The 60,948-nt window shown below is 33.7% G+C and overlaps 6 protein-coding genes across 9 annotated transcripts in view; 5 read left to right on the forward strand and 1 right to left on the reverse strand.

Annotated features, from left to right (window-relative positions):
• The window catches only part of LOC132315846 (OPA3-like protein), a 5,180-nt gene extending 4,549 nt beyond the window's left edge, over nt 1–631 (reverse strand). The window contains exon 1 of the mRNA XM_059814266.1: nt 282–631. Coding sequence (XP_059670249.1) covers nt 282–410 — 129 coding nt within the window. The 5' untranslated portion in view covers nt 411–631. The remainder of the gene's footprint in view (nt 1–281) is intronic.
• Nucleotides 632–18,134: 17,503 nt separating this feature from the next.
• LOC132315857 (histone H3.2) lies at nt 18,135–18,804 on the forward strand. Its single transcript, XM_059814275.1, has one exon. The coding sequence runs from the start codon at nt 18,223–18,225 to the stop codon at nt 18,631–18,633; it is 411 nt and encodes a 136-aa protein (XP_059670258.1). The 5' UTR covers nt 18,135–18,222; the 3' UTR covers nt 18,634–18,804.
• A 3,697-nt stretch (nt 18,805–22,501) lies between these two features.
• LOC132281358 (uncharacterized) lies at nt 22,502–23,477 on the forward strand. Its single transcript, XM_059783073.1, has 2 exons — nt 22,502–22,669; nt 22,800–23,477. The coding sequence occupies exons 1-2, from the start codon at nt 22,502–22,504 to the stop codon at nt 23,475–23,477; spliced, it is 846 nt and encodes a 281-aa protein (XP_059639056.1).
• A 709-nt stretch (nt 23,478–24,186) lies between these two features.
• Nucleotides 24,187–25,166, forward strand: LOC132281368 (uncharacterized; the record flags this gene model as incomplete). The annotated part of the gene is made up of 2 exons (XM_059783082.1): nt 24,187–24,426; nt 24,517–25,166. Coding segments are annotated over 2 exons (786 nt in total), but the record flags the coding sequence as incomplete, so codon positions are not given.
• Nucleotides 25,167–42,867: 17,701 nt separating this feature from the next.
• Nucleotides 42,868–50,881, forward strand: LOC132315868 (auxin response factor 3). 4 transcript variants are annotated; one of them, XM_059814297.1, is made up of 12 exons: nt 42,868–43,300; nt 43,391–43,696; nt 43,938–43,994; nt 44,436–44,618; nt 44,795–44,879; nt 45,030–45,120; nt 45,188–45,352; nt 46,646–46,765; nt 46,839–46,914; nt 48,614–48,776; nt 48,870–50,058; nt 50,588–50,881. In XM_059814297.1, the coding sequence occupies exons 2-11, from the start codon at nt 43,400–43,402 to the stop codon at nt 49,859–49,861; spliced, it is 2,229 nt and encodes a 742-aa protein (XP_059670280.1). In that variant the 5' UTR covers nt 42,868–43,300; nt 43,391–43,399; the 3' UTR covers nt 49,862–50,058; nt 50,588–50,881. The 4 variants fall into 4 exon arrangements, with proteins under 4 accessions (XP_059670280.1, XP_059670275.1, XP_059670266.1 ...); XM_059814292.1 differs by having other exon boundaries at nt 42,868–43,059; nt 43,258–43,696; XM_059814283.1 differs by having other exon boundaries at nt 42,868–43,059.
• A 4,593-nt stretch (nt 50,882–55,474) lies between these two features.
• On the forward strand, nt 55,475–60,140 carry LOC132315885 (MLO-like protein 12). The gene is made up of 14 exons (XM_059814320.1): nt 55,475–55,680; nt 55,850–55,907; nt 56,021–56,172; nt 56,626–56,742; nt 57,251–57,311; nt 57,934–58,022; nt 58,118–58,192; nt 58,282–58,370; nt 58,469–58,518; nt 58,622–58,662; nt 58,759–58,932; nt 59,165–59,200; nt 59,302–59,430; nt 59,571–60,140. The coding sequence occupies exons 1-14, from the start codon at nt 55,555–55,557 to the stop codon at nt 59,898–59,900; spliced, it is 1,527 nt and encodes a 508-aa protein (XP_059670303.1). The 5' UTR covers nt 55,475–55,554; the 3' UTR covers nt 59,901–60,140.
• Nucleotides 60,141–60,948: the final 808 nt, after the last annotated feature.

Genomic DNA, 60,948 nt, shown 5'->3' on the forward strand with positions numbered 1-60,948 from the left:
CTTTTTTCTTTTTCTTTATCTCAGAAGGGAAAACATTTTTCAGATACATGTAATCCAAAATTTCCACCCAATTTACAAATAAACCCCAAAACCCTCAATCGATATACTGGCATTAACAAAAACAAATAAATAATTAATTAATTGACATACTGATATCATGATTAGCGAATTACAGCATCATAGATGGAGCAATTAAGCTATTCTACCAAAAAATAAAATAAAATAAAAAAATAAAATAAACTACACATTCATACCTAATACAGATATGAGAGAGAGATGACCTGGGCGATGCTAATGATCAAACGACGGAACTTGGGGTGGAAGCCAGCCTGTTCTTTGAGGCGATTAGCGATGGGTTTGCTGACAGTTCTCACAGCGAGTATTCCGAGCTTTAAAACAGGGAGGACCATAATTACTCTTTGTCGTCGTCGTCTTCTTCTTTGATTTGAATCTGTGAGTTTCGAATTCTATGAACTGGAAGAGCAAGTGCTATGCAATTTTAAAAAATTATAATAATGGTCTATGGACTTGTTCGGATGCCATTGAGTTTCTTGACGAAGAAGAAAAATGCGAAACAACGAAGGTCATAGGAAGTATAAAGCACGCCAAAGTGTCTTTGTGTGTGTAATCTTATATATATATATATTGTGGCTGCCCGACGGCGTCGATCTAATTCAGTAGTTTTTTTTTTCATTAATTCAATAAGTTGGCTTTACCCCTTTTTGCTGAATGGAGGCTCAATCTCAAAGACTTGGGCCCAGTTTGGGTTGGAGGGAATTGGAAAGAAAAGAAAAGAAAGGTCAATGGAGGAAAACCAAATATTGGTTTGATATGAATTATTAAAGGAAAAGAAAAAAAATGAGGGATTGGGAAGAAAATAAATTATATAAGATGTGGTGATTTTGTTATCCTTCCAAAAATAGAAACAAAAAGAGAAAAAAAAGACTAGTTTTTCTAATTAAATTTTATTAATGCTAAATTTATCTTTGTTTTCATAAAAGGTTAAATCTATTTAAAAGGGTATGGTAATAATTCATTTTAATACTTTCTTTTTCCTACTATCATTTCCTTTTCTTTTTTTTTTTATTAATCAATTAAACACCATAAATAATTAACTATATTCTTTCATTTCCTTTCTTTACTTTTTTATATCCTAACTAATTTTATCCTTTCTTTTATTTTAATTGTATCAAACATACCCTTATGCATATATAGGCCCATATTTCAACCCAAATGTTGGCCTATAACAATGCAGTCATGGTACTGGTTATATTGTTTGGGGACATTATACGGACAGGGATAGCTAATCCACAAAATCGCACACAACATTAGAACAAGTTTACATATGTTGACATTATGGCTGGTTTGTTTGAATGTAAAAATATTTTATGTAACACTTTTTTTTGTAGAATTTTTCTTTATTTTGTATTTTTTGGTGTTTCAAAAATGTTTTGAAAATATTTTTCAAAAAATATTTTTGGTGTCGGGCTTCTAAAAGTATTTTTGAATTAAATTAAAATTCTTATTTGAGTCATTGATTATTCAATTTTTCTCTTGCTACCAATTGGTCCAATTATTTTTATACCAACAATAATTATTATTTGACAAAAATTATCAAAAAAATAATCAATTGATTTTTGAAAAAATGATAAGGAAACTGAAACAATAATCAATTGAGTTTTTTTTTTTTTACCTCCACTTTACGTATCACTTTAAGGTTTTCGAAAACAATATTACAGTTTAATCACTAAGCCAATAACGATGACAAAAAAATATAATAATAAAAGCAAATTGAATAAACTAAAAATAGAAAATTGTATGATTTTATGATTGTTGTTAGAGAAGAGATTGCGTTTATTGGCTTCTCTCTTAACAATTGTTTTGTTTCGAGTCACTATAACACATGTAAAAGGGGACATTTCTTTCTCTCTCTAAAAACTCTATTTATTCAAGGGCTCATTTCTTTCTCTCCATGTGCCCTCTCTCTATATGCCCTCTTTCTCTCTCTAAACTTTCTTTAGACTACTTTTTTGCAATATTTTCATGTACTTAATTAGATGTTATATGCTTTTGTTGAGGAGATCGGGAGTGAAATTGATAGGCTCTGTACACACAAATTTTGTTGTTGCGAATAAGAAACAAAATTGGGAACAAATAGAATATTTTATTAATTTATAAAGATGGAGTACAATCCTCTGTAATAATATTCCAAAGAATAAGGTTCTCTGATTCAATCTCCTTTTTGGTTGGTTGGATCCAAGGGCTGCATGAGTTTGACCTTGAATCACCGTAGAATTTGGATGAAGAACGGCACGATTTGATGTGCTTGGTGTTCTCCGCTTTTGGGTTTGGATGTTGGGGATGAGAGTTCCCTATGGAATTCTAGATTTCTGAATTCTGAATTTGTGTCTGAATTTCTTAACCTTGATTTCTGAATTTGTGTTTGAATTTCTTGACTTTCTAGATTTATGAATTTATATCTGAATTTTTGAGTCTATGGACTCCTGAATCCTGAATTTGTGTACCATCTCCTTCTTCCTCCAGACCTCTATTTATAGGCTTTTTGAATCCATAGGATGATGACACGTGTCATCATCTGATAAGGATAAAATCATAACTGGGCCGGACCGGGTATATTATGATAATTTTTCTTAAAGACAATTATTCTAAATATATTTTATTAGGAATAATTATTTTTTTATTTAACCATCTGGGCTGGGCTAATTAAATAATTTAAATGGACCAAGTTTGGGCCAATTTAATAACTTAATTAAACATTGACCCATATTTAATGGGTTAATTTGTCAAAACCAAAGCCCACTAAAATTTTAGTGTCTACAAATTGCCCCTATTTCGAGTCCCATGTTTGACAGGACTTGTCTCCTTTTTCAAGTGGGACTTGAAATATCCAACTTGGTCTTTGAATTGTAAAAAGTTTTTCCTATCCAACTTTGGATGATAAGATTTCATCTTTCCCTTTTCAATCCAACTTTGGATTATAATTTTCTCTTTCCCCTTTTTTTTCACATTTCCGCCCCCCCCCCCCCCCCCCCTTTTTTTTCTTTTTTTTTTTTTTTTTGTAGCGCTTCTTGTGATATGGCGTTGCTCACTTGAAACTTCCATTCAAGGCTCTTCGACATATTTCGTTATCAGAGATAAAGATTTTCATCGGATAAGAATGATGACATTTCTTATCCAGGATAATGAATGACGACGTGGTTCATCAGGGTGATGATAACCTTGGCACAATTTGAGAAAGTCAAAGGAGTAAATCATATCCCAGACAAATCTGGCAACAAACGATCTCCTCAGATCTCGCACAAGCGGATCTCCCGCGGGACCAATTTGATTCCAATTGACAGCCATAAATTAGGCACCAAGCCGTTAAAGAAGGTACGGGAAAAAAACCCCTAAACAGAATATTACATAATTAATATGTGATACGATTACAAGTACTAACTTGATTATCGGAGGGTCCTTGAATGGCACCCCATCGGTGCCATTTAAGGTGATGTCTCTTTGTTTTGCAGGTAAATGTTGTCGTTCCGAGTCGCGAGGATTTTGGCATCAACAGCTGGCGCTGTCTGTGGGAACGATTAGTTCTCTGAAGAAATAATAATCCTAACGCGATTTGACTCGGACGGCAAGACGAAAGTTTCCGATCATGGAAACCATCCCAAAGTCATCAGTTGACAACGGGTTTCCATGTTCTTATATAAGGACGGGACTCTACATCCTGACTACCCGTCCATTATACTGGGGGCAAAACGGAGGGTTGCGTGATGTCATCCAGTGTACGATGACAATAATCAAAATTTGACATGTCGACCCAGGCAGTCCAATGTGGTGTTTTCCATCTAGCGATGTTTGGTCCCCTCACTACTGAGGTTTGGTCGTCTAAGACCAGACTCTATCTCATATCGAGCAGCAACCAATTACTAAGGCCTGATCGTTGAAGACTAAGGCCTGGTCCTCCTGCACCTACATAAATGGGTAGGTCTCCACCCATTAAGAAGATCACTACTAACAAGGGGGTCTCTACGTACTAGTGAAGCCTCTACTACTGAGTGTCTCTAGCAACAGAGTCTCATTACTCTATCCGTTCGTGCAATATGGTGGCCTTCTACACCCAAGAATGTGTCAAGACTTTCAGGTCCAAGGAGGTCCAATGTCTCTCAAGATCCCATGTCCAATGAGGTCTGTATTCCTAAGGAGGTTCCTAAGTTAAGGACAATCATTGGACCCAACGAGGTACTGGCCATTAGATCGTCGTCTGTCAGCCGTTAGGTACCACGCCCCTATCCACCAAGTATCAAGTCAGTCGCTGGACACTAAGCCTCCACCTACCAGACGACAGTCGTCACCTCTCTTCCCTTGCAGGAATTGCCTATCGATTTCAGATTATGCAGAATTTTGGATTGATAATCCATGACAGGTTAATTTTCAGTAATCATTTTTAACACAATTTAATATTTTTAGACAACTGTAAATTGTTGCAGCACCAAGCACCCCGTCCGCTATATAAACGTTTATAGAATGGGTCATCACCCAAGATCCCATCATCGGGGGCAGAATAGTGGATCACACGAAATCAATCGTCGATCTACATATGATAACAAGGTTTAGAAGATTAACGTACCAACCTTAGTACATCGAGCTAGTCGGGTTTCTAGTCTATCTCCTTTAGTGACCCCTCGGGGGCACTAGTCGTCCAAGACCAGTGCCCGATCCTCCGAAACCATAACCTAGTAAGTCTCTACATACCGGGAAGGGTACAACCCTTGGTTATCATAAATCAAGGCTTGGTTATCCGAAACCAAGGCCTAGTCAACCAAGATTAAGAATTGATTGCCCAAAATCTACAAAGGCTCGGTCATCTAAAATCAGTACCTGGTCACCCCAAGTCTGGTCATCAGAAACCAAGACCAGGGCCTAACTGACAAAAGTATGGTCATCAAAGATCAGGACTTAACCTACAAAGGTCAGGTCAAAAAACGATCATCTCCCTCACTTATTATACCTATGTGGTAATTAATTCCCTTACTAAAGGGACGAGCTGAGTGAAGCTCATAAAACATAATTCCCTTACTAAAGGGATGAGCTGAGTGAAATTCGTAAAATTTATTCCCTTGTTAAAGGGATGGGCTGACTGAATCCCGTAATCAATATCCATGTATTATAAGGGATAATAAATAAATGTCTTGTACTAAAAGGACCCGGGCTGAATGAATCTCATAATCAATATCCCCATATTATAAGGGATAGTAAATAAATGTCATGTACTATAAGGACCCGGGCTGAATGAATCCCGTAATCAATATCCCCTCACTACAAGGGATAGTAAATAAAAATCCCTTACTAAAGGGACGAGCTGAGTAAAGCTCGTAAAATTTAATTCCTTTATTAAAGGACTGACGATCTGAGTAAAGCTCGTACAGTTTATTCCCTTACCAAGGGAAGATTAGCAAAGAGTACTCAAAATAGTACCCAAGGGAAGATTATCCAAGGGTACCAAAAATTGTACCCAGGGGCAGAGTGCCCAAGGGTACTAAAAATAGTACCCAGGGGCAGAGTACCTAAGGGTACCAAAAATAGTACCCAGGGGCAGAGTACCTAGAGGTACTAAAAATAGTACCCGATGGAAGATTACCCAAGGGTACCAAAAATAGTACACAGGGGAACAGTACCCAGGGCAAAATAAATAAATAAATAAAAATTACTGTTCCCTCGGGAACAGTACGGGGGTAAAAAAAAAAAAAAAAAAAATTTACTATTCGAGTGAATAGTACCTGCTGGTACTGTTCTTTCGGGAACAGTGCCGAGGGCAAAAAAAAAAAAAAAAATTTACATTCCCAAAGCTAGACGAGCAAGATTGGGAATGGGGGGCAACTGATAGGAAAAAATAACCTACCTTGACCAGCCGCCAGACCTCTTCGACATATTTCGTTATCAGAGATAAAGATTTCCATCGGATAAGAAAGATGACATTTCTTATTCAGGATAATGAATGATGACATGGTTCAACAGAGTGAGGATAACCTTAGTACAATTTGAGAAAGTTAAAGGAGTAAATCATATCCCCGACAAATCTGGCAACAAACAATCTCCTCTGATCTCGCACAAGCGTATCTCCTGCGGGACCAATTTAATTCCAATCAACAGCCATAAATAGGGCACCAAGCCGTTAAAGAAGGTACGAGGAAAAAACCCTTAAATAGAATATTACATAATTATTATGTGATACGATTACAAGTACTAACTTGATCATTGGAAGGTCCTTGAATGGCACCCCACCGCTGTCATTCAAGGTGACGTCCCTATATTTTACAGGTAAACGTCGTCGTTCAAAGTCGCGAGGATTTTCGTATCAACAGTAATAGTGAGCATAATTTTTTTTTTTTTTTCTTTCTGCAATACCACGACGAAAAGCCAAATTTCTCTTTCAGTAACACCTCGGTGGCAAATAGATTTTTGTTTTTTAGCGACACCTTGGCGGTGAACTGGATTCTTTAGCGATGCATTATGTAATACCCCTAATTTCAAAAGGATAGTCCTAGTATTGTTTTAATTAAATTATTAAATGGTGTTTGAATTTTAAATTGTTTAACTTGTTGATTGGTGTTTTATTTGCAATAATTGATGACTTGTTGTTTAATGGTGATTTTGTGAATTAAGTAATTATTACATTGTATTTTATTTTCTGTATTACGTTAGATTGGACTTTATCATTTTCTTTAATTGAATTGATTATTAAATTTTCTTTAATTGAATTGATTATTAAAGGTTTTAATTTAGGAAGTATTTTTAATTAACTATTTTTCATAATTTAGGATTTAGTTTCTTTAGCCGACACAGGTTTTAATTAAGTTCTATAGGCCAGTTAAGATTTAGTTAGGGCTTTAATTAATTTTGGGTTTTGGTATAACTCTATAAATATATGGGTATACGTCTGCTGAGGGTTTCTGAAAACCCTATTCACCATATTCAGGTATACAGTGATACAGAGAGTTGTGAGGGCAGAGTAACAGAGAGGGAGTTTACGTACGTTACAGAGAGGGCATAGGAAGACAGAGCAGGGGAAAACTGTAGAGACGGTGGATATCAGTTTCAAAATCTGAAACTGCAGGCAAGTCTCTATTCCACTCTATCCCTTTAATCTGTGTTCTGTGCGTGTTTAGGAAGACTCCAGGGATTAGAATAAGTTTAAAATACATCTTGTATGCATGTTAATCAATGTTTAAAATTATTGAATTAATCTGTTTTGCAGTTGTTTAAAATTTCCGTTTTGAATCCTACTGCCGTTGTTTAAAAAAAAAACTGATGTTTAATTAAATTCAAGTTTTGATTGTGTACTATTGTCTTGTGATTAATTTGGAACTGGGATGGATCTTAAAACATGTAATAAAAGTTACCACAGAGGACTGGTACTCACAGGAATCGGAGAAGACGAAGTTTAAACGGACAGAAGGCTACTAAGGGAGGAAGAACAGGCTTCCAAAGCCCTTAGAGCCGGCTCCCAAAGGGTTGGAGCTGGCTCTTGGTGTACTAGAGCAGGCTCTAGAGTGTCTAGAGCCGGCTCTAGATGGAAAAGAGCAGGCTCAAATTTTTCTAGAGCCTGCTCTCTTCTAAAACGTACAGATTTGTGCTTTTAAGGGCTGTTTGGGTTTTACTGAGTGTATGCACTTGGTTTAAATTGTTTCAAGTGATCTATATGATTGTATAAAATTGGTATTATGACGGAAAAATATAAATACATAATTGAGTTGAAGAATAAAGCAAGAAGAACCTAAAAGCAAACTAGTAGCTTACACACTGTCTTGTTGATTTTAATTACTAGAATTTGGTAAGGTGTTGTATATAATCTAATTGTATATAATCATATATTTTTCCAGTATTATAAGTATTGTGAATTGCTTATATTTAACTATATTAGTTTTGAATTTAAATTGGATACTCTAATTGTTATAATTGTATCGATTTATCGACTCTTTTGAACATTAAACTATGTACTGGAGTTTGGAATTTCTGTATTATATAATTTATGGTTTAATTATATCTAAACAGAAGTATAAGAATGGTAAGTGCTTGAAACCATCTATTCTTGATTTGGAATTAATTGATATATTTATTTTATAAATTCTATTCAATTTAAGGAGTTTATGGAGGATTGGATTACTATACCTTGTATTAGCATTTTAAATGATTAAAATGTGATGGTTGGATTCTGTAATAATTCCTATTGACTTGTTATAGGTTTTAAATGATAATTACGCATATAATGGATTATGGTTGATTAGTATCTAATGCTGTTTTCGTCAACTATGTTAACTGGAAGGGCTAATTGAACAGTCTTTTCATATATATAAAGAACTATAATGAGATATCTAAATGTGATATTGGATGCATAAATTGGTTGTATATATGCTAAACTATATTTATGCTTATTATGGGATGTGGTTGATAAGTAATTATACTGTGTTATTAACTACGGAAACTGGAGGATAGTATGCGCCGGTATGGGACGATGTCATACTAGGTACGGATTAGTTCAGACACTAAGCCCTACCTAAATTTGGATTAAGGTATGGATTAATCATAAAGATTAAGTCCATCACCAACATATGTCATATCAGTTGTGAATTGAATGATCCACTATGGTTTCAGGATGGATTTGTTATACATATATCAGACCACTACACAGATGGATGGCATTATGTATTAGGAGGAGCACGGACTTTATATATATATATTATATGGTGCCGTGGTATGAGCTTGAGTCTCATGACCATGGTTAGGGCGCGTATATCGCCTAGGATGGATAACTGGACATAGGTGTTGTTCCCTAGTAGGTCTAGGTACTCATGCCCACCCTAGGGTGCGTATTCGCATGTTGCCTTCTATTCAGGCTGAGACAAACCTACTGGACTAATGAGCGTCCTATAGTGTGTACCATATACATATATTGACTACTCTAGATATTGTTGAGTCTTCCTAGGATGTATCTGCGTATCGGATTACTGTTTGGATTGTAGTAGATCAGGACTTGCATGTGGGCCTGACCCACTTCTTTATTTTTCAGGTGCTCGTCAGTTCCAGGGTTAGAGTTTGGACGTGCAGAGCAGATACAGCTATTCACTCCTCCGATTATGTAGGAATTTTCTCTATGTTAGCTTTGGATTTTGTTTTTATTATTTCAGTATCGTTTGGAGAATTTAAATAAGGGGTCCAATGGATGGATTCCCGAGTTGTAAACTTATAGAGTTTTGGATTATCAGGTTTAATTATAAAGGATTGTATTTCTAGATTCTTTCAGCTTATTATTATTTTTATTTTGTATTTCATCTTGTATTTTGTGTTCGATTACATATTAATTGTTTGATATTTCCCTCGGGTTTGGGTTTGGGCCTGATCAACCCGTGTCTCGGATCCGAGGGGTATCACACATTAGCAGAAAGTCGAATTTATTTATTTCTTCCAGCGATACCTTGATAACTAACCGGATTCTTCGGTGACACCTTGGCAGCAAATCGAATTTATTTATTTCTTCCAGCGACACCTTGATGACGAACTAGATTCTTCGGCGACACCTTGGCGGCAAATCAAATTTATTTATTTCTTCCAGCCACACCTCGATGACGAACTGGATTATTCGGCGACAAGTCATTTTTTATAATGACAACTTGACGTTGAACGAAAATTATTTTCCTTTGCAACGACATTCTGGTGATGAAGCAAAATTATTCTTTGCAATTAGACTTTGCCGATGGATCAAATTTTCCTTTGCAACTACGATTCTGGCAAAGAACCAAAATTATTGTTTGCAGGTACACTTTGGTGGTGGGTTTAATTTCTTTCTTGTAGCTATAATTTGGTGACAAGCCAAAATTTCATTTACAACTACAATTCGGTGGCGTGCCAAGTTGACAGGATGCGACGAGCACTTTTGATGTCACATGATGAATGACAACATTTTGACAGCAAGCCAAGTTGACAAATTGCGACGAGCCCTTTTGATATCTTGTGACGAGCAATAGTAATATCTTGATAGCAAGCCAAGTTGATTAAAGCAGCAAACACCTTTGATATCATGTGATGAGCACCCTTTGCCATATTTGCAACTCTAAGGAGTTTTTTTTTTTTTTTTTCGATGGATGACTGAACTTGAAACAAACCTCCAAGCTACCTACGTACCCTTACAGGGATCAAGTCAATGACGTAGTTCGGTAGAAAATAACTTTTTATATTATTATTGGGGCCGTACACAGTTTTAGGTCATGCGGGCCAGGAGCATAGTGCAGTTTAAGCTCATACGATCAGGAGTATCAAATTTTTTTTTTTTTTTTGAGATAGTTTAAACTCTTATCAAGGAGTTCTTGATTCTTTTCCAAGTAGACAGTTTAAGCTCGTGTCAAAGAGTGTCTGTTTTTTTTAGACAATTTATACTCGTATCAAAGAGTTCTTGAATTTTTTTTTTTTTTCAGGTAGACAATTTAAACTCGTGTCAAGAAGTTCTTGATTTCTTTTGAAGTAGACAGCTTAAACTCATGTCAAGGAGTTCTTGATTTTTTTTCCGAGTAGACAGTTTAAACTCGTGTCAAGAAGTTCTTGATCTTTTTTCCAGGTAGACAGTTTAAACTCGTGTCAAGGAGTTCTTGATTTTTTTTCAGGTAGACAGTTTAAACTCGTGTAAAGAAGTTCTTGATTTTTTTTCAAGTAGACAGTTTATACTCGTGTCAAGGAGTTCTTGATTTTTTTTTCTTCAGGTAGACAGTTTAAACTCGTGTCAAGGAGTGTCATCAACAGTTTAGGCTCGTATCTAGGAGCACTTTAACTTTAATAATTTTCTTTAACTTTGCAAGAATCAGATGACAATCCAAGCTTATATCTCGTGGTCACTTTGAGGATTTTCTTCTTGGTTTCCTTAACTTAATGCTCCCTGTGATTTTACACTTTCGGTTGAAGTCATTATTGTAGCATGGTGTGTTTCTTGATACAAGTCTTTTGAGATGATGCTTATAATGAAAGATGAAGCTATTTCGTCATCCGAGTTAGGAAGTATATTGTCTTCTTCTTCGGACTCACTTCTCTCATCTTCTTGAAGGTTGTTGGGTATATCTAGAACATCTTTCCTAGCACCATGATTTTCTATACTAAGTTCCATGTCATGGGCTCGAGTAACAAGCTCTTCAAATGTGCGAGGCTTAATCCCTTGTAGGATGTAAAGAAGCTCCCAGTGCATACCTTGCATACATGCTTCAACTGCAGAAATTTCAGACAAACGATCCTTGCAGTCAAGACTTAGAGCTCGCCAACGGTTGATGTAGTTAACCACGGGTTCACCCTTCATCTGTTTTATGTTTGTAAGCTCCAGCATACTTACAGTACGACGAGTGCTGTAGAAACGGTTGAGAAATTCTCGTTCCATCTACTTTCAACTGTCAATACATCTAGCTTTGAGGTTTGTGTACCAATCAAATGCATTCCCTTTAAAGGAACGAACGAATTGCTTGACAATGAGATCTCCGTTTGTACTAGCATTGCCGCAAGTTTCTACAAAATGTGCGACATGTTGCTTGGGATTGCCTTTTCCGTCAAATTGTTGAAGCTTTGGAGGTTGATACCCAACCGGCATTTTTAAGATGTCAATTCTTTCCGTGTAAGGCTTTGAGTACATGCGAGCACTTTGAAAAACGCCACTGTATTGTTCTCTTATGCAATTCACTATCATGTCTTGAAGTTATTGGACAGAAAGTGAGGTGACGGAGGCAGCATCAATTGTTGGATTGGCGGATATGTCATTTTGATCATCAATTGGAGTATTCTTTGGCATGGAATTAGAATGAGGAATTCGGCCTTTGTTTGACTCAGTATTGTCGTCGCACAATTTTAAGTTTTCTGTCAGCAAAGCAATTTTCAGATCTTGCTCCTTGAGAGAGTGTTGTAGTCTTTCAATTGCACGGGCCATAGTCGTCAATTGTTCTTCGTACGAGGTAGTACTTGTCATCATGACTGGCACAGTGATGGAGTCAGAAAAAATCTTTGGCCTTGGGTGGACCAACTTTGGGTGGACCAGCCTTGAACTTGAACTTATGACTAGAGCAACCTTTGAGATTGTAGAAACCTTCCTCCTTGCCCCGAGTGAGGTGAAGGCGGTATGAGTTTGAATTGTTACTTTGACAGATTTGGCAGAATTAACTTTCATCGCATCGTGTTGTCTTTTGGCAGGAATGGATGCTTTGACCATGCTCCACATCATTGAACTTGCAGAGTTGTTTGTACCACTTGACGAAGTTACAACCTTCTTGCCACCTTTTGTGGTGGTGATGATGTTGTCCGTCATAACTGCGATGTCCTTGGTGGTATTCTTGCTCTTCGTCAGAATCTTATTGGAAGTCATAGAATCTGACAATGAATTTGTTGAGAATTTGATGTAGGAAAAAGAGATGAAAGGCAGAGGATGTCCCCCGGGCATGCCAAAAATTTGTACACACAAATTTTGTTGTTTGCGAATAAGAAACAAAATTGGGAGCAAATAGAATATTTTATTAATTTATAAAGATGGAGTACAATCCTCTGTAATAATATTCCAAAGAATAAGGTCCTCTGATTCGATCTCCTTTTTGGTTGATTGGATTCAAGGGCTGCACGAGCTTGATCTTGAATCACCGTGGAATTTAGATGAAGAACGGCACGTCTTTGGCTGTACTTGTTGTTGATCACCGTGGAATTTGATGAAGAACGGCACGATTTGATGTGCTTGGTGTTCTCCGCTTTTGGGTTTGGATGTTGGGGATGAAAGTTCTCTATGGAATTCTAGATTTCTAAATTCTGAATTTGTGTCTGAATTTCTTGACCTTCTGGATTTCTGAATTTGTGTTTGAATTTCTTAACCTTCTGAATTTATGTCTGAATTTCTGAGTCTCTGGATTTCTGGAATTCTGAATTCTAAATTTGTGTACCTTCTCCTTCTTCTTCCAGGCCTTTATTTATAAGCTTCTTGGATCCATAGAATGATGACACGTGTCATCGCCGGATAAGGATAAAATCATAACTGGGTCGAGCCGGGTATATTATAATAATTTTCCTTAAAGACAATTATTCCAAATATATTTTATTAGGAATAATTATCTTTTTATTTAACCATCTGGGTTGGGCTAATTAAATAATTTAAGTGGACCAAGCTTGGGTCAATTAAATAATTTAATTAAACATTGACCCATATTTAATGAGTTAATTTGTCAAAACCAAAACCCACTAAAATTTTAGTGTCTACAGGCTCTAAAAATGATTTTTAAATTATAAATTAATAAGTGATTTTGGTTAAGTTTTGAGAAATTATTTTCCTCCGTTTTACGCTCAAACAAACAGATATGGTGCACTCCAAATATCAGGACTAGGATACAAGACCATTGAAGTTAAGTTTTGGAATCATCAGCCTTTTTTTTTTTCCCCTGCCTATTATTAAATTAGGCTTAGTTTGGTTAGGTAGAATAAACTGAAAAAGATAGGAAATAATTTTTTTATTTATTTTTATTAAAATTAGAGGTTAGATAGATAGAAAAAAAAAAGTTCTAGAAAATAAGGATTCCCTTAACACTTTATTTTTAATGTTTTCGGCAAAAAAATTCGAGTAGATTTTATTTTCAAGTAAAAACACAACTACCCAACAACTTTATCGATATTTGGAGACTAAAATCATCACATTTTTTGTAAAGAGGTTTTAAAAAATTGCAGTCCAACAATAAATTTATCATTTATATTGTTTTAATTAACTTAATTCTATTTTTTATTGTTTTTCATTATATATGAATAAAATAAATAGTAATTTAAATTAATTATTTACTATTTTACTATTTTTATAAAATAAGAGAAATTTAGGTATCTAAACTATAATATAATATTTTTCTATAATTTTTTTAAATCAATTTTCATACTAATCAATTATATACTAGAACATTAAATTTTTTTTTTTTTTCATTCAATTCACTTTTATTTTATTTTATTTTTTCATCTAACAGAAGCCTATAAGAATTACCAAGTTCTTTTAGCAATTCTAATTCTAGATGTCCTATTGAGTTAGATACTTTACCAAAGTGGCCTCAAAGAGAATAGAATAAATAACCCTTGTTACTCTCCTGCAAAAAATTTCTTGACTTTGAATATTGAAAAAACAAGTTGAAATATTTCAAGAATATATCCTAAGACCTTAACTAATTTATGAATAATGTTTTTATTTCGAAATCATTTTCTTAACTTTGTTTTAACATTCTTATTCTTTAAAGATACTTATCTAATTTCATCAAAATAAGTAATGGAAGAGAGGTATTTGCAATTTTTTTTGGTAGTTAGGAGATTTTTCTACTCAATAGTTAGTTGATCATCCCTACTTATCGTTGATATAATTCAATTACAAATGCACAAATAGACTATAATTATAGAAGGACAATATTTGCCTACTCACGGTGAGTAGGTCAACTCCATTTACCGACTTGGTCCAATCACAGATAATTTGTAATTACAAAATCAAGAAAGTGATAAATAAATAAATAAATAAATATATATATATATATATATATATATATATATATATATATATATAAGTAAATCCAATCACCCTCTCTAATTTTCTCAATTTTGTAATGACTATATATTTGTAATTAGACCATTTCCAAGGGGTTGAATGCAGTGAGGTATGCTCCATTCTCATCCCAGTTCATATATATATATATATATATATATATATATATATATATATATATATATAAGTAAATCCAATCACCCTCTCTAATTTTCTCAATTTTGTAATGACTATATATTTTTAATTAGACCATTTCCAAGGGGTTGAATGCAGTGAGGTATGCTCCATTCTCATCCCAGTTCTACATGTCCTCACTGACTATGGCCAAATGAATTCTCTTTATTCACTATTTTCTATCAAGACTATCATAGGTCATATATTCTACTAAATTTAATTTAATTTTTTATCATGTCGTTCCATGTTTGTTTCTTATCTTATATGCAAAATTGCAAATTAATATTTCTCTCTTCGTTGGTGCATTTATAAGTAAACAACATTGAATATGTCCATGTCATTTAAATCCACTCTCTTATTTTCTTGTTAATAGACTACATGCCTAATTTATTCCCAATCTTTTAATCATTAATATTATCTTTCCTAATTTTTCCTAATATTAATCTTTTAACAACTGCAATTTTTTGCAACAGGAATGCATTGTACAATATTTCTTTTTTAATGCCCAACATCACGTCCCGTATAATATAGTCGATGTAATCATTATTCTATTATTCTATATGCCTGACATCCTCCCGCCCCCATAGAATGACACTGATAGAAAAAAAATTAGATATCCTATATAATGAACTCAATTCCTAATTTCCATTCTGTAATTGAGGGATTCCTTTTTTTAAATATTTTTTATAATAACCTTATAACATATATTAATTAAAATTCATTTGATAATCTTATTAGTCCATGAAATTATAACACTTTGATTTGTCAGAAAATGACATGATATTTACTTTTTTATATATACATGATTACGAGTCACGCAATGAATTTATTCGGTGCATTTCTCATTAAGTGATTTGTATGAATTATTAATTTATTTTTTTTCATAATTGATGAACTATTAATTTTTCTTTTGTGGAATTTCTCTATCATTCACATAGTTTGTTATTTCAAAAAGAATAAAAATTATTTATGCGCAATAACCGCTACGCTACTAAAAATGCAATTTAAAAAAGCTTCTATTTCAAGCTTCATAAAAAAAATATATATATTTTTTATTAAACTCCACGCCTTAAAACAGTATATATATATATATATATATATATATATATATATGTATATTGTTTCATCAGCAAACACCTCTAAATTCAATTTTTTTTTTAAATGAAAAAGCTTTTAAATACTACTATCAAACAAGCAACCGATTTTAACAAAAAAAAAAAAAAGGTTAAGTGCATTAAACCCCCCTCAACTTTCTTCCCTTTCCCAATAAAACCTCCTGAACTAAGTGAAGTACACTTAACTCCCTAAACTATTTCAATTGTTGCAAAGCGTTAGTGGGCCGTTTAAAAACTAACGTCCAAAGAAGACACATGACTCACGTAACTAGGTTAAAATCAATATCCGTCCTTTCTCTTCAAACAACATACAGCATCTATCCATGGCCATCACCTCCACCGTTCGCCCATGGCCACCACCGACACCGCCACGGTTCTCTCCCCCACTGAATATTTTTCCCTCACAACCACCTCACCGTCCACGGCCGCCACCATAATCGCTCTCTTCCCAATCCACCTCCCTCTCTTTGGCCTCCAACTCCGGCAACTACAAGAACTTCAATACCGGTGAGAAGTGGGTTTGTTCTGCAGCGGTAGTGACAGAGGTGCTCGGCGATGGCGAGCTTACCGGAGAACACAATGACTATTCGCGATGGTGGTGCTGAACCACATGGGCAGACGGTAGTGAGTTAAACTGAAATGGCGGCAGCAAGGGAGGATGAACCCACGGGACGACGACGATTGTTCTTAATGATGGTCGCGGATCAGAACGGTGGCGGTAACGACTGTAGGAGTCGCGAAGCTTCAATGACTTACGGCAATGGTGGCAATGAATTTGTAAGATGCCGGTGAGCTTACCGATGAGCAATGGAACTGAACTGGATATGGAGATTTGAGATCGAGTCACCTGAATATGGAGATTTGAGAGCAAATGAGAAGGATTTGCTGAAAATCAATGGCGAACGAGAGAGGATTTGCTGAGACTGAAAATTAGGGCTTCAAATTTGGGGGTTCTTGGGATATGATGAATATATATATATATATATATATATATATATATCCAAACTCAAGACCAAGTCCTCGTTTGCAATTTCTTGGGTTCGTTCTCAGCATATGATGCTCTCAATGGTGAAAATGATTTCTTTCTTCAGGCCAATTATGGATGTATGAGATTTTGATAGCAAAGACTACGAGAATGGTCTGGTTTTGAATGGTGCTTGGATTATAAATAATAATTTATCTTCCCTGCTTTAAGAGTTTTATATCTGGGAAATGATTGTTCTTAACATATTTCCAAGGTGCTATATAATAAACAATTTGCAGTGATTACTAATGCTCTTTGAACAGTGAATTCAGATTAATTCCGTCGGAAAAAGGTCAACCGTCTATGTTTGCCGATCTCCGACCATAACAAATAACATAATTAAATGGAGAGAGACATGTATCAAATCCGATCAATCCCAATATAAAACCTATTTAAATTGGAACCCATTTTGATATTTTGATGTTATTACTTCACAATTTCCTCTCATCTCCTTCAATTTCTTGTTGGCCCCAAGAAATATTATTGACGAGATGGACACAGAGAGGAGGGTGGTGGTGGCTGCCGATAGAAAAGAATTACAATTTATATATATATATATAATTCTCCACTAATTGAGTTGTCATTCTCTTATTGGTGGAGAATTATTTTTGTCCACTTCAATAAAATAATTCTGAGTTGGCCAATTTTCATTGGACATAGAGATTATAATTGTTACATCAGCCTATCCAAAAATAATAATAATAATAATTTTTTTTTTAAAAAAAAATAATTCAACGCAAAGGGTTAAATGGTAATTTTCATTTTCTATTAACGGCTCCTTGACGGTTCTTGACGGAGTGCAACAAAATGATAATTTAGGAAGTTTTACTTACTTCAGGGGATTTTTTACAACTGGATTATAGTTGAGAGGAGTTTAATGCACTTAACCCCAAAAAAAAAAAAAAAAAAATAAAACAAAACAAGCAACCGATTGACAAATACTGGAGCGTTAATTTTCTATACTCCCCACAAACGTAGAAACAGAGACACACACGTCATCGATCCGCAACCTCCCCAATCACGACCGTCCATAAAAAACTCAAGCAACGGCCACAAACATCTGTTAGCTCCATAAGAACTAAAAGAAAAACAACCACGTCATCTATCCGCGACCATCCTTTAAATTAAACAAGAACCGTCGATAACAAACCTACAACAAAAACCCAACCAACGGTTTCGATCACTTCTCATTTTTTCAAGTCGCGCCACAAATTTCAAAAACACTTTCTATAAATCACCCCCACCAATTCACATCTTTCATCATCCCCAACATCAAAACCCTAACTTTCGAGTAATTCAAAGAAAACCCTAACCCTCCAATTCTCTCTGCAATGGCTCGTACAAAGCAAACAGCACGCAAATCCACCGGTGGCAAGGCCCCTAGGAAGCAACTCGCCACCAAGGCCGCCCGCAAGTCTGCCCCCGCCACCGGTGGCGTCAAGAAGCCCCACCGCTTCAGGCCAGGCACAGTGGCGCTTCGTGAGATCAGGAAGTACCAGAAGTCCACTGAGCTCCTCATCAGGAAGCTCCCATTCCAGCGTCTTGTTCGTGAGATCGCTCAAGACTTCAAGACTGACCTCCGCTTCCAGAGCTCCGCCGTCGCTGCTCTTCAGGAGGCCGCTGAGGCCTATCTGGTTGGTCTCTTTGAAGACACAAATCTCTGTGCAATTCATGCCAAGCGTGTCACCATCATGCCCAAGGATATCCAGCTAGCTCGTCGTATCAGGGGCGAGCGTGCTTGAAGTTGTGTGGTCCGTGTGGTTGGTGGTTTTTGTATAAACTTGTTAGGAGATCGTCTCTTGTGCCTGGTTCTAGGGTTTTGTTTATGTAATTGGTTAGCAGCTACTTTTACTGTTGAAGTTGGCCCTTGTTTTTTTAATCTTCCTTAATGAAATTTCAGCATTTTGTTTCTATTGTGTTGGTATTTGGTTTCATAATTTCTCATCTCTCTTTGTTTTGTGTATGTTAGTGTTTGCGCCATTTTTTTTGTGTATGAATTTGTGCTTTGTTCTCTGATTATGTTTGTTTGAATTTTGGTAGTGTCAGATGAGAATTGAAATCAGTGACGTTTCCCAAATGAAATATAAGGCATTTCTTTTTTCAATTCTGTTAAAACCAGTGAATGATCTTGCAAGGACTTGAATTTGAGTGTAGATCTATTTCATTGATTCATTTGCTACAAGTTTTTGATCATTTTCATTCTCTCCAAGATCAAAAAGGTAAAAATAAAGTCACATTTGTGTGTATATGCAAATAGTATTGGTTGATCTTCATTTTGTATCTTGGTGTAGGTACATTTATTGATTTGTCAGCAATTGAAGTGCCGTTCGTTTTCTCACGGTGATCATGAGACGAACCACAAAGTTAAACAAACCGAGGAACTCTAGCTACTAAGTGGGGTGCAGAAGAAGGCAAATTTTTTTCACTTTTCAACCATAATCATCTCACAAATACAGGTCAGTAACAAACTCATTGTTCATTTTGTTAACTTTTTGATTATTTGTAACATTCGGTGAGAGCATTAAGTTTTGTTTTTGGGTGATAAGTTACATTACATTCCCTTGAGGTATATATATGAGTAATTCTTATTAATCAAATATATTTTCAACGATGTTTTTGTTAGCCCTTAGAGTTTAGACTATAAATTGCTGTGTAAATGGTTAACAATCCATATGTATCTTCTGAAAGGTATTTAATCTGTGCTTTCTGTTTATGAAATTTTGATTTCATAATGTTTTTAATTATTGACTAACTAAAACAAGTAGTTGTTAGAGAATGTGTAATTGCAAGGATTTTATGCCGTGTGGACATGCACAACTGGCATGTTAATTACCTCATTACACTTGGCTTTCTTATATTCAAGACTTTATTTGACTAATGTAGTTGAAAACAAGATTAAAAAAACACACCAAAGATGGGAAAAGAGAATCTTCTTAAATTAGTGGCAGAGGTTCATATGTAACCCTTGAAAGTAGGCTTGAATTGAGATGAACCTTAAAATCTCTCTCTAACAATAGAACTCTCTAGAAGTTATTGCCATATGTAACACCCATGAGTCAAATCTTAAACTGGCTTACAACCAAAAATAGAAAGTTGTTTTATGTAACCACATTTCATGCCAAATTTATATGTGACAATTTCCATGCCAAGTTGATGGTAACTTAAGTTGTTCTTGTCTAAACCAAAGATAATCTTGAGCTGCTTCGTAGGAAGAATCTTCAAAGCTCGCGATGGTGGGAACTGTGTTCCTGAGAACCGATAGGTTCGAAGTTAAACTTGAAGGCATGACCTTCAAGGTACAAGAGTTTGAATCTCTATGCAGCATGGACTTCCTTTTCCCTGAAGGGAGGGTTTGGATTCACCGCCCTATTGTTGGTGTAGATGTCATGCCCCATCCTCGGGACCCAAACACCGGGCTGTTGCTCTTGTGTCTTGGAATAGGTTGTGTCATCATTCGGTTCCACCTGAATGAAACGTTGCCTGATCCCATCATCAAATTTCTCACCGATGAGAGGATTTGTTTCGTGGGTTTTGGAGTTCATGAAAAAAATGATTTGTTTCCCTTTGAGAAATTGGGATTGACAAAGACCAAAACAGACGTAGGTTATTTGGCTGCCAAGCTTCTTAATGACCCGAAGCTTCGAAAGTGCGAATTAGCAGAATTGGCACGTAGAGTTCTTCGGATCAACAAAATGGTGGGACTTACCGAGGCTTGGTCATATGAGAGACACGAGCAGATCAAGATTGGAATTTGTGAACTTTTCATTTCTAGTATAATTGCGATGATGCTTTTGCATCCAAAGGATAAAAACAAATTAGTGGATTCGAAGAACAAAAGTTTGGCTGTGAATAAAATGGATTTGTTTAGATTTCCTAAATTTCAAGCTAAGAATAGCAATGATCATCATGATGATGATGATGTTCAGGTTGAATCCAAAGGTAAAGATGGTGCTGCAGGCAATGATGATCACGTGGTTTCTTCGACGAAAAAGCCTTTGAAAGGAATCCTTAAAGCTCCATCTTCAGGCACAGGTTGTTCTAAAACACCTTCTCCTCAGCCCGGTTCCTCTCCATCTACTTACAACAATTCTTCTCAAGGTTCAAAGAGTCTAAAAAGAGCCAACTCCAAGGGCCACAATGTGTCCTTTGCGGACAGAGTTGTATGAACCAACATTTTTCCTTCTGGACATTTTTGCCTATTTGAAATGTCCTGATTCAAGCAGCCTGGTTCTGTATTCTTTCAGGGCATTTTTCCATTTTTTGGTTGTAAGTTTTGTCGTCCGGGTTGGGGTTGTAAATAACAGAAACTAGAGTAAAAGACTTGAAGATATGTCCGCTGTCTAGGATCAATGGTGCTAGGAGTGTTTGTTTAGGGCACCAACCATTGCCTAACCCATCTTTCTATATGTATAATTTAAACATCATTGTCTTATCCTTCAATGATTCATGTTGTGTATATATTTATGCACGAATATAAATATACATTTGTGTATTTATATTGACATAGTTCATTGTGAGCATATTCCAGGCTCTCATGTCATTGCAATGTGATTGAAATGGACAACAGTTTTATAAAGGTTACTTTCTATTGATCTCTAGATGAAAATTATGTGGACATGTGGGTGTCTTTTACATGATCAACTCCTAGTCCTAACATGGATTTTGTTATAAATTTGTGAATCCTCTTATGATTATTTGAAAATTTTACTCGAAAAACAGTTAATAGGTGAATTTATCTTTTATGTATGAGTTGATTGGGTTGAAATTTGAGGGAATGTTGAAATTGAATGATTTTTCCCCAAACCAGAACCTCTTCACATTCCATAGGATTTACATAGAATAAATTTTTATTTGACCCTTAATGTTATAGAAACTAAAAGCTCCGTTTAAGTTATTGAAAAATCATATTCCTAAGAATTAATAAAAATACCACCCCAATTTTTTAAATTCTTCATTTGTATATTTGCTAATATATATGTGTATTTTACAGCTTCATGAATCGTTAGGCTCAAGTCCATTGATCGAACCATTCTTATAGGATCATCTGATAAGAATTAATAAAAATGATAAATTTTAGCATGCCACAAAGACTGCGCATTAGGGGTCTAAAAGTAACCTGTCTTATAAAGGTTAGACAAAAGGTAATCACTCCCTTTATTTCATTTATCTGAAACATAGTAATTAAGACAAATACATTGTGACCTCTTCATGCTGGAATAAGAGTTGCCTACATCTAGCCCTTCTCAAAATTATTAATTGTTAATCTGTATTTATATTGTCGCCAAGAAGGATCCATATGAAGTGGGGAATTAAAAGAAGAATGCAAGAAGTGTAATTTTTTTTTGTAGCCCATTTAATTAAGAAACAATAACATTTTAGTGTCCCAAAACAAACCCACCAAATTGGGAGCCGAACATTATGTGATGGTTGAAAGACTTGTAGTGGTAAAGAAAAAGTCAAATAAATCTGGTTTAATTAGGACATCACATAACAACCAAACTATCAAAACCAATCTCTCTGTTCTAACAGAGATCTAAGAAGCAAAAATTAGACCTTGCAGTACTCTGATAACTTAGAACACAAAGAATTGAATAGAATTAGATATCTAGAATGAATTTCCAAAAGCAATACCTTGATTTGGTGTTGGTCCCAAGTGGGTTGCTCATCATGTTTGGTTATCATTTCTTCCTCCTCTACAGATGCCTCCATCTACCTCACACCACTGTCATTGGCTTTGAAAACCATGACAAGAAAGCTTGGGTCGAGAGAACTATGCAGGCATGCAACACTATCTATCTCCCACTTATTTAATTTTCTTCCATCTTAATATATTTATTCTCGTCTGTCATCTTATATGTATAATTCATTAGATCATTATATATACTTACACTTTAGTGATTTTTTGCAGCTTCATCATAGGGATATTGGTACAGCTCTGACTGTGCTCTCAAACAATATACACGCGGCAACATTCTTAGCATCAGTCTCTCTAACTCTTAGCTCTCTGATCGGAGCATGGATCGCGAACAACCAGGACATCTTTCAGAGCAAATTGGTTTATGGCGACACGAGCCCATCCATCATGTCCATCAAGTACATAAGCCTCCTCAGTTGTTTCCTGACGGCATTTTCATGCTTTGTGCAATCAACAAGGTCCTTTATCCATGCAAACTATCTAATAAGTACACCAGACAGTGACATACCTGTCAAAAATGTTGAGTTGGCTGTTATTAGGGGAGGTGATTTTTGGTTTCTTGGGCTTAGATCACTTTATTTTGCTGTCAATATGCTACTGTGGTTTTTTGGTCCAATACCAATGTTTGTTAATTCAGTTATGATGGCGTTGATTCTTCACCACCATGACAAAAACAGCACCCCATTGCATCCACATCGATCTCCAGTGAAGCAGAAGGTCAAAATGGGGGAGAGCAATGACACAAGCCCGGACTCCCGACAGTCGTGGCTCTCGCAAGAGTGGGCCCCCCCACCACAAGAGGCATGGGTCCCACCACAACAAGAGGAGTGGGCCCACACGTCTTGCGAGAGACGCGACTCTCGAGAGTCAGGACTTGTATCATTGCTCTAAATGTATAGTCAGTCGAGTCGAGTGAGTATGTTGGTTGATAAAGTTTGTAAGGTTTGATTATGTTCCATTGTTCAAATGAAACATCTATGCCCATGGATTAATTAAAATCAAATTCATAAGAATTCCAATTTTTGGCTGATTGATACAATTCTGCACGTTTATCTTCCCGCAAAGACTTTAAAGCATTCCAGTTTTTGTAATCTTCATTTTTACAGCTTCGTGAAACGTAAGATTCAAGCTCCTTGAACCATTCTTGCAGGGTCAAATTGAAGCATCCTGGTACAGATTCGGACCAGTAAAAAATGATAAATTTCAGCATGTCATAGAGACTCCATATTCAGGGTCAAAAAATAACGTATAGGCTAAACAAAAGATATGTGGCTTAACACTCCCCCATTTGATTTGATCGAGGGAATTCAACCCGTGATGGTTTCCTCAATCAATCCCAATTTTTTTAGTTGATCAATCAATCGGATGGATTCCATTGAGCCACAGCACGACTATGGCTAGCAAACCTCACTGTATCTTTAAATGAATCAATTACGGACCTTCTCACTGCCTTAGATCAAAAGTTAGCTCCTTTTGTTGGTCGGTATTTTGAATGTCAAGAGGATATCCATATGGATTTGGAATGTTAATAAAGAAATGCAAGTTGTTTATTGCAGCACATTTAAGAAAAGTCAAATCTCTGCTTCAAGAAATCACTTAAAATCCAAACTCACAAAGCAATCCCTTCTCACTGAGATCTAAGAAGGAAAAAAACAAAGCTCTTGCACTCAGCATGAATTTCCAAAAGCAAGACCTTGATTTGGTTTTGGTCCCAATTGGGTTGCTCATAATGTTTGGTTACCATCTCTACCTCCTCTATAGATGCCTCAATCTTCCTCACACCACTGTCATTGGCTATGAAAACAATGACAAGAAAGCTTGGGTTGAGAGAATTATGCAGGCAAGGCCATTTATCTTCCTCTTTCCTTCCATCTTTACCCTCATCTTCATACTTGGCTAAATTCACTAGTGTGTGTGTGTGTTTTTGCAGGCGGATAAAAAGGATGTTGATGTAGCTCTTACAGTGCTATCATCCAATACATCCGCGGCATCTTTCTTAGCATCAGTGTCTCTAACTCTTAGCTCTCTCATCGGAGCATGGATTTCGAACAATCAAAACATCTTCCAGAGTGAATTCATTTACGGCGACACCAGACAATCCACCATGTCCATCAAGTACATAAGCCTCCTCATCTGCTTCCTCTTGGCCTTCTCATGCTTTACGCAATCAACAAGGTCCTTCATTCTTGCAAACTATCTAATAAGTATACCAGACAGTGACATACCTGTCAGAAATGTTGAATTGGCTGTTATTAGGGGTGGTGATTTTTGGTCACTTGGACTTAGATCACTCTATTTTGCTATTAATTTGCTACTATGGTTTTTTGGTCCAATACCCATGTTTGCTACCTCGGTTTCCATGGTGATTCTTCTCCATTATCTTGACACAAACACAGCCCCATTGCATCGACATCGATCTCAATTGAAGCACAAGGTCAACACTCAACATGGACAGCAGATGAACTTTGTTAGGTAAGTTTCCAAGGCTTTATCAATAACTCAATTGATTATGTTCAATTGTTCAAAATAAATATGATCTCTGTGACTATGTCCATGGATTAATCAAAACCGTGTTCTTGTGAATGCCATTTTTTAAGTGATTGATTCAATGTTGAAGATTAATCTTTCCAGAAATACTTGTTGACAAAATTAAGTTGGGGTCCAATGTGAAATAAGATTAATGATACAGAAATTTGGCAAGTTTGTCAATTTTTGTTGCTTAGAAGCAACTACTTTGCTGTGGCCTTTTACGGGAGCAACTACTTTGGCATAGTTCACCTGACTTGACCGACTCACAGATGGATCTAGCACATATATAGACATACATATAGGTACATAATCACAAGAATAAGAAAATTAGTGTGGTTTGATATGGAGATTATTATTTTATTTTTTTAATTACTATATACAAATTTATGCTAGAATTTTCAAAAAACTTATGTTCGAATAAGAAGTATAAAAGTTGAAAAGTTGGATGAAAAAGGAAGGTATGAGTGTCAAGAGAGGTCTTGAAGCAAAAAGAGTCTTTCCTCTTGTTTTTTGGTGGAGTTGAAAGGGAGTGAGAAAGAAAGGGGTATTAAGACGTTAATAGTAATTTTTTTTTTTAATCCTCTTGTTTTTTGGTGGAGTTGAAAGGGAGTTAGAAAGAACGGGGTATTAAGACGTTAATAGTATTTTTTTTTTATGTTATTAATCCTCTTGTTTTTTGGTGGAGTTGAAAGAAAGGGGTAATAAGACGTTAATAGTATTTATTTTTATTTTTTTTAAAAAAAAAGAAGGAAGAAGAAAAAGAAAAGAAAAGAGAGGAGGAAGATGCTTACCTACCTTTTTTTTCTTCTCAATTTTGTGTGGGGAAAAATATATATATATAGAAGAGGGAGAATTCCTCTTCCCTGCCCTTCTTCTCTCTCCCTGCCAAACAGGTAGAGTTCCACCCCCCTTTTACTTCTATTTTCCCCTTCCTTCCCTACATTCATCCCCAAACCAAACACAGTTATCACTTGTTTACATCACATCTAATACAAGATTTTTTAAACTTCCGCATGCCCTTTGATTTGTTGCCAAATTATGTCAGATTCGGCACATAATTAAGTAGGTGTAATGTATTCTATTCAAAAGGGCTCCTAATGAAATCAATCAATCCCTGTGAAGGTTTTTATTTTTATTTTTATTTTTATTTTTATTGTGTCCCAGAAGTAAATTAGAAAATCGCATCAGATTGTTCAATGGAAGACTCTTCAACCTTCAAAATTTTTTCCTTTTAGACATTGGAATATGATGGTTAGGGCTACAACTTGCAAATTAGGTTGGTTGGAGGTAGAACACAGATTCCCGATAGATGAAATGTTTAAACTAAACTTACCCAATCTTTAATCTAAGCCGAATCATTCTTTAAATTTATAAATTTAAGTTTTATTGGGGCCGGATTGAAATTTCAGTTTAAAAAGTAATGCCAATAGGCCCAGTACCACACTTCAACACAACAATTGACAAAAATATTGAGCTCAATCCTCAACAAATACATATATTCTTTTAGACTTCTCTACATAATTGCGAACCCTTTCGAAAATCTCTAAAGTAGTGTTGAGCTGTTTACAATTGTATAGAGTTCTATAGTGGATAGATCCTAGCCATTCAAATCTCTAAAGTAATTTTGAACTGTTTAGAATTGTATAGAGTTCTATAGTGGATAGATCCTAGCCATTCTAAGGCCAAATGGCTTTATAAGGAGGGGGAGTTCGTTTGCTTCTCTCCAAGCAACCAAATTATAATTACATCTAATTGGGTTCACAGATTAGGTTCCACGGGCTAGCATAATCAGAACAGGTTCAGGACTCACCGTGTCCCACCCATGGATTTGATCGGACCAAAATGAATTTGGGTTAAGTCTGTACCGAATTGTAAATAACACTGTCCAAACTGATTTTTTTTTGGATTGGGCTCCAATTAGCCCACAAGAGTTGTAGGTTGTACCAGTCCTAATCATCATGGGTTGGGGTCCATTTTTCAGCTCAGTCCAACTTACATGTCCATTAAGATTGTGCTAAATATGTGAGAGACTTGTTTAGTGAAAGATCTCTCTACTCTACTCTAAAAAGTTTTTGACGAATTGTTTATGAGAAATTATATAATAACTAAGTTTTTAACATTATTTCAAATACGAATTAAGTGCTAATTGAATTTATTCAAACATATACTAATACATATTGATAATCCATTGATCTTGAAGTCTACTATATTAAATCTATAAATATGAACTATTATTTGTCTAACCCTACTCTGAATTTTTACATTTTATACACAAGCACAATGAAAACCTTTGGAGCCTAGGGAGTGAAAATGCTGAACTATTATGGGCTTTTTATTCCCTAAAAGGGAAAACAAAAAAAAAATAATAATAAAAAATGATTACAATCTTAAATTAAATTTATTCTAATTTCAAAATTAAGGTGTTCATTTGATGTTCTCAAATGCAACATAAATGAAAAGTCTCATTAATAAATGCAGTTGAAGCTAAATACTCAAATTATATGTCCCATACCTTATTAAGATAAAAATTTAAATAGACCCGAAACGATTAGTTCCGACCAATCACCGACGGAACAAAAAATTGTAGGTAAAAAGTCGTGGAAGTAATGTTCATACTTAACACGCAAACACGCACACAAACAAACACACACGTATAGAGAGGAAATCAACACAGTACCGATATGAAGAAAAGTGAATAATAACAAGCCACGTGATGTACATTTAAAGTACAAGATAGCCTGAAGTTGATATGAAAAAACTTTAATTCATAATTTCATACCCCCTATAGTAAGATTGTATGCTTGAATGTTTCACCTGAAATTCATATATACCTAGTTTTTTTTATCTATTGTCTCAGTCAAATCATTTTTCATGCGAAAAGATACCTTACCTTATCCAACCTGTGGGCCGATATCAAGTGTACCATCATCCTCCAAATTTTCATAATACAATTTAACACTTAATTTTTGAATTAAGTATTATATTTATCTAATTAAATGTATTTAATAATGCAATTTATATATTACCTTAAAAGTAGACCTCACTTAAAATAAAATAAAATAAAATTTAAATGTGAATAATTTCACTTTATCACTAACAATTAAAATTCAAAAAGATTTTTAAAAAATCTTAATTTTAAAACATCAACACTTAAAATTCAACTCTTCAAATTTTGGTAGTAAATAATTTTTAGTTAGGGTTAAAATCATAATACCCCAACATGTTTTAGAAAATTTCTACACTTTTTTTTTTTTTTTTTGATAATTTAATAATTTAATTAAACAGTTATTTATTAATACTGACTGATGGAGTGGGGATTCGAACTTTGACCACAAATAACATATGCCCTACCACTAGACTATCACACCAAATCCACTAAGCTAAAGTGTAGAAAATTTCTACAATTTTTAAAAAGTGATCACATAGTCCGCAGTATTTTTATCTGACCCGTTAACCTAACTATAAAATGATAAATTTAAACTTACTATTTAATGTTAAATTAAAAATTTAAAACTATTTTTTTAAATTATAAAAATACACTTTAGTTTTAAATTTAACATTAAATAGTAAGGTTAAATTTGTTATTTCATATCCTGGTTAATGGGTTGGATATAGATATTGAAGAAATATGATCACTTTTTAAAAGTTTAGAAATTTTTTGAAGTAAATTAAAATTTTATGATGAAAATTTAAAAATAGTAGATGTTTTATGATGTTAATCCTTTCAATTTTAGCAAACAGCACCTAGTCCCATAACTTTTGTCATATTTTATTCTGGACCACAAAGCTCAACCCCTTTGTGAAGATCACTCACACCAATTGACCATGGTTATTTTAGCTTTCATTTTTTGATAATTGTTGCCTTAGAGGCGCGCGCATATATATACATCTCTTAAAAAACGTGTATTAATTTCACAACATGCGCACCATTCAAGTTAGGAATGTAATTTGAAAATGAGATCTCAGTAACTTACTTCATGAATCTTTGTCAACACCGCTAAACCTCTGGGGACTTAGGCACATATATTAACTGCATCAAATATAATTTTGTTCATCATAAATATTCAAATACTATATAAGTAAGCATAATTATATCATCTTAAAACAAATAATCCGATTAGAAGATGATAATATATATTAGGCAATTTTTATCTTTATATTAAAATTTCATAATAATTACACCAATCTTCCCTAAATTAGCTTTAGAACTCTCCTCTAATTCTAAACATAATACTTATTTTTCCTCTGATTCAGGTTCGAGTAAAGTATGACTTTTATTATATTTAAAATTTAATAATGTCCTTAAAAAGTTAAAAAACATTATTTTGTCTATATATATTAAACTAATAAAAGTATGATAGTCATTTAACAAGGTCAAAATTAATAATGACATGACAATTTTGTTACTCCCTTTGTCCCAATAAAAAAAAAATGTCATTTTTTTTTTTAATTTGTCCCAAAATAATTATCACTTTTTTTTTATAAATAATATATTTTACATAAATTTGAATATTCAAAATTTAAAAAGATAAATTAATAATTTTTCAAGGAGGCAAGACATATCTTACTTATTCTCTTAAAAATTCTTACTTTTTAAAAATTACATTTAAATTGAGGGGGGGGGGGGGGGGGAGTATTTTAGTTTATTTTTGAAAGTTATTATTATTGTGTTTTTTTTTTTTTAACAAATGTGATGGTTGTGTCAAATGTGATGGTTGTGTGTTTGCTAGAAGTACACTGTATAAATGTTTGGGTACTAGTGGACTAGTGGTCCAGCCCAAAAAGTACAAGGTCACACCAAGTACAGGCTATCCACCTACCCTAAACCTGTGGGCTTAGGTTAGGGGAGATTTTTTGAGGTAAACACTGAAATGACATTTAAGGGTCTGTGGTTCACATTATTCTACTAGTATTTTAATATACCAACAGTATACATTGGTTAAAACAATGTGTTTACGTAAAACTCAGCACCTTTATCAAGATTTCCAATTTAGTCCACCGACTAATGGTCGGTCTCATACCGCATGTTCCCTAGGATAAGGGTAAATAAAGAACGACATCTTTTTGTAATTTATTGCTACTTTTTCCTTAAAATTCCAAAAAACTCCATCCATATAATTTGTTCTATGATCCAATGGATTTGTGTGGGGTTCATCCAAATTTTGTTTTATTTTGCATAAATGAAGTTTCTTTATCAATTCAATTTTACCATTCAATTGTAAATGAATTAAATAACAGATCAAATGAATGACCCAAATATTTTCAAATTAGTAAAATCACACTACAATACAGTTTTTATTTTTTTTAAAATAAGGGTTATTATTTATATAATCCAAAAAAAATTACTTTCACAAGTCACAATCCATGCACATACACAATTTTTTTTTTCCAAATTGTTGGCGTTATTTAAACTCAAATATTTTTGACCTTTTGAAAATCGAACTTAGGATGCCTAATTTTAATTCGCTCAATATTATTAGAAAAGTATCATTTTTCTTGTTGTAAAGTTAATATAACACCAAGATCAATTCAATTCACAATATCTTTAAAAAAAATGAGCATAATTTTCCTGTGATTATTAAGATTTATTATGATTATTATTATTATTAATTTTGACAACATATTTGTGTTTTTCTTAAACCTAGAATCCCCCATTCATAAATTTTAACTCGTCTTCTTTTATTTTTTTCATTTCTTGTGATAAGTAATGACTTGTGGTATGGATCGACTTAGGAATAAATAAATAAAAATAATAGTTTATTACCCAAAAAAAAAAAAAAAAAAAAAGTGAAGTAAATATGGCGTTATCTCCCATATTGACAGAAGTAATTGTATCCGTGGCTACATGTACAGCCGATATTCAATTAGTTTCAGTTCCAGTTTTAATCAACCACTTAATTAATGCCTTCTTAATTATTTATTGTTCTTTTCTCCATTTAATGTTACTCCGATTTTATTTCTAATTTTTGCTCAAAATGAAAGTGATTTTTACATTCCAAATTATGATTTAGAAAAATTGGAAAGTGGTATTTGCATTTCAATTTAAAATAAAAATAAAAATAAAAATATTACTTACTCCTAAGTCATAAATAAGAAGTTTTTTTTTTAAAATCATTTATTAATTTGTAAAATATTAGGACCGTTATCACACTTTTCTTTTCTAATTATCTTTTTGATTAAGGAGGTTTCACAAGAGCACCTTGAGGTTTGAAATTTTGGTGTACTGTAGCGTAACTGAAAACTCCCTCCATGTACGTGTCAGAATCGTGATTAAAGCCTGACGTTTTAAATGCAACTTGGCTGTTACTGACCGTACGATCTATCCCCACACACTGCACGATATAACCTTACTACCTTATAAAGTAGCCGACAGCCTCTGTCAGAATAAGACCTGTCTAGTTCCTTTTGGCAAGTTATCAATGGGTCCCATCATCCACACATTTCCTGCCACGTTACCCACTGACCTAAGATAAGAGGTATATCGAGTATTATTACCATGAAATACACCACATGATAGCTTTATGAACTCTTGTTTTAATTTTTGCAGTTTTCACACAATTCGTACACATATATAGTAGGGGTGAGCCTTTGATCTGCCAATCTAATTCAATTCGTGCAAATACGATGGGGATGTTAGACTTATGGATTATTCGTGGATTCAATAATATGGACTCCGTATGTTACGAATGGAACTTTTAAAAATTTGATTTGTAATTCGACTGTATCTGTAACATATACATATACATATATATATATATATTCTAAAAATATATTAGTTAATGATCTTTTAAATTAAAATTAATTAAGTGTTATTTAATGACCTCTAAGAATATATCAATTAATGATAATTTAGATATATAAATTAATGTTGATAAATTAAAATTTTATTTATTGGAACATAGTTAAAAAATAATAATATTTGGCTATTTGGAAAAATCTAAATATGTGGAATTAATCCGATCCGATCAATTATTACACAGATTCGATCCGTTATCCCACGAATTGATGGTAGATTCAGATTTTTCAAATTCGTTAAACCGGTTCAAATTATAATTGATGCCTATCCGATCCGAGGTTACCCCTAAAAATTAATTTATGAGTTAAATCATCACGTAATTAATATTAAAATAATTTGTCTTAAAAAAGGTATAAACTAAAATAAAATAACATAATTGGAATGAAATAAACAAAATGAAAACAAGTTAGTGGTATAATATGTGATAAAAAAAAAAAAAAAAAATCACATAAGTTAAAATGAAAATTTTATAAAATCGTTTATTAAAACAACTATGTTGTAAGCCTTAAAAAGAAGAAGAAAAAAAAAATGTAGAGGGGATGTCAATGTTAAGATGGATGACTACGTGTCTTATCAAATAAATGTTAACATGGATCTGTGAAGCTTGGGTAAGTATTAGAAAGAAGTTGGGGCTAATTCATTAGTATGACTATTAAAGTGAGTGGGTTTTGATGGTTTGGGCACAAATACAACTGACTTGGAGGTGTATCTATCAAATGAGAGAGACTAGTTGTAATAGAGAGGGAGGACAAAAGATGGCACGAGACAAAGTTATTAAGAATGACTTTTAAAAATTAAATATAATAGGTTAAATAATATAAAATAGAAAAGATTTAGGAGAGAATTGAAAATTTATAGGGTAGAGAGCAAAAAATCCCCCCTTAACTTTGTCTAAATTTGCAAATAATCCCCCTAAACTATGTTTTATACATAAAACCCCTAAACTATCACATTTAGCTGAAAAATATCACATTGTCTTATTTATTTTCATTAAATGACCGTAATACTCTTTTTTATTGAATTACACTGATATATTTTTCTTGTTAAAATAAATTATGAAAAAAATTCATACTAATTTGATAAAATAATCTCCATTAAATTTGCATAAGTTTGCCTTTAATTTTTTTAATTAATTATTTAGATAAAAATATTAAATAGAAAATTTTGAAACAATTTAAGTAATTTCTTAATTTTCATGAATATATTGTATTAAAAAGAAGATATTTTTTATTTATATAATTTATTAATTTTTCATGAATATTGTTTGAAAAAGTAGAAATTTTTTTATACTAACTTTTTTTAAAGTGAGTATAATAAGTTTTATTATAATAAGTTAATCATTTTAGAAAATGATAGCTACAAATATAATTATTTTTTTCATTTTTATAATCATTTGATACTAATTATAAAGGTAAATGGTATGATTAATATTTAAATAACAGAAAATATAACAAAAAATAATTTAATAAGAAATGACAAATTTCATAACAAAGGGCAAAATAGTCATTTGTAATGCGTTTGTCCTTAATTGCAACAAATTAATAGTTTAGGGGGATAATTTTTAGTTCAGGGGAGTTAATTGCAAAAAACTAATAATTCAGGAAGTTTTTTTGCCCTTTACCCAAATTTATATACAGAATCATTCATATAGAATTAAAATAAAAATGATGAGGAATTTTAATATAATCTTTTTTTTTTTATATAGTATAATTCATATAGAATTCTATTTTCAACCAATGACTTCTATTTTGAAAAGCCAAAATAAAGTACTCCTTAATAGTTGTCCATTTATGATTTTAGAGTTTTTATTTTATCTTTTTAAGTGTATGATTTTAGAACTTTTTAAGCAACATAAAATTTACTACATTGAGCTTTGAAGTTTAATTATGGATGTTATCAAATTGAGAGATTTTTGAAAGTTAAAAAATGGTTATTGCAAACTCTATTTAATAGTACCAACAAATAAATTACAGAAGAAGATTAGAATATCATCGAGTAAATGCATGCATGGTGCATTTGTATAGTAAAAATACTGTGTCGTGTTTAGGTTTGTGTTCTTATATGGGACACGTGGACGGTGACGAATGAGACAGATCAAGGGGTTTGTATCGTTGGACAGAGGGCTGAGAAGGATTGATGCGACTAAAGTACGATGAAAGGCTGAGATAGAAAATTAGATAGACAGCAAAAGCACGCGAAAAAGTCGAGGGTTTCTCTGCAAAAGTCATCTTTATTCATTAAGCTTTGCCCTCTTTGGTAATCCCCGCTCCTTTTTACTCCAATCCCCCTTTCACGCGCGTCGAATACACTGCTTGCTTCTCAAGTTTTTCGTGCTTAGCACGTGATAATGTTGCGTCCAAGAGGTGGATAAAAATTCTCCCTACATAACAGTACATCTATCTAAGCAGATGAGAATGATTTAAAAAACACGAAAGATTAGGATATATATATATATATATATATTAAAAAAATATTGTGATGCAAGGGCTAACATTTTGATAAATATGTATCTCAAATCATTCTCATCGGCTGAGATAGATTTACTTTGCCCCAGAGAGAATTTTGATTTCCAGATTTATTGCCTGAAATTCTTGTGTCCTTTATCAAGTAAAAAATAATAATAAATAAATAAATAAATATTTGCGTCTTTCAAAAATATCTTTCCATTTTTATAAAAAAATTTATTGGAGATTTTTAATTGAGAAAAATGCATTAAAATGTATGTTTACAATTCTAAGAAGGAATAACTAATTCAGGACAAATTGAGTGAAATTTTATTAAAGAAATATCAATTCGTGAGGAAAATTGATGTAATTGAATAAGAATGTTATTATCGAATGGTATTAGTTTAATGATATTACTTCTTTATCTTTAAAGAGGAGGAGAGAAGTTCTGTGAAAAAAAAGTAGAAGTGGATGAGAGTGTGTGGAGGTACGTGTTTTCAAGGTAATAATAATAATAATAATAATAATAAGAATATTATGAGATGAATTTGTTTTTGTCTATGTCATTTTATTCTCAATCATGTGGTGAAAAAATGTTGAAATTTTGAGTATTTAGAATAATTTAATTATCAAAAAGCCAAAGCCAATAACAAATGAAGGTTAAAGAAATAGATTTTATTTATGCAGAGAAATTCCAGTAAAAAGTCTTTGGCCGGTACTACAGTAGTGCGATTCGGTTTACCCATTTTTTTTTTTTTTTTTTTCAGATACAATATTATTCCTGGTCATAATAGAATCTTACATCAACAAATACAGAACTCAACTCCTACAATATATATATATATATATATATATATATATATATATATATTTGAAAGATTTGGAATCTCAATTTTTTACTTTAATTGAGATGAAATTAATAGTGTAAAGCTTTATCATGAAAGATTTCTTTACCTGTTGGTGGCATTTGTTTTGAACTTTGCTATATCTATATATATATATATATATATGCAATGTTGGCACTAGTTCATCAAACAACCAAATCCATTTGTCCTTAAATCCACCTATAAACTTTGTCTGGCTAGAGTGCAAGTACACAAGATTGTTAAGGAAATGATTATAACTTTAGAGAGAGACAGAGAGAGTTATTATTATATACATTAATATTGATACAGAAAATGAAATGATGAGATTATTGTTACTGTAGAAAGAAAAAACAATATTATGAATTCGGTGGAAATGCATTTCTTAGGCACTACTACACCAGACAACCGAAGTTTGCGGTTGAAGCAAGGTAAAAGTAATTAGGAACATATAATTATTATTACTTATAATAAGGCCAATCTCTTAGTAGGCTTCGTGGGATATAATAATGCTTTTAATTAACTAACAAACATTTTTTTACAAGATGTGAGTCGTCAACAAAGAAATGGATTAATTCACTGATGAAGTCTAATGTAATGAAATTAATCAAGATTTGAAAACGGATCAATTGTAATGATGCACAATTGAACATGTTTCATCACAAGAGAATATTCACAGTGACCATCTTGGACTATTATTTATTTATTTATTATTATTTATTATTTGGATTTCAATGTATTGACAATTAATACTAGTTCGGTTGCTCATTTAATAAAGATTATTCAAAATAACACATTTTTAGATATCTTCATTCATATGAAACAACTGGAATTATATAATTTATATTCCAAATTAATATTTCATTTTTACTCAAAAAAATATTTTTAACATTTTGAATATACTTCTTTGACATTTATTTTTTATATTTGACCAAAAGATTGTTGGTTGGTGCATGTTTAAGGACATTCCAATAATTTTTCTAACAAAGTAAGTACCTGAATAAATTTTGATCTTTTTATTTTTATTTTTATTTTTTTTATTTCCAGAGTTATAGAATAACAAAAAATGATGCTACTTCAAGAAAGGAAAAAAATGTTTAAATTTTATTAAAATTAGCCAATTTAAAATAAATGGTATAATTAAATTAAATCCATCACAACCATTGACAATAAATTTATTTTTTAGAACTTGAAATCTTGGAATTTACATGTCTCAACAATTAATTATACTTTGAAACAAATCTTCCTTGCCCAAAAAAAGAAAAAGATAATTGTTAGTAAAAAAATCAAGTGGACATTGAGTGACAAAATCTATGCTTTATTGACTTACAAGTACTTTTTGGTATCTTTTACTTTATTATTTGTCATTATTGATGTGGTAGAAACTAGTTGTACAACAAAGAAACACCCATTATGCAGGTGTCTTGCTTCAACAAAGTAAAAGTACATTTGGTTTTATTATCTTGATGTGAAACTAAAAATATCTCTTGATACCATTTGGATAAGGGAAATGGAGTAAAATGAAGAGAATAAAATGCATGTGGGGGGAAGGAAATGGCTTCCCCTAATTTGGGAATTCTAGATGGAGAAATGAAGACCAATAGGATCCAGGAAAATGGTTTTTCTTCACGCATTGAAAAACTTTAGAGGAGTGCTAGTGAATGGGGCTGTCAATGGGACAGTTTTGGACGACATCATTCCCTGTTCCTATTCTCGTATAATTTTTTCACATCATGATTGTTCTAGAACTCGTCGATTTCTAATCTTTGTTTTCGTCTCCATTTACATAATTAATTTCACAAAATTACCACAAATGGGGCGGGGCGTTGACAATGTGGTGATTTTTTTCATATCCTTACTTGCGGGTTTTTATTTATTTATTTATTTATTTTTTTTTACAAAAGACTTAAGATATGAAATGAAATGAGAGATATAATTTTCTCCTGTGATATATATACACATACTTAACTTATTTTAGTTATCATAATATGTAAGAATAATTTAATAAATTTATAGTATATTCAAGATGGGGTAGGACAATTCTCCCCAAAACTCACCGGATTTTTCAAAACAGTCCACATCCCGTCCCCATTTACACAATCGGTTCTCCAAAACCATCCCAAATGGGATGGACGAGGCCCCGCCGAGGTGGAGATTTTTGTCATCCCTATTAGTAAATTAAGGCCAATCTATACTCATTTTAGTGATCGGTTGAAAATTTAATCACATTACCTGATCGATAATAACAGCTAGCAACTGTCACTAGCATTTCTTAATACCAATTGTCGCTAACATTTCTCAAATCTTTAATGTTGAGTTTGAGACACGAAATCCAAAGCATTGGTTCAGTGCTATCAACCATGACATGAAGTTATGATTTATTTTTATTTTTGAAAGGTAAATATGGCGATCTTGTGAGCGGGTGTATGTGAGCGTCTGCAGATGGCACCAGTAAGCTACTACACTGAGCGAACTACAAATGCACAATCCCATATTGCCTGGGCGCGGATGAGACAAGTGCTATATGTAGATTCAATACCCTTCTACGATACAACGCGTTTTAAAGCTGTGAACCCATCAGAACTTCGGAGTTAAGCGTATTTAACCTGAAGAAGTATTAGGATGAGTGACACCCTAGGAAGTCTTAGGTTTGGAGGAGCCGAAAGTGAATAATATTGTGTCTAGGTGGGATGAGGGTTATTACAAATGGTATTAGAGCCTGACTCAGTCGAAAGTGTGGTCAACGAGGACATTGGGCCCCAAAGAGGGGGTGATTGTGGCGATCTTGTAGGTGGGTGTATGTAAGCGTGTGCAAGCGACACCAGTATACTACCACAACGTTTTAAAGCCATGATAACTGTAAACTCATCAGTACTCCGAAATTAAGCGTGATCTAAAATTATGTGAAGTTATGTTTTTCTTTCCAAACGGAGGGTGAATCAGGACCTAAGATCAGGCCGAAAGGCGTAGTCGATGGACAACAGGTGAATATTGAGCTAGTGATCATTAATTCTATTTATATTTCAGTGTAATCTACTTAAGTATCTCTAGTTTGTTTTTTCAAAGGACACACCATTACACCAACAAAATAGAATCACAACCACAAGACTATCATCATTTTAATACTTTCCTCTTCAAAAGTCCCTCACTTTGTTATGTCTAGAGTAAATAATTAGTAATAAACTAATAATTTTAATTTATGATGTTCATAAAATAATCATACCAATCCATTAACAAAAAGAGACAAAGGCGGCAAATTTGTAAACATGGGTCGCAGACATCATTATGCGGTTGTTTAAGATAAGATTCTAAATAAATTATGATTAGCAAAAACAATTATGATATTACAAAGCATTACCAAATTTCCATGTGGTGCACGTGGGGTTTTGCACTACCACCCTATTCATCATTAACAATCCCAAAAGGAACCACTTTTAAATTCTATTGAATTCTAATATGCTGTAAAACTGCAACTAAGAGTATTTACCAGTGGGCAGTCAAATATTTATTTTTTTTCCCCACGATGATAGTGTCGGATGATTTGACACATGCAATTTGTTTATGCGATAAATTCTTGACAATTATCAAGAAAATACACTAGATTCATTCTAAGAAATTTCGAACTCTCACTTTCTAAGTAAAATTTTTTGCCCCTTAGTAGTCAAACTTTATGGATCCTTTGGCTTTAGTGGTGCCAATGTGTAGTAACTCCATTTGTCCCGAAGAAAAAGTGTTTCTTATCAAGATATAACAAGGAATTTGTCTTTTTTTTTTTTTTTTTTAATTTTTTTTTTCAGCTAAAGACTACGTACTCCATTGTTTTTAATTTATAAGACTCTTAATTATCATATGATCTCAAAGGTTAACCATACTGAATTGTAGCTTTTTCTTTTCTTTTTTTATTTTTTTGTTGATTTTTTTTATTTTTTATTTTTATGAGACAATAAATACGAAAAATATCAGCGAAGAAGACATAGAAATGGTAAGTCTCAATACATTTTATATGATTTAAAAAGAGAAATGTCCAATGAAGCACCAGCCACACATGCAGAATCTAAGAGGGGTACTTGTGTAATATATTTGGTTTTCCTAGCAGAAGAATTACAAATATATGATTGACCGCAATAGGTAGAAAATTTAATATAGTAAGTGATATAAGCGCCGTTTAAAATGAAAAAAAAGTGATATAAGCGCTCCTTATTTGTAATTATTATATCACAGATAGTGACATGTTTGTTAGTAAGATTTATACTGTGAGATACTGGGCATTTGGGCCATATGGGGTAACTTGGGTGCCCAGATAACATAACGACTAAACTATACTATTAAATATATAGTGCGGTGGGTGTGGGTCTGACTCAAAAGGGTAAGGTGAGATAAACTAAAAGACGACAACATAAAGATGCTATTCCACGCTTCTTGATGGCACGTGTGACATACATTTTATTTGTTTTTTCTTTCTTTTTCGGTAATTAAAATATAGTAAAAATTAAGAGTTCAAGGTTTACCAAGGATAAATTATGGATGATCTTGAGAGAAATCATAGTGTTTTAAAAAGAAAATTATTATTGATAAATGTTTCGGGAACGTAAAAAAAAAGAAAAAGAAATTCCTTAGTCCGTCAGTATGTACAACATTTGATACAAAATATAGTGTGTTATACTACCTCTATTTCACAAAAAAAAAAAAAAAAAACAAAAGTCTACATTTTATTTTTAGATATCCTTATCTCAATTCAAAATTTAATATTTTACTTTAAAAATATTTTTAATTGACCATCCTTACATCATCATAAATTTTAGTATAATAGTGTTTTCTTAGGTCCGTTTTATATACGCTTTGTTTTAGACGTTTTGTTTTTTATTAAAACAGAAACAATATTCTTGTTGTAAGAGTGTTTTAGAAAAAAATCAAAAGCACGTTTGTAAATGATGTTTTATTGTGAAAATGTCGGTTTTGGTCCATGAACAGTTTGTCTACTGTTATGGTTTTGGGCCATGAACAGTTGTCAAAAAAAAAAAAAAAAAAATTTTTTGGTGTTTTGGTTTTGGGCCACTGTTCACAAAGTGTTTTAACATTATGTAAAATAAAATAAGGTTGCATCAAATATGTTTTTGTTGCCAAAATCGACACTGTAACAACTCAAAAACAAAAACAACAGAAACAAAAGACATACCAAACAAGACCTTATATTTCAAAACAAATATTTGGAGGTTTAAGTCGCTTTAGAAATAAATTGGGTGGGTATTTCTCGGCAAAGTGAAAAAACAAAATAATAATCATATAATCTCGAGATATGCACGTGCTCTTCCAATGGATTCACGTGTTATTGATTCTCTCAAAGGCGCGTGGGAAAAAAGGGTGGTAGAGCAAAGATAGAAAGGATAGGCGGCAAAGTCACAGCCAATTGGACACTGGAGTAGAGTAACCCGTTTTGTCCGGGTTATCGATCTAGGCTTACAAAGCTATAGGTCTAGGCCTCTGTTGGGTTCTTTGCAATTGATGGCTTTGATTAAGACCTGCCTCTTTTTATCAACATCGTGACACATTTGTCCATATATCACTTGAATTGACACAATTACCCTTTTCCTTCAAACGATTAGGGAAAGTAAATTGAGTCGGTTAAAGTGGTGATTATTATGTCTCTCAAGCTTGATTCCCTTTTTGGTTCACATGGACCATTTCCATTCCATGTCTCTCTACCTAAATTCCCATTTTCGGTTACCAATTTTATGGTCGTTAACATATCATTTATGTGCCCTAGTTTTCAACAATTAACTAGCTTCTTTTGTAGGTAATTTTTATTACAACTCACCTTGTAAAGGTAGTTATTTTTAGGATGGAATAATTTTGGTAATGAATGAAGTTAATTTACTTGGGTGGTGCAGTGAAACAATTACTAAATGACCCAATTCAATCAAAGTTCATCTCATTCAATGAGTCTAGACAATCATTATGTTATAATTGTTCATGATATTACTTTTTATTTATTTATTAAAATTCTGATATATGTATTTAATCGTTATCATTATTATCATTATTTTCAATTTTAAAAAAAGTTATCGGTTTATTGTTATGTACTGATACAAACGTTGCAATAAATTAGAAAAGAATATAAAATCGTGTCACAGAACTCTAAAAACAAGTTAACATGTCCCTTATTGGACACGAGCGTAGACGATGTGAGATTATTTGTATAAGGGATTGCTTTGGGGAAGCTATTACCCAATGGTTGGATTCATTTAGTAGCTATTGATCTATCTTAGAAGTGTTCAATTAATTCTTAAAAGTTTTAATACTCTCATTGTCATCATTTTGCATTCAAAGATGCTTATTTTACATGTGCCACCAAAAAGTGGTCAAATATACATTTACAAGAAAAGGCATAGACTCAAGCCAACTCCAGCACCATGCATAGAACAGTTGAATTGGAGGATCCTATTTGCTAAAATACTTGGAACTTGAAGTAGTATAGGAAATATAATTACTATGGTCCTGGACCATTGCTCTCAGTTAATTATTAATTGAAACGTAAACAAATAACAAAATAAAATTGATATAATTATTTATTTATTAAGTAGTAATTAGCCCCAATCATGTAATAATTTTTCATATATGTGATTGTATCTTAAACAAGCACATCTTGATGGGCAAAAACATTTGAAAACCAAAATCATGTTATTTCACCTCAACTTTACTCCCAAATTCCCTATAGAAAAATTTATTTTCAAATTCAAACCAATGGACTTGTTTAAGCATAAAATGAGTCTCACGGCAATACATAAAAGGATTAATGTAATTAAGAAAAAAAAAATAAGACTTTGCCATTGCAAATTAGTAAGCAATTGTTGTAAATAGAATGGATTGAAATAAGTTTGGAAACTAATTTAGGCACGGATTCAATGTAGGTCCAATGGCGACTAATTTATAGCTATTAGTTTTATTTTTATATTCCCCTAAAAATATAAAATTTGATCCCCTAAATTTTTTTAAAAAATTCACCATAATATATATATATATATATATATATATATATATTTGTTAAAAGTCACCCCCATATTAGGTCCCTCAACTTATTACTACTACGGGGCACTATTTTGGCTTGGCCTTGTTGCAGCACTTTGTAATAACCAAATTCATATTGCACAGGAAATATGTCACAACTCACAATATCCTACTGTATTGTTTGGCAAAGACAAAACTTGGGTTGAGTATCTCTCTTCTTAGAGTGTTAACGTTATAATAATTACGAATCAAGGCTCCTATACTTTTTTTTTTTTTTTTTTTTTACATGTTTTGTTGTTAAACTTTATTTATTTATTTTTTATATATTTTTATTTGTGCAAAGTAGGAAATTTAGATAAGTTTGAATTGGGAGACAAAATAGAAAAATCAAGGGTAAGCATCATAAGCTCTAATAGTAATATACTTAGATCCACCAACATTATATAATATAAAATAATTTATTAATTAAATAGAAACAAAGTAGTATGTCTTTTCTCAATAAGAGAAGATTAATTAAGGAATTGGGGACATGGGGGAGATTTGTTGGATGAGAAAGGGACAGAATAGACATCCGCCCGGAAATGAAGGGGGGTCGTACACAGAATTATATTAGATTTCAACCAACGACAATACCCATAAGTATACCATTAAAAACGTTAAGTCTCTCTCTTCATAATACTCCACTCTCTCTCTCTGTGTGTATACTTTCCACTCTCTCTCTGTATACTTTCTCACTCTATACATACACACTCTCTCTCCTCCACACATCACAGTAGCTGTTTCCTCCACCCAGCAGTCGCAGCGCTGCTGCCTGCAGCAGCAGCTGCAGCTTGCAGGTTAGAACAACAACATCAACCCCAAATACTACTTCCTGTATATATATATTTATACACACACATATATAATATAGTATATAAAGTAATCGAAACTCGTAAAGTGGATTTGATGTGTAAAAGCTTGTCTTAAAATTATTTTAGAGAGAGAGTAAGGTCTTTTTGACTCATCTTCTTTAAGCCAATGTGGGGAGTGCGCAGGTTAAGTAGCAGGTGCAGATAGCAGAGCCCTTTGGGATGCAGGGTTTCTCTCTATATCTTTATATCGCGCAATCGACTGTATACACTTCGTATTTTTCCTCCATTTCTCTTCAATTTCGCTCTGTTTTCCTAGGGTTTTGATATGATGTGCGGATTAATCGATCTCAACACTGTCAACGACGACGACGACGAGACGCCGTCGTTCTATTCGCCTTCCTCGTCGTCATCCTCTGCCTCAGCTCCGCCGGTGCCGGCGTCGTCGTCGGTGTGTTTGGAGCTATGGCATGCGTGTGCTGGACCGCTCATATCGTTGCCGAAGAAAGGGAGTGTAGTGGTCTACTTTCCACAGGGTCACTTGGAACATCAATCTGATTTTCCCGCCATATCCTACGATCTCCCTCCTCATGTCTTCTGTCGCGTTCTCGATGTCAAGCTTCATGTGAGTGATATAGTTTTGTATATGTGTGTGTATATATATATATTTGTAAAGTATATACATATGTGTTTGTTTATGTATATATGAAATTATTCAATGTTTGAATGTTTTTGTGAATTTTTATGGCCCAATTAATTGCTCCTATTTGGTAGGGTTTCAATTTTGGAAAATTTGTTGTGATTTGGTTTCTATATCTGGAGCCTTTGTTAATTTTGGATTTGTTTTGACGTGTTGTTTTGGGTAGGCGGAGGCAGCCACTGATGAGGTTTATGCACAGGTCTCCCTAACTCCAGATAGTCAGGTTAGGAATAAGAATGTGTGTTTATATATATATATATATATGGTTCTGCATTCTAAGAGTGACTCCTCTGCTTAAATTTCTCTCTTATTATGGAATTGATGTTCGGTTAGCATTTTGGAAGTTCTATTCTTGCTTCAACAAACTTAAAAATGCAAACTCTGATTTCATACACGAAAAATTGCGGCAGAGGATTTTGAAAATGCCAGCCAAGAGATCCCTAATGTTATGTTTGGGAGCACTGAATCAGTGCCTTAGATTTGAGGTTGGAGGAAGTTTAGTTCAAAATTTGTACTAAATTTTCTCCGATTCCAAATCCAAGGGGGTGCTGCCAAACATAGCATGTGTTATTTCAAAATGTTCATCTTCATTTGAAGACCTTTACTTTTTGGTGATTCTGTTTTGTGTTACTTTTACTTTTGGCTAAATTTTTGCTGCGTGAAGCAGATTGAACAGAAATGGAGAGAAGGGGAAATCGAGGCAGATGGTGAGGTAGACGACATTGAATGTGCTGTGAAGTCAACAACACCCCACATGTTCTGCAAGACCCTTACTGCTTCTGATACTAGCACTCATGGAGGTTTCTCTGTCCCACGCCGAGCAGCTGAAGATTGCTTCCCTCCCCTGGTAGTTGAAATTATTTTTCCCTCACATTTTAAAATTTCAGCTGAACCCAATTTGAAATTTCTGCTCATTTTTATTTTATTTTAAATTATCTAAGATTTATACATATTTAATCCATGTGCTCCATCAATTTCCTCTATTCTATAGTATCCTGACTTTTGCTAGATTTTTTGTTGTAGGATTATAAACAACAAAGGCCTTCACAAGAAATATTAGCAAAAGACCTGTATGGGATTGAATGGAGGTTCCGACATATCTACCGGGGTAATGCGACAAAACTTGTATAACTGTGTTTCATTTGTTGGGGTTCTATTTTTCTTGTGTGAAGAACTTTCATAGTGATGGGGATTGCAATGATTGTGAGATTTACAATTTAATGTTTCAAGTTTTTCCTTTTCTTTTCTGTTTGAGCAGGCCAGCCTCGAAGGCATTTGCTCACTACTGGTTGGAGTGCATTTGTAAATAAGAAAAAGCTTGTCTCTGGAGATGCTGTTCTTTTTCTTAGGTATGGAAACCTAAATTTGAAGAAATTTTAGCTTCACTTTATAATCTTGTACTTATATTTATGGCAGGGGTGATGATGGAGAATTGAGGTTGGGAATTCGAAGAGCTGCTCAAGTTAAAAATGGTGCTATTTTTCCAACCCCTTGTAGCCAGCAGTTGAATGTTGGGAGTTTCACTGATGTGGCCAATGCTATATCTAAGAGAACTATGTTCAATGTTTTCTACAATCCAAGGTATTTTGAATCTCCAGTTAAAATATTGTCATATTTCGGAAAGAAAAAAAAATATTTGATTTCTTGATGGCTAGATTGGTTTATATGAAATGTTACATGATCTCCTAGAAATTATCTTCCCTTCTTTTTACTCGGCTAATGTGACATGGAATTTAAATACCAATGCTTGATTATAATTTTCATCTGTTCATAATGCATAACTTGAGTGCTGAATGCTGATGAAAGCTGCAGTGCATGTGTGGTATTGGCCTTACAGGGTCACCTTTTTAAAAAGGAAACGTAAGATGCGTAGCACGTTCTATTTATGGTGAAATTGTCGGAACATCTTTGCCGTACAATGGGGTCTAAACTTGGTGATATGAGAAAATGATGCCTCGGTTTACTTTCAAAATGAGTTTTGTAGCACTATTTTTTTAATTATATTTTTAAAGTACTGTGGTCCAAATATTTTGTATAACAGAAATGTTGCATTGATTGCATAGTTGCAAATTTAACATCTTGCTCATTCTAAAGACCTTTTCTAATTGCTTTAGATGGAGAAAATAAAAAATGAAATTCTGACACAGGCATTATCTTGATGGTGTGTTTTCAACCAAAGCTTCTCAACGAGGTTGTTAGAGATGTCTGCACCTTCGGATAATAAGTGACATGAGAGGTGTATTGGCAGGATTGGCCCAACCAAATTTTATGACAAACAGTTGTATATGAGTTGTTGAATCATAACTACTAGTTCTTTATTTATTTATTTTTTATTTTTAATCAAGAAACATCACATTTATGTGGTTAAAGCAATCACTGGGCAAAGGAAATGCATAATGCTCGTAATATGGTTAAAGAAATGCTCCCTGCATGGCATCATCAATTGAATGTGCCTCAGTATACACTTCGATATATTTTCATATCATAAATCTTATAGAAAGAAATTGACATAACGTGAAAGTGATTAGCACATGGTTGGCGTCATAAGGTGATCTAGTAATTTTTAATTTTGAAATTTATAAGATGGTCGATTTGTAAGCTAATTTCAGAATGATAATTTGTTCCCAATTTTGTCATGTTGATAATCATATCGACCAATCAGCTTCGAGATCTTGCCTCCAAAATTTTAGTAAACCTTTCATTATTCCTAAATTTAATTGACTTTCTTATGATGCTTTGTTGTTTTAATGTATATTGAAAATTTGTTCTAAAATTTAATTGTGTTTTAAACATTGTGCTGCTTCCAAAGACTTCCTTGGTCTATTCTCTCCGATCTTTATCTCACTGCCTCTAAATTTCAACTGTATTTTGTAGGGCAAGCTTGTCAGAGTTTATAATTCCATTACGTAAATTCTCAAAGAGCCTTGCTCATTCTTTTTCTGCTGGAATGAGGTTTAGAATGCGTTTTGAAACAGAAGATGCAGCAGAGAGAAGGTTAGTTATACTGTTGTTGCAGCAGTTAAAATAAGTTGTGCCACCAGCATCTAACATGCATGATTTCTGGCAGGTATACTGGACTAATAACTGGGATTGGTGATATGGATCCTTTTAGATGGCCTGGTTCAAAATGGAGGTGCCTATTGGTATGTAGTTCTTTTAATGATTGTTTACTTTTTTTTTTGTTCACTAGCGGAAGTTCTTCCAGTGCGAGCTCAGTTATTTGTGGCTGTGTTTTAAATTGATAGAAAGAGAAAGAGAACCCAAAGGGGTTTGCTCAAGTGGGTAAGAACTTGGCCCTGGTGCCTCAAGCATCAGGTTTTAAGGTTCGAATCCTCTTGGGTGCAAACAATTCCTTGAGCGGGGTGTGTGAGTATCAATGAGGGGAAAAAAAAAATTGAGAGAAAGAGGCTTATGCCTTGAGGCTCAACCTAAACCTAAGGGCACTCACATTTAGAACTTCTGTAAATAAGTTGTTGAAGTCTTTCTTCATTCTGGCTTTATGGGTAAATGAGGGCTATTCATGCAGCTGCTTTATTTATTTATTTATTATTATTATTTCTACTGTTTCTGCATTCACATGTGAATTTTCTAGTGTTGGAGCACACTTTTAAGTTGTAAGAGAGGCTTAACCTACGGTCACATGCTTATAGAACTTTGTGTAAATAAGTTGTACGCCTCTTGCCTATGGTCTGTCCTTTTGCAGGAGTGCACTTTGTACTTCACAAAAAAAGTAGTGATTTCCATAAATTTTCTACTTTAAATATTATAATCTTGTTATTTAGACCTTATCTTACTTAAAAATAAAAACATTTATGAATGTTGTATATCTCAAGTTTTCAAAACTTGCCAGATGGTAAATTTCATTTTAAAAAAAGTTCTTAAGCCAGATTCTAAGGAATTCCGAAGATGAAAGTGCCATTGTATATTTTCTCAGTTCTTTAACATGTCGTGGTATAAAATCCATGATACCACTATCATCATTCTCCTACATGAATTGTATATTTCTGCAAAATTTTCATTTTATAAAATTAGAAACATGCAACATGAGGCTTTAAGTTTCAACCTCATGGATATTCTGTACTCTTTCAACCTTATCCTGAGGGCGGGCCATGGTGCAACACTAAGTTTGCCAATTGTGACCTTGAGGTCACAGGTTTGAAACAGGAAACAGCCTCTCCGCATGTAGAGGTAAGGTTGCTCTTCTGAAAATGGTATGCAATTCATGTATTTCTACATTAGCCTATCTGATGGTGTTTAGCGTAGCAGTATCTGTTAGCGACATACTTAAACCTGAGGTGTATAGTACAATTTGCCTGGCCTTTTCTGATTGATGAGCATAATTGTTTTTTGTAATGCTACTAATCCTATAGGGAACCAACATCACCATGATTGTCTTTGACCAAAATTAACCTGTAACTAGATAAAATTTGACTATGTTGTGTTTATGCTATTGCAGTACCATGAATATCGAATTTGCTTTTGGCACTAATGTTTTACAACTTACTACTATGTCTTAAAAACTTCTTACTATTTCTTTCTTTCTTTCTTTCTTTATTTTTTCCGGTACTTTGAGAGAAGGTCATCACATCGTTATTAACCACCTGGGCTGAGGCCTATGGTAAAATTTGTTAATATTAAATGATTGTTACTTAATAAATTCATCAGTTTCAGAATTTCCATACGTTTGTAAATGAATTTTTCTTGCTTCTCTTCCACCTCTGTTGTCCCTCGTGTTTGTGCATCGTCATATAATATGCCCATTGTCATTGTGAAATATTCCAATGCATACGTTAATATTTTTATGGCATAAGTATTAAGTTTCATGTTGACTCACTTCTGCAGGTAAGGTGGGATGATATAGAGGCTATTCAACATAACAGGGTTTCTCCATGGGAGATTGAACCATCTGGGTCAGTTTCTGGATCCAGCAGTTTGGTTGTTCCTGGTACGAAGAGGACCAGGGATGGTTTGCCTTCAACAAAACCAGATATTCCTATTCCCAGAGGTCTTGCATTTCCTAGAAACAATTTTTTCAAATATAAAATTCTCTTCCTTCTTCATTTAGGAATATTAACTTGCTCTATTCTTCCTTTTACAGATGGGACAGGAGTGTCAGACTTTGGGGAATCTTTAAGGTTCCATAAGGTCTTGCAAGGTCAAGAAATTTTGGGTTTTAATAATCCTTATGATGGAATTGATGCTCAGAATCGTAATCCATCAGAAATAAGGATGTGCTATCCTGGTCCTAATGGTTCCAGGATTTCTTCGGGAGGAAATGGTGTCAGAAACCTGCTTGGAAATTCTGATATTTCATTTGAAAGCGTAGGCTTTGGTGAATCTTTCCGATTCAATAAGGTCTTGCAAGGTCAAGAAACATTTATAAATTTGCCATATGGAAGAGGCCCAACTGCTAACACGGTGCAGGAAAACAGTGGTCGTCGAGGAATCACTGGTGGTGTTCAAGTGTCCAGCTCTGGAAATGGCTGGTCTGGTCTGATGCAGGGTTGTGATACTTGTGTGCGTCCATCTGCACCAATGGTGCAATCATCGTCACCACCTTCTGTGTTAATGTTCCAGCAAGCGAGCACTCAAGCTCGTAACTTCCATGCAATGTATGGCATTCCTAATCAGGAGAAGCAAGGGATTAGCAACCGGACTTCCTTTGATATCTCTGAAACATATGGTGGGAAGCTCACAGCTACCTCGGCTTGCGAGTGTAGCTCAAAGAGGGTAAATAAAAAACACATTAATTCTTCTGGTCTTTTAACAGAGCTTAAGCAACCAGTTATTCCACATCCTACTTTTGCAACTAGATCATCATCCAGGGGCAGTCAAGATTTAGCTTCCACTTGTAAAAGTAGCTGCAGGCTCTTTGGTTTTCCCTTAACTGAGGGAAGACATGCTATAAATAAAGATGACAATCCGTCCTGTGTTACATTTCCATGTAGTCCTGAATCTTCTTTTCTGCACCGTGGTGAGGAGCACTTGCATCCAAAGCCGCCTCTGGTCACCAAGGTAGTAGGAAGCAGTTGTACCAAAGCGAGTGACCTCTATGCTGTTAGAGATATGCTGCTTGATATTGCATTGTAGTTTACTTCTGTTGTAAGATAAGAACTTGCAGAGTTGTTTGTAGATGGGAATTCATCTCTCCAAACTTGATGGGTTTGAAAATTTAATTTCTGAGGTGGGACCGTATTTTATGCTAAAGAGCATTTGAATGGTGTAGACAAGGGATGGTGACTGTTACAAGGATCATGGGGATGATTTGTTACTTATTGGAGAGATCAGTAAGTGACTTTTTATTTTTCAATTATCAGTGCTTTTTTATAGCTTCGGATTGCGACACATTTAAGCTTCAAATTGTGGGCAGACTGTGACAGCTAGCATGTCAGATTCTAGAAGGCCCACTGCTGAAATGGCTCTTCTATGTTACTGAGAGAGATGTGTGGGATTCCCATACACTTCCTGTTTCAGGAAACATCTCATCCATTTATTTAGAAAAATAGTTCATGTAGTCTAAATTCAGGGTGTTTGGAGATAGTTCATATAAATATCAGCATCCTGGTTTCTGAATCTTGTGAGCCTCTTGAGTGGGTGCCTATTTTGTTGTCATGTGGATCTCATGCATTTGTTTAGAAAATTGTGTTAGTCTAAAGTGTGTATTAGGAGATAATTCACATTAACATCAGCATCCAGCATAGTACACACTTTTTTGCGTGATTCTAGTTTTATTTAGTATGAAATTTGTCTTTAAGATTTTCTGCCCTTTTGGTTAAGTTCTGATTTTCTTTAAAATTTACCGGTTTTGTTTTGCAGGTAACTCTGCAGTGCTGACTTATTAAGAGAAAAAAGAAACCCTCGGCAGTGCTGTACCAAACATTACAATTCACTAGTGAAGGAGATGTAATGGTGGCATCTGAGGTTTCAAAGCTGGATACCAATAGTTGCTTGAAGATTAGGTCTGTTTACCTATGACATATCTTTGCTTTTGGAAAAAAAAATTGTAACTGTCCTTCCGTAAACTTTATTGTGACTTAATTTCCTCCGTGACAATGGGAATTGTATTCTATGAAAGTTTCTGGTAATGTTAATTATTATTATTATTTGATAGCTCTCCTAACATTAGTAATTTGCCAGAAAAAAGGGTTCTTTATAGTTTATGAAATACTCTAACCCAAATTTGGAATTTTTAGGGGTGACACATAAATTGTTCATGATTTTTGCAGGAAATTGTTTGATCTTCTGCTTCATTGTTTCCCTGCTAAAGCAGAGTTGGAAGTTTTTGTTTTCTTTATAATGTTTATTTTTAAATTGAGGTTGTTTATATATATATATATATATATATATATATATATATATATTTGGAGTTACTATGAGAATATCTCTAATTCAGATTAGGCACATGGTTTCTCTGCTCACATTCTTATACCACAGGACAACAAATATGATGCACTTTTTGTAATTAGTCTAGAAATCAAGATATGTTTTTTGTTCTCTTAATTAATTAAATTGGATGCCACTTGATCTTATTATTTGTTATCAGTGATGTTACAGGGAAACATTTATGCTTATAGTGCCACAAGAGAGGTTGCTGATCATGGTGTGTAACCCAACGGCAAACACAATCATGCGTTAATTCTTGTACTATAGATAATGAATAGTATCTCTCCATTAAAAATCTTAGAAAAAACAAAGTGACACTGGACAGTACATCATTAAAGTTATTAGCATGATTTAAGGTACTTTAATAATTAACATTCTACTTTATATAATCTACAAGTGCAACGTCATTGTTTGAATTAATCGTAAAATAAAAGGCTAAAACGCTCACTATTTGCAAAATAATGGTACGTTTATTTCGTGTTTTCGTCTACATTCTTTCTCACACTCCACCAATCACTCATCTTGCTTGGATAGAACAAATGTGTAATGCAATTATTATTCCTTTTGTACCCCCACACCCCACAACAATTGGTCACTAGTGACAATAATTAAAGAAGCAAGAGCATCTCCAATGATAAATGCCATGTCGGGCCGTCAAATCTATATTTTGAGTGGAACTACAGTGTCAAAATACTATATTTTAACAATTTTGCTCCAATGATGCACTCCATTCAAAATGTTATATTTTAGCAATTCTCACCTTCTATTAAACCAAGTCCAACCCACATCTACTTTTCCAATCCTACTTTAACTCTGACCGTTGATTTCGAAATTACCTTCCCGTCTTAACCATTCATTGCATTATGTCCCACATAATATTTTTAGGGCAAATCATTTCAGCCTCCCCAATTGCCTCCATCTTTGTTCTCATTCTTGACTCTGAACTTGCCCTCTCTCTCTCTCTCTCTCTCTCTCTCTGCAACTACAAACTACAAAAGTTACAAGAATCAGAAGTTCAAAACCCATATATTTAAGTTTATCTATCTGTCAAATTAGGGTAAGTGAGGCGGCTGAGAGCAGATCTAAAATGGGGATGATGTTTTCTGAAAATCTATGGATACATATATGTTGTAATTGTTTGCTTCCCTACTCCACCCATTCCTATGATTTTCGGTGTTCTCTCTCTTTTCTTATTCAGCTTCATCATCTCTTTTACACACACTCAAACACACACACACACACACGTATATGTATGTATATATTGTTTATATTTCAGTATATCTATCTGTCTACAATAATCAAAAGTTCAAAACCTATTACCTATATCAAAACCCATATCGGCATATCATTTCAGAGTTCGCCGTTCACAAGCTTCAATCGTTGGCTCTCAACTCTCAAGCTTGTCCCCCCCCTCTCTCTCTGCAACTAGTAACTCTCAAGCCGGATCTGTAAATGCCATCTTCGACCATGGAGAAATTGGAATCATTGAATTGAGAGAGAGAGATTGAAGTCAGATTTTGTATTGAGAGTTAGATATACAAACAAACATATATATATATATAGAGAGAGAGATTGAAGTCAGATTTTGACGCAACCGAAAGAGGGGACATGAAATGCACAGAGATAAAGCCATTCCAAACGGCGTCGTACAGAGAGAGAGAAGGCCTGCCAAAAAATTTGAAAAAAAACTTGGCATTCTCAAAATTTGAGAGCCCATTGGAGAGCCCACTTTTTACACCTCTCTCAAATTTTGAGTTTAGCAGCCCAAATAAAAGGTGCATTGGAGATGCTCTAAAATCATCATATCATAAACCAATCTTCCAATAATATTGTAAATTTGTAGCAATTATTGCACTCACATCAAGACATGTCAACATTTTTCTCATTATCACCGGCGTAATTTAGTGACGCTAGAGTTGCATGGCCCATCTCTACTCCCTTGTGTTATCACTATCATTTTTCCCTTATTTTCCACACAATTTCCACTAACCCATGCATTCTGCTGCCTCTCAACAAACTCCGATTCATGGTTGTTCCCACAAGATGCATTATTTTGGAGCCCAATTTCCATGAGAGTAACTCAGATTTGGACGTATATGCGACTTTAATCTATTGTTTACTCTATATATATACTGCAATGTGTCCGCGCAAATAATCAATATATATATATATATATGTATGTATGTATTCGATACACGCGGAGATGGAGTTGACATGAGAAGATGCATGGGAAGGAAAAAAGTTGTTTTGGATTCACATTTACAGTGTCATATATAGATGTGACAATGTCAAAAACATATATAGCTCACGAAACCATTGTTTAAATTTAATGCCTGTTTCTTGGAACATGGATTTGATTGTCCCATGACTTCAATTTCTAGATCAACCATTAATTTTATTTAGTAGCTTCAATAAAATTTGACCAAAATAGCAATCTCTTCAATAGAGTCTAAAATACAGAATATGAATATGTATGCATTTTTTTATTCTATACACGCGGAGAGTTGTTGACGCCATAAGAATGAGAAATAAGGAAATTTTTTGTTCATAGTCTATATATGTGACCAATTTTCAAAACCATAGCTCGGGTTTGATGGTCCGGTCACTTATATTTCTAGACCAACCATTAATTTATGCTTTCAACTTCATAATTTATTGAACTATTTTTGCTGGCGAATTAAAAACCATAGATTTTTATAGGTCTGCTTGTTTTAATGGATACCATAAATTGTACAAGAATTGTTTCTCTCGTCAATTGCAAGCGAGATTGTTTAATCATGATATATATTTTGACTTGAGTATTTTTTTTGTTTTTATTAATAATGGTGTCGAGCCTCTTAAAACACAACATAACACATATAATTCGTCCGTCTCATATGCTTTGTACAATTATTTAAGAAAACTCAAACTTCCGAACCTTTATAAATTGTGAAGTGAGAATTTTTGCATTTAGATTATTCCTTTGAAGTGGATTTGGGTTGTGAATGATCATAATTTAGCATAATAAATTTATAACGATGATTCATCAAGCTTAATTGACGCGTGTTTTAAAATTAAGCATGATTCCATAATCTAATTCTAGGTGAGTCCACATCACCTCATGCCATCAGAGCACTGGTGAAGTTAATTAGGTCACTAGCGTGATCCAAGAATTGGTTTGACTCCAAATTAGAACAAATATTGTTTATTACTACGTAATTAATTAATTAAAAATTTTTAGAGGACCCTTAAATTGACCACGGAATTCATAAGAGTCAAGGTAGTCCGGCAATGAGATACACATTATTATTATTATTATTATTATTATTATTATTTTTGGGAAATTTCGATTGCAGTTTCACATTAGAAACTGAAGAATCAATATGTCTGCGATGTAGGATATAAAATATATTCTTGACTTCTACATTTACACTTATATTTGTATATTTAAAACTGAACAATATTTAGATTCTTTTTATTCTTTTTATTAGTGAAGATTTATAACATACTCATCAATTATATGAATAAATAATAAATTGACACGTTCTATTTTAATTATTAAATTATAAATAGTATTCAAATCACTATCTCTGATTTGACAAATGAATATTTATTCACCCTCTTTGATATGATAATTAAAAATTATATGTCAATTTATTATTAATCCACGTGTCAATTTATTATTGATCCACGTTAACGATGAGTGTATTATAAATCTTACTAGTGAAAATTTAAGTATTATTCTTTAAAACACCGTTTTTTTTATTTTACTTTTTATTTTTTCGGTCAAGGGCACTATGCCTTGCCTGGTAATTGTATTGGTACCCACCAAAAAAGAATTGGTGTGTTATTTTGCCTAAGGTCAAAACTCATATTTAAATTAATATACATACTTTTAGACTTCCGTTATAAATAATATTCATAAATAGATGATTTTTTCACTGCAACGCGCATAGGCAGCACTTGTCTCTTTCCCGCGTAATCAAGGGCTACGGAGAACCTTCCCCTCGTGGACCCCATTAACACGTGCCTTAACTTTGCACCTGGATATGTGTCATTCATCTACCAAGGTCACAGTCGAATCCCTTTAGCAGTTCTCTGTCGATTTTTGGTGCTTCCCCACTTCCAGCTACAGCCAATCCTTGAGCGCCGCTTAAAGTGCAAAATCGTCATTTAATCTCAAACGACCTCTTTCTTTACCGTTTGATGCACACGTCATCACCTCCGTACCATGAGGTTGACGAGTCAACATAGCGCACGGAAACAAAAGTTTGAATATTTTTTTACTAACATGCGCTGCAAAGACCCGTCTTTATATAATTACTCTCCCCAACGCGTATCTTAGGCCACTGAAACAACGTACCCATGTTCCCGGCCTGACACTCCAAAAATAGAGAGAGTTTTTTTTTTTAGTGAGAGAGATGGCAGAAGAAACTACAGAGTTAGCAACGCTTGAATACACACCAACATGGGCAGTGGCAACTGTGTGCTTCGTTTTGATATCTGTTTCCATACTTATTGAGTACTGCCTTCATCTCTTAACCAAGGTGTGTGTGTGTGTGTGTGTGTGTATATATATTTGCAAGTTTTATATCTATAGACATGCATGGTTCACTCATATCACCTCACACATTCATATACACACACACATAGATTTATGTATGTAGAATTTTTGCTCATTACCTGTTTGTTAATGGGTATTGTGAATTATTTCAGTATTTCAACAAGAAGAGGAGAAAATCTCTCATTCAAGCCCTTGACAAGATTAAATCTGGTATATATGAGTAATGTTACAAAATGAAAAGCGTTGTTATATATAATTAATTAAGCAAAATGATATAGTTTGATTTTATTTCTAATTTCTCCTTCTATATATTGTGCATGTAGATTTGATGCTGTTGGGGTTTATCTCTCTGTTGCTTACTGTTTTCGAAAAGCTAATTGCAAATATCTGTATACCCAAAAGTGTCGGTGAAACTTTTCTTCCATGTGGAAGCTTTGAGAGTGATGATGAGGAAGAAACCAAATGTGCAGAGCAGGTGAGAAAAAAAGAAAGCAAAAGGGCATTAAAATCAAATTTCAATATATTTTCATATGATATATCTGTAAAATTAACATTAAAAGATATTATTAGATGGATTGCTTAATGAGTGCTCTTCAATCATGCACTATGCTTAATTTAGTTGATACTTGTTGACAATTCCCTAGTGGTTGTTCTGTCAATGTGGGTTGTATAACTTGTATATCATATACATGCCTACCTTAGTGTATTAATTATGTGTTTAATTGTCAAACAAATACAAATTTTAATTAATGGGGGTATTGGGTTTTTGTTCATATATTGTGACATTGAATTTGAATTATATATTTTAGCTTATGTTGTTGTTTCTTTTATTTTTTTTTAGTTTCTTTCCTAGTTTATGTTGTTGTTTCAGTTTGAATATGATTTGGCCACTAACAAGCATGAATTGTATCTTGGAATTTGTGAACAGGGAAAGCTTTCCTTGGTGTCCAGAAATGGTGTCCAGCAACTCCAGATGTTAATCTTTGTGCTGGCCTTCTTCCATGTTTTCTCTGCCTTCCTCACATTCAGTCTTGGAATTGTTAAGGTAAAATATATATATATTCTTTATATCCCTTGTTTTTTTTTATTTTTTTATTTTTTTTTCTTCGAAAGTTCACGCAAACACACACATCCACTATAAGGTTTTGCCCCCATCAGCGCTCGAACACTAAACCTCCCCAAAGGGGAAGGATAGCTTATACCATCTTGGCCAGAGCCCATTGGCTTTCTTTCAGGGGCTTTGGAGTTTGAATTTTCTCCATTTTCCCTCTAAGTACTATTTTACTGCCTATTTCTTTTTCTTTCTTTGTGGATGGTGGGATTGGTTTCGAGGGTTTGACTTTTAGTGATGCAATGAAATAATTCACTAGTCTGAAAAGAGGAAGGGAAATTGTAAAGGAATTCTCTGTGTGAATGTATCTCTCAAAAGTAGTCAATGGAGTGAAACTTTACCAAACTGTAGGTTCTAGAGATATTTGAAATGGGGAAGTTTTGGACTCTAGCTATGTTTGACAACTTACATGTTTGGCTTTGTGTTTTGAAATATTATTCAGATGAAAAAATGGGAGTCTTGGGAGGCTGAAACAAGAACATTGGAGTATCAGTTTTCAAACGGTAAGCTTTCAACCCTATGAAATTTGGTTTCGCCAAACATGTCTCTGTCACAAATCCTTAACTTTGTCCTGTTAGGAATTCCATTACATACCAAATATGGGAATGCATAATTACTGTTCCTAGAATATAATTTGTCCATTGAAGCACAAAATTACACACACACACACACACACACAGATATGTGTGTGTAAATTAATTCATCAAATTAAATGAAATACATGGTAGTAGAGCAATGTCACAGAAACTACAAAATCACTAAAAAAACCATGCTTAGGTATTGTTTAATTTGTCTTTACATTTTACTTGAAAGTGAAATGATCAAGTCCTTAACAAATCAATGAATCATTAATAAAAATTTATTTTTCTTCTTTGTTAATTGCCCAAATTTATAGTAATTCATTTTATCGTTTTTGAATTTTTAAAGAATTGACCATGCCTTACACACTTTAGATGACTTTGCACAAGTTTGGTTATTTTTGTTTTCACTGTTCTTTGTATGTATTTGAACCAAAAATGATTTGCTATTTAACTGTTAAATATCATAAGAAATTAAGAATCTGAAAAAACCCATCTACTTAATTCTTCCAACCTTATCACTAAATTTGTATTGGAAATTATTTAGATCCCCGGAGGTTCCAACTCATCCATCAAACATCATTTGGAAGGAGGCATCTGAGGTTTTGGAGTGAACATCGGTATCTTCGTTTGCCGGTTAGTTCTACCAGGAAACTATTAACCACCTTCTTTAGTAACATTTGGTTTGTTTTCTATTAGGCAATCTAATTTTGTGTAGCCATCTTTCGCAGGCTTGTTTCCTTCGCCAGTTTTTTGGGTCAGTCTCCAGAGTAGATTATCTCATTCTTCGACATGGATTCATTACGGTATGTGATCAATAATTTATTTAGCAAACACAATTTTGCTTAATAATGTCACCTGAAAATATCTGGTCTTTTCCTGTTCTCTCCTCTAGGCACATTTTTCAGCAGGAAGCAATTTTGACTTCCAAAAGTATTTAAGAAGAGCTTTGGAGAAAGATTTTGGTGTGGTTGTGGGAATTAGGTAACTATGGAGAATTGCATTCGGTGATACACCATTAATTCTCTCGCAATAACACAAATTTCGGAAAATAATTGTTCTTGGGCATCTTGTTTTTGCAGCCTCTGGATATGGATCTTCTCGGTGCTTTTCATATTCCTCAATGCACACTGTAATTCTCAATCCATTCTATCTTCTTCTATTAGAACAGAGAAATTAAGATTGATAACCTATCTTATGCTAACTAATTTTATTTATTTATTTATTGACTGCAGTATTCTACAACTATTATTGGCTTCCCTTTATTCCATTAGTGGTAAGCAATTAAATTAACTTTGAATAAAGAACGCGTCTTATGGGAAAACTGCAATGATTTGAAAGATTAATGACATTATATTTTTTTATGCTGCAGATGCTGCTTGTGATTGGGACAAAGCTACAGAGTATCATCACAAAGATGTGCTTAGATAGCAATGATAAATCTAATGTTGTTAGAGGAACTTTGCTTGTTAAGCCCAGTGACCACTTTTTCTGGTTTGGTCGACCGAAACTACTTCTCCACCTCATGCACTTCATTTTATTTCAGGTGATTTTTCAATCCTTTTGATTGCTTCTTCGGTTTGTAAGCATTATTTTGAAACCTCCTTCTTTTTTCTTTTTTTATTTTTAAAATTTTTTTTGGAACCTTAAAATTCTATGACTTTTGTTCTTGAAAGCAAGAAAAGAATTTTCTGAATTCTCGAGTAATTGCCTTTGATTTAGCAAACATTTTCATCATGTTATTTATTCTCAACCTATGCTAAATTTGGATTTTGCAGAACTCCTTTCAACTGGCATTCTTCACATGGTCTTGGGTAAGCATATTTAAGCTAGCTCATCACTGAATTGTACAATACTTGTCAAGTTTTTAGCTAGAAGATTTCATCACTTACATTGCTATTATATATATAAACAGTACAAATTTGGGTTAAGAACTTGCTTCCACCGAGAAACTGAGAATATCGTCTTGAAGCTTGCCATGGGACTGTTGGTTCATATCCTTTGTGGCTATGTAACTCTGCCCCTATTTGCTTTGGTTACACAGGTAAACACACAAACTCTTTTGAGTGTGGCTCTGTTTATTAAAGCTAATAATGAAATGATTAAATGTGCAACTAGATTATCACGTACAGATTAATTCCTCACTTAAGCCAGCCCTTTGATCAAATGTGTAATTTGTAACAGATGGGTACAACAATGAGGAAAGCTGTTTTCACAGAGGGAGTGGTAAAAGGTCTAAAAAGATGGCGAGCCAAAGCCAGGAAAAAATTGGCTCGTAGGAATGCCTACTTTACACAGACCTCAGTGGATGCTTCGCTTGACACTTCAGTGGGTACCTCACCTTCTTTTAGTACTCTTGACAATTCATTTTCCGTAGGCCGGCTGGATCATACATATCCGGATGAAGGCTTTGGGGCTGTTGAAATAAGTGAGGAGGACAGTGTAGCTCGAAGACGGCCTGAGCAGCATCAGAAGCTGGGATCTTTTGAGGGTTTTGACACCAGCAAAACGTGATAGATTTTCTCTTCCGTTGATATAGCATGTACAGTTGTTATTATATATGGCTATTCATTGATATCTTTTGATTTAGTTAGCTATATAGCATTTGTAATTTAATTACTATGATGTTTGGATTGTTTTCAAGTCCAAACAATAGGGATTTGTAGGTTGGCTCATCAGTCCATATTGTATTCTATATACATTGCCTCGTTGATTTAGTTAATTAGTGCTTAGTTAAGCTTATTCATTGAATAATTGCTTAAAGTTGAAATATAGTATGGTTTAATCAAAAGAGGTATTGGTGAAAGATTGAATAAACAGTGTCACCTCACCTCCATAGATTTAAGCAACTAAATATGATTTTTTTTTTTTATTAAAAAAAAAAAACCATTATAGAATTTTTTTTTTTTTTTCTCGGAAACAAAAAAACAAAAACGTGGTATTTCTATTGGCCTGGGGCATCTTCTGACAACTAATCATGATTTTTCAATTCAAACCTACGAGCTTCATATACAAATTGAGCCAAAAATGCAGGTAAATCATATACAAATTGAGCCAAAAATGAAGATAAATCATATACAAATTGAGCCAAAAACAAAGTACAGTGAGCGAAACAGAAATAAAAAATCAGAGCAGTAAACTTCAGAGACCAAAAACAGTAAGCTTTAGGGATCAAACCAACAAAGAACAACGAACCAACCGGAAAAAGGTTAAGTATTGATTGCAATATGGCGCCAATGAATGAATGAAAGAGAAACTGTGTGGGTATAAGGTTGATGACAGGAGAGATGGAAATAAATGGGTATGCAAATATTAAACCAAGAGAAGGTTAGAAAGGTAATTTTAACATTCAAAAAAGATCAATATAAAACTCAAAAGGCAAAAATATCAATTTATTACCATTGGGGTGTCTTTGGTAACTTTATCAAACTTGAGGGGGTGTTTTTGTTCCAAAATAGGCTAAGTTTTATTTATGTGTCCTTTTTGCAAATTTTAGGAAGTGTTATTATACTTTACCTAGATTTTTAAACTTTGATTTTATTGAAAACTTTACCTAACTTTT

This window comes from Cornus florida, unplaced genomic scaffold (genome assembly GCF_030987335.1).
Source record: "Cornus florida cultivar Cherokee Brave unplaced genomic scaffold, ASM3098733v1 CherokeeBrave_3.0.0_Hap2_Chr01, whole genome shotgun sequence".
Classification (NCBI taxonomy): Eukaryota; Viridiplantae; Streptophyta; class Magnoliopsida; order Cornales; family Cornaceae; genus Cornus; species Cornus florida.

Excerpts from the sequence above, each read along its gene's own strand:
- LOC132315868 (XM_059814297.1), top strand. The coding sequence starts at position 43,400 with ATGATGTGCGGATTAATCGATCTCAACACTGTCAACGACGACGACGAC. Across the intron at positions 46,915-48,613 it reads CAAAATGGAGGTGCCTATTG|GTAAGGTGGGATGATATAGA; the intron begins GTATGTAGTTCT and ends TCACTTCTGCAG. Across the intron at positions 48,777-48,869 it reads AGATATTCCTATTCCCAGAG|ATGGGACAGGAGTGTCAGAC; the intron begins GTCTTGCATTTC and ends TTCCTTTTACAG.
- LOC132315885 (XM_059814320.1), top strand. The coding sequence starts at position 55,555 with ATGGCAGAAGAAACTACAGAGTTAGCAACGCTTGAATACACACCAACA. Across the intron at positions 58,023-58,117 it reads ATCGGTATCTTCGTTTGCCG|GCTTGTTTCCTTCGCCAGTT; the intron begins GTTAGTTCTACC and ends CATCTTTCGCAG. Across the intron at positions 59,431-59,570 it reads TATTTGCTTTGGTTACACAG|ATGGGTACAACAATGAGGAA; the intron begins GTAAACACACAA and ends AATTTGTAACAG.
- LOC132315857 (XM_059814275.1), top strand. The coding sequence starts at position 18,223 with ATGGCTCGTACAAAGCAAACAGCACGCAAATCCACCGGTGGCAAGGCC.
- LOC132281358 (XM_059783073.1), top strand. The coding sequence starts at position 22,502 with ATGAATTTCCAAAAGCAATACCTTGATTTGGTGTTGGTCCCAAGTGGG. Across the intron at positions 22,670-22,799 it reads GGGTCGAGAGAACTATGCAG|CTTCATCATAGGGATATTGG; the intron begins GCATGCAACACT and ends GATTTTTTGCAG.